At 32.8% G+C, this 72,089-nt stretch overlaps 5 protein-coding genes across 8 annotated transcripts; 1 reads left to right on the top strand and 4 right to left on the bottom strand.

The window, feature by feature from the left end:
* Positions 1-1,876: 1,876 nt before the first annotated feature.
* Positions 1,877-3,955, bottom strand: LOC143051666 (uncharacterized). The gene has a single exon (XM_076224568.1). It carries the CDS (start codon positions 3,905-3,907, stop codon positions 2,573-2,575), a length of 1,335 nt encoding a protein of 444 aa, XP_076080683.1. The 5' UTR covers positions 3,908-3,955; the 3' UTR covers positions 1,877-2,572.
* A 12,698-nt stretch (positions 3,956-16,653) lies between these two features.
* LOC143051662 (uncharacterized) lies at positions 16,654-25,331 on the bottom strand. Of its 2 annotated transcripts, none has more exons than XM_076224562.1 (2): positions 25,277-25,331; positions 16,654-18,980 (listed from the first exon to the last, which is right to left on the bottom strand). In XM_076224562.1, the coding sequence occupies exon 2, from the start codon at positions 18,977-18,979 to the stop codon at positions 16,847-16,849; it is 2,133 nt and encodes a 710-aa protein (XP_076080677.1). In that variant the 5' UTR covers position 18,980; positions 25,277-25,331; the 3' UTR covers positions 16,654-16,846. The 2 variants fall into 2 exon arrangements, with proteins under 2 accessions (XP_076080677.1, XP_076080676.1); XM_076224561.1 differs by lacking the exon at positions 25,277-25,331 and adding an exon at positions 21,255-21,318.
* Positions 25,118-40,547, top strand: LOC143051663 (uncharacterized). Of its 3 annotated transcripts, none has more exons than XM_076224563.1 (2): positions 25,118-25,203; positions 37,510-40,547. In XM_076224563.1, the coding sequence occupies exon 2, from the start codon at positions 37,565-37,567 to the stop codon at positions 39,629-39,631; it is 2,067 nt and encodes a 688-aa protein (XP_076080678.1). In that variant the 5' UTR covers positions 25,118-25,203; positions 37,510-37,564; the 3' UTR covers positions 39,632-40,547. The 3 variants fall into 3 exon arrangements, with proteins under 3 accessions (XP_076080678.1, XP_076080679.1, XP_076080680.1); XM_076224564.1 differs by having other exon boundaries at positions 25,123-25,199; XM_076224565.1 differs by having other exon boundaries at positions 25,125-25,150.
* A 5,380-nt stretch (positions 40,548-45,927) lies between these two features.
* On the bottom strand, positions 45,928-55,558 carry LOC143051660 (uncharacterized). Its single transcript, XM_076224558.1, has 2 exons — positions 55,501-55,558; positions 45,928-52,387 (listed from the first exon to the last, which is right to left on the bottom strand). Exon 2 carries the CDS (start codon positions 52,221-52,223, stop codon positions 50,946-50,948), a length of 1,278 nt encoding a protein of 425 aa, XP_076080673.1. The 5' UTR covers positions 52,224-52,387; positions 55,501-55,558; the 3' UTR covers positions 45,928-50,945.
* A 7,320-nt stretch (positions 55,559-62,878) lies between these two features.
* Positions 62,879-69,726, bottom strand: LOC143051659 (uncharacterized). The gene is made up of 5 exons (XM_076224557.1): positions 69,344-69,726; positions 68,812-68,982; positions 68,206-68,319; positions 65,898-67,418; positions 62,879-64,519 (listed from the first exon to the last, which is right to left on the bottom strand). The coding sequence occupies exons 1-4, from the start codon at positions 69,666-69,668 to the stop codon at positions 67,222-67,224; spliced, it is 807 nt and encodes a 268-aa protein (XP_076080672.1). The 5' UTR covers positions 69,669-69,726; the 3' UTR covers positions 62,879-64,519; positions 65,898-67,221.
* Positions 69,727-72,089: the final 2,363 nt, after the last annotated feature.

Raw genomic sequence — 72,089 nt, 5'->3', positions numbered from 1 at the left:
CTGAACGGTTGGGGCAAGTATGGACACAACATTCAAGCTGGATTCAGCTCTAAATTTGGATTATGATAGCATAGGTTTCTGACACAGAATGAATGTGGTCTAATGAACTTAATTTTTTTGTTTTGCCTTTGAGCAATTCACTATGCTGTTGAATATTAATCCTCTCAAAAAAATTGAAGAAATTTTCCTTTTATTTATGAAAAATGAAATGAGAAAAAATTTTTTCACATCCCCCTTTCCTTTATTCTAAAACTGATCTCAATTCTAATTTCTAATGGAGTTTGCAACAATAACTACTCATTTAAATACATCATAAAATATTAAAATGTAAAAAAAGTGCTTGTTATCACTGAATGGTAAAGATTGTTTTAATTTATCAGTTGGTAGTAAAAGTGAATATACATATTGTATATTGTATAAAACAATGATTTAAGTTGATTTAACTACTCTTCTGGACAAAGAAAGATAACTCTAATGGAAATTGCTTGCTATTGCGCAATATTGTGCATTTAGATATTTCTTGCTATTGCGCAATACTGTGCAATTGAAAATACTTGCCATTGCACAATACTTTGCAATTGAAGATTTCTTGCTACTGCTGAATACTGTGCAATTGAAAATTTCTTGCTGTTGCACGATACTTAATATAATAATTTTGGATCCTGATTTGGAACAACTTGAAAACTGGGCCAATAATCAAAAATCTAAGTACATGTTAAGATTCAGCATATCAAAGAACCCAAAGGATTTAATTTTAGTTAAAATCAAACTAAGTTTAATTTTGGACCCTTTGGACCTTAGTGTAGACCAATTTGAAAACAGGACCAAAAATTAAGAATCTACATGCACAGTTAGATTCGGCATATCAAAGAACCCCAATTATTCAATTTTTGATGAAATCAAACAAAGTTTAATTTTGGACCCTTTTGGCCCCTTATTCCTAAACTGTTGGGACCAAAACTCCCAAAAGTAATCCCAACCTTCCTTATATAGTCATAAACCTTGTGTTAAAATTTCATAGATTTCTATTTAAATATACTAAAGTTATGGTGCGAAAACCAAGAAAATGCTTATTTGGGCCCCTTTTTTTGCCCCTAATTCCTAAACTGTTCGGACATCAAATCTTAAAATCAATCCCAATCTTTCTTTTGTGGTTATAAACCTTGTGTTCAAATTTCATAGATTTCTATTCACTTTTACTAAAGTTAGAGTGCGAACTTCTTCATCATGATCATTGTACATACGCATGTGTGACTTTAAGTTGTGATACGACGAACAAATTTTTAATGTTTGCGGTCGTATAAAAATAAATGTACACATATAAGTAAATTTGAAGTTTACTTATACAAGTGAATTTTATTTACTTGTATATGTAAAAAAAAATTGGCTAAAGTTATGTCCCTTAGACATTCAGATTTTTTACTTGTATAAGTAAAAAAGTCATCCTTTCTTCTTTTCTTGAATTCTTAAGATTTCTTTGCACTGATAGAATTTTAAATTGTGTACCCTTTGCAGATGTCTTTACTAATCATTTAAGTACAATTTCATGGACAATGAAAATCCCATTTTTCTGTTATCTTCATAACAAAAGGAGCAATTTTTGAAGACCTTGCGCAAATATACAAGATCTTTGCTCAATTAGTTTCGTTACTGAATTAATGAGATGAAACATTGAACTTTAATATAAAAAAAAAAATGAGCAAACCTGGGAAAAATCATTAAAGGCATGATTTTACATCTCAAAACTTAATGATTTTTGTGGAATTGTAATGTGTACATTTTTTTTCACTTATTTAAGTAAATAAAATTAACTTGTATAAGTAGTACCCCTGACTGAACGTCACAATATAGTGGGATCATTCCTAAAACGTCACAATTAAAAGGTTTATCTTTATTGTGTACACGCATGTGTGAATTTTAGAGTTGTTTAATATTAAAACTTTTGCCACATACATCACAGTTAAAAGATTTATCAACAATATGGTTTCTTAATGACGTATATGGGTCTGTAAATTGCTTCTTCCAGTAAATCCTTTACCACATACATCACAGGCATAAGGTGTATCATCAGTCATACCAGTGTGAACTATCATGTGTGACTTTAATTCACTACGTCCTTTGAGATCTGTTCCACACACGTCACAGTTAAAAGGTTTATCATCATCATGATCATTGTACATACGCATGTGTGACTTTAAGTTGTGATTAACACTAAGCATTTACTACATACATCACACGTATTAGTTTAATCACCAGTATGCTGTATCATGTGTGACTATAATCAATAAGATCGATTAAACGCTTTCCCTGAAACATCACAATTCACAATTGTGTCATCATTTCCGGAAATATCAATCGTTACTTTATTTTTCTGAGTTTGGAACTTTTATTCATAGACGTTTTGTGTGGTCCGCTTTTCCACTATTGAGCCGCTCAGTGGCCCTAAACTATATTGTGGAATCATCCCTAAATCGTCACATTAAAAAAGTTTATCACCATTGTGTAGACACATGTGTGACTCTAAGAGCTGTTTAAGACTAAAACTTTTACCACATACATCACAGTTAAAAGATTAATCCCCATGATCACCAGTATGTATTCTTATATGTGTCTGTAATTTACCGGTTCGAGCAAATCCTTTACCACATACATCACATGTATAAGGTTTTTCTCCAGTGTGAATACTCATGTGTTCCTGTACGTGCTGCTTCCGACTAAAAGCTTTACCACATACATCACAGCTAAACGATTTATCACCAACATGTATTCTTATATGTCTCTGTAAGTTACTTCTTCCAGCAAATCCTTTACCACATACATCACATGTATAAGGTTTATCACCAGTGTGTATACGCATATGATTTTTTACGTGCGGCTTCTGTCTGAAAGTTTTACCACATACATCACAGCTAAAAGGTTTAACATCAGTGTGTATACGCATATGTTTATTTACGTGCAGCTTCTGTCTAAAAGCTTTACCACATACATCACAGCTAAAAGGTTTATCACCAATATGTATTTGTATATGTCTCTGTAAGTTACTTCTTCTAGCAAATCCTTTACCACATACATCACATGTATAAGGTTTATCACCAGTGTGTATAAGCATATGTTTCTTTACAAGTGGCTTCTGTCTAAAAGCTTGACCAAATACATCACAGCTAAAAGGTTTAACATCAGTGTGCATACGCATATGTTTCTCTGCGTGTGGCTTTTGTCTAAAAGCTTGACCACATACATCACAGCTAAAAGGTTTAACGTCAGTATGAGTTCTCATGTGCAACTGTAAGTCATTACTCTGTGCAAATCCTTTACTGCATACATCACAGGTATAAGGTTTATCATCAGTCATACCCGTGTGAAATATCATGTGTGACTTTAATTCACTAGGTCGTTTAAATTTTATTCTACAAACGTCACAGTTAAAAGGTTTATCATCATTGTGTATACGCATGTGTGACTTTAAGTCTGGTTTTAGACTAAGAGATTTACTAAATACATCAGATTTAAAAGGTTCATCACCTGTGTGTCTTCTCATATGCATCCGTAGATGATATCGTTGAATAAAGTCTTTACCACATATTTTACATTTATACGGTTTGTTGGCAGTTTGCTGAATTATAATTGTGTTAAGTTCACTAGGTTGGTATTTTGACTGTTCTTCTCTTTTCAATCCTTTAACACACACTTGACAAGTATTCTCGGACTTATCATGTCTTTTCCATTCGTTACTACACAATTGACACTCATTCTGTATCTTTTCTTCCCTTTCTAATCCTTTACCACACAGTTGACCAGTGCAATTCTTACACCCATTATTATATATTGTGTCTGCCTTTATAAAGTGATCTGGATTATGATCAAGGGAATCGTTCATAAAATCAACTGTATTTTTGTTGTCAGTCATTTTCTGTGTTTAGCCCCTTCTTGCTCTCTTTTGTGGTCTTGGCTTGCGCCTTTTACAAAAGAAAAATAACTTGAATCAGTCAATTTAAGGTTGAATATCATAATATCTAAACATCTAAATATATTTAGTAAACGTAAGTAAGTTGGGTTATTTTTAAGAAAAAAAATGGTTTCATACCGTCACCATTCGAGGATTATGTGGAGCAGGATCTGCTTACCCTTCCGGAGCACCTGAGATCACCCCTAGTTTTTGGTGGGGTTCGTGTTGTTTATTCTTTAGTTTTCTATGTTGTGTCGTGTGTACTATTGTTTTTCTGTTTGTCTTTTTTATTTTTAGCCATGGCGTTGTCAGTTTGTTTTAGATTTATGAGTTTGACTGTCCCTTTGGTATCTTTCGTCCCTCTTTTATCTGGTATATACAAATGTTGTCCTTATTTGGCGTGTATAATTGATCATTACATTTTATTTGTTTTCCTCTATCTTCATGATCTTTGCGTCTTAGATATTTGAATTTCTGTTTTTTTTTTTCTCTATCGTCGATGTGCCTAATGTCTTTTGATGATTTTTTAAAAAGATTTATTTCAAAAGACAGTAACATATCATCACAACTCGGACGCTTCTGTACTGTCATCTTTTAAAAGAGTAGCCGTAACAGGGTACTGCCCGATTTGGGCAAGTTAAATTAAATTCTGTATATCGGCAAGTTAACATATTATGTGTATTCCCTCTTTCTTTTTTTTTAATCATTACTTTTTAGGTTATAAAAAAATATTGCACAGTTTAGCTATCTTGAGATTTCTATTCAAAAAAAGATATTGTTATTATAATTATTATTATTATTATTATTATTATTATTATTATTATTATTATTAATATAATTATTATTATTATTATTCCTATTATCATTATCATTATATTTTTATTATAATTATTGTTATCATTATTTTCATTATAAATAAAGGCAACAGTAGTATACCGCTGTTCAAAACTCATAAATCCATGGACAAAAAACAAAATCGGGGTAACAAACTAAAACCGAGGAAAACGCATTAAATATAAGAGGAGAACAACGACATAACACTAAAATGTAACACACATAGACAAAATCCCACGAAAATAACAAATATGACATATATATATATAATATCAAAACCAAATGCATGAATTTGGGATAGACAAGTACCTTGACACGTCTTATCGCAATGTGAATTTACACTCAAAAATAAAAGAAAACAAACGACAATTGTTCTTTTTATTATCAGTATCATTATATTATTATTACTATTATTATTATTATTATTATTATTATTATTATTATTATTATTATTATTTTATTATATTATTATTAATAATATTATTATAATAATAATAGTAATAATAATAATAATAATAATAATAATAATAATAATAATAGTATTACTACTGTATTGTTATTATTATTGTTATATTTATTATTATTATTATTATTATTATTTTCATTATAATTGTTCTTTTTATTATCAGTATCATTATATTATTATTATTATTATTATTATTATTATTATTATTACCATCATTATTATATTATTAAAATTATTATTACTATTATCATTATCATTAATATATTTATTATATTTATTATTATTATTATTTTCATTATGTTTATTCTTTTATTATCAGTATCATTATATTATTATTATTGTTATTATTATTATTATTATTATTATTATTATTATTATTATTATTATTATTATTATTATTTTTTTTTTATTATTATTATTATTATTATCATTATTATTATTATTTTTTATTATTATAATTTTTATTATTAATAATAATACTATTATTAATAATAACACTATTATTATTATTATTATTATTATTATTATTATTATTATTATTATTATTATTATTATTATAGTTATTATTATTATTATTATTATTATTATTATATTATTATTATTATTATTATTAACTCTTTTACCATGTGTATAGTACATAGATTCAACGTTTACTGTCTTCACCTTATTATTGTTATTATTATTATTAGTATTATTATTATTATTATTATTATTATTATTATTATTATTATTATTATTATTATCATTATTATTATTGTTGTTAAATTTATTATTATTATTATTATTATTATTATTATTATTATTATTATTATTATTATTATTATTATTATTATTATCATTATTATTATTTTTATTATAAAATAACTCTTTTATCATGTTTATAGTACAACGATTCAGTTTTTATTATCTTTATTTATCATATTTCATCCTTTCATATACCTACATAACAATGTTTAATTTTATTAAGAACAAATCATATATGTTAACCTTACGTTCCATATACAGATTTTTTGAGCGAAATATCGATTAATTTACTATGATAAATACGTTGATATGCTTTATGCTGTATTTCAGAATGAACTGAATCATTATCAACTGAAACCATTAGACTTGGATACAGGCTTAGATGTTAACGATTGTAGCGTAACTACTGTTGGATTTCATTAAAGTTTACAAAACATCAATATGATCATATATGTTCATGTTTCGGAAGAATTGTTTGTAGTTTTGATTTAATATGTTAAAGCCTTGCCTTTAGTTCTATTATACAATACACATATACATATAGATCGTATACTCACTTATTCATATCCTCAGAGTTCAAATCACAAATTTTCAAGTAGAGTAATCTAAAAATAGCATTGAAAGAAAAGGTTTAAACACGAAGGGAGATAATTACAGTAAATTACTTATGGTGTGCCAGTTTAATATTATATGTCTTTAAATCAGTGACAAAAAGAAAAACAGCTGCCTGGGCATTCGTCGGTATCGGGTTGGATTCCAATAATAATTTTCTGGTTTCCCGTTCGTTTTCTAGCCAGCCGGGTGACCTATTCCTTTATTTAGTATTTATAATGTATTTTATGCAAATAGCAAAACTTTATTTTCTGTAAAACTTTTTGAGGAATGTTTATTTGGATATTTGGAGTATATTTACTTTAAAGAAATACCAGTTGAATAAAATATCATTATTCTTATATTATTAAATATCTACGGGATATTCTGGAACAATGTTTGAGAACATGAATAAAAAATATTAGCAAATAATATTGTGTTAATGTTGTTAAAACATTTGACTCAATTGTAAGAAATAAAACATTAAGAAAAATAATAAAATTAACATTTTTCTGATGTTTAATATTTTATTTAAATATTTTGTGAGCGACCTCCATATGACATTTGAAAATGTTTATAAAATGTTATGTGTTTGCTGGGATTGTCATGAAATAAACTTATAGAATTAATGTGTATGCAATATTGTAAAATTAAAAAAAAAAGATTTTTTTTAAAGTTTTATAGTAATACATATAAGAAACATATAAGAAATCCCAATGTACAGTACATTGCGTTAATGTTACAGTAATGCAATGTAAAAGCTAGTAAACATAAATATAATTTTTGCTTCATTCGCAATTAATCGGTTCGTTACCCAACCTGGCATTCAGGCTATTAGTCTCTAATGTGAACATATTTTTTGTTATTATTGGACTTCTGATCACCCCGCGTCTTTGTCGAGCCTTTGACTTTAGTTGAAAAAGCGAGACATAGCGATCCTACATTCCGTCGGCGTCCACAAAAATACAAGTTGTTGTTGTTTTTTTTTTATTCTAATAACGTTCTGAAACCATCCAGGGTTTCTACGAAACTTAAACGAAAGCTTGTTTATATACATAAAATAGTGTCCAATGGTACATTTTATATGCATAACATTCTATTTTGCCGTTTGTTACTTATAAATGGACTTAGTCTTTCTACCAAGAAATATTACATTCACTCTGTGGGTACAGTTTTTAAAATTTGAATACCTTTTTTAAACTATCCTGGATTTGTACCAAACTGGGACAGAAGCTTGATTATAATCATAAACTCATCATAGATATTAGGACTAAATTTTGTATATACGCCAGACGCGCGTTTCGTCTTCAAAAGACTCATCAGTGACGTTCGAATCAAAAAAAGTTAAAAAGGCCAAACAAAGTACGAAGTTGAAGAGCATTGAGAACCAAAATTCCTAAAAGTTCATAAGATAGAATCTAGAAGTAAATTTTGTAAAACAAGAATTCCATATTTTCCGTTTTTTATTTATAAATGGACTTATATAGTGTTTCTGCCAGGAAACATTACATTCACTCTGTGGGTAAAGTTTTTAAAATTTGAATATTTTTTTTAAACTATCCTCGATTTGTACCAAACTTTGACAAGCTTGTTTCTGATCATAAGATATTATCCAGAAAAAAATTGTATAAACAAAAGTCCATTTTCCCGCTTGTTACTTTTTAATGGACTTAGTTTTTCTTTCAGTTAACATTACAAACAGTCTGCAGTTAAAAAGTTTTAAAAACATTTATTAGATTCATAAACTATCCTGGATTTTTACCAAACTTTGACAGAAGCTTCTTACAATCAAAAGATATTATCGAGAGGAATATTTTTATTGATTTTTTCCTAATTTTGGTTGAATCTGCGATTCTCATCAAAAGTAGAAAGAGACACTGGGTTCCGCGGAACCCTAACAAAATTTGTTGTATGGGGTTAGTGTTGCTAAGTCTATTTTTTCTATGTTGTCTTATGTACTATTATTTGTCCATTTGTCTTTTTCTTTTTTAGCCATTGTGTTGTCAGTTTATTTTGGTTTCAAAAGTTTGAAGTCTTGTACATTTGAAGGTAATATTCTTTTTTTTTATCATGAAAGGAATTTGTATGTAAGACAACAATTTCATTTAATAAAAAAAGTTGTTTCATAACATTTAAGGAAAATGTATTAGACTAGATTTATTTCACTTGACTGGGCAGAGTTTAAAAAGTTCGCTCATTTAAGACCAGTCCATCTATAGACAGGAGTTTTGGGATAAGCTCATCAATGAAGTGTCGAGTTATTCGCCCAATATCATACATTCAGTTATTTTGTATATGCGTTTGGTGACACGGATAAGTGATTAGAAATCAATTAGTATTATAACGGCAATCATCCTTATTGCACACATCTTCAAATAGACTGTCCTTATGCAAATTAAAACATAAGCTCCGCCCGATCAGTGGAAATAATAGTGGTTATACCACTGAAAATATGAGAAAAAAATACATTGATCAACATTCGCGAAAAACGAACCTTGGAATAGATCGGAAATTCAAACCAGAGAAAAGTATTGAGGAGGGGATACATTTGCTGTAATTCGTAAAGCGAGTAAGAAATAAAGATAAAGTAATGTATGCTTTGACTGTGGTACTCCGAGTTGGATTTTCGCTTACAATAACAGTCGCTGAAAGGTATCTAGATATGTACTACAAATAACTCGAGGTATTATTGTTAACTGTTTGGCTTGTTATTTTTGGTATTGATTATTCAAATATAAAGCAACTTTTTTTCCATATCAGTCCAAAAAACAAAGTTAAATCACAAAATACTTAACTCCAAGGAAATTTCACAAAATAAAATCCCTAATCAAATGGCAAAATCAAAAGCTCAAACACATCAACCGAATGGATGACAAATGTCATATTGCAGACTTGGTACAGGCATTTTCTCATGTACTTTATTGTCAACTAATGGAAACTCAAAATATACTCTCACGACACTTACCAAAGAGGAAATCCTAGATAATCATAAGTCTGTTCTATGTTCCTTTAGAATTTCAACCACAGATACAAACTAGATCTACCATCACTATATTTAGAACTTAAACTACATTAGTGTCCTTACAAACAATGGTATATTGTTGGGTCTTCCAAATGCTCCACGAAACTTCAGACTAAATTATTAACATCTATTTTATCAGCAATTTAATCCAGGCTTCAAAGTTATTGTTAAACTGCCTTTTCTAGAGGTGGCGTGAATCAGATGTGGATACTAAAAGAATCCAAAGATCTTTTAGAGTACATTCGATCTAAGTCTCTGTCATCTTGCAATAGTACTAAAACATTTGATGTTCTACACTTTACACAAGTATTCCACATTCCAAACTAAAAGAACAATTGAACGAGTTGGTATTGCTTTGTTGCCTAAAAAAATGAATGGCCAACGCAGATACAAGTATCTTGTCTTAGGGAGGGATAAACTGACTTTATCAAGATGCTCGATTTCTTGATTATTGACAACATATTTGTTACGTTCGGAGGACGTGTTTTTCAACGGACTGTCGTCATTCTAATGAGAACCAATTGTGCCCCTATTTTTGCAGACTTGTTTCTTTATTATTATGAGGCTGACTTCATACAGGAACTTCTTAAAAAGAAAGATAAGAAGCTAGCAATATCCTTTAACTTTACTTTCCGCTATATAGATGATGTTCTTTCAACTAATAATTCAAAATTAGGTGACTATGTTGAACGCATCTATCCCATCGTACTAGAGATAAAGGATACAACAGAAACAGTTAAGTCGGCCTCATATCCTGACTAACAGCACCTGCATACGGGGTATATATCTCCCAATTGATACGGTATTCCCGTGCCTGTATTTCCTATCATGATTTTCTTGATAGAGGGTTGCTGCTCACAAGGAAGCTATTAAACCAATAGTTCCAAATGGTGAATTTGAAATCATCCCTTCGTACATTTTACAGACGCCATCACGAGTTGGTTGACCGTTATGGAATAACCGTTTCACAGATGATATCGGTTATGTTCCTTACGTCGAACTACAATCCCCTTCCCTCTTATGAATGTGACCTACCGAATTAGACTATTTACTGGATTTGTTATAACATGAGCAACACGACGGGTGCCACATGAGGAGCAGGATCTGCTTACCCTTCCGGGGCATCTGATATCACCCCTAGTTTTTGGAGGGGTTTGTTTTGCTTATTCTTTAGTTTTATATGTTGCGTCATGTGTACTATAGTTTGTCTGTTTGTCTTTTTCATTTTTAGCCATGTCGTTGTCAGTTTATTTTCGATTTATGAGTTTGACTGTCCCCTCTGGTATCTTTCGTCCCTCTTTTATTGACAGTCATCAAACATAAACATAATAATTAACATTTACACATAGAATGACATTTATCCAACCATATAAATCTGATTTATCTAAGTTATCAAGAGCAGATAAGTATGAAAATTCAATCATTTTGAGATTAAACATTTTCGCATTACTCATTAAACGATTTACATGTGTACACTAGTGTCAATTTCTGAATATAACAACATTTGATGACTATTATAAAAGTAGTAAAATTTGCAGTGTTAACACGGCCATATTCTTTTTCGTCTGAAGAGATCTACGGATATTTGTCTTAAGAAATGAAGATTGTTTTTTGTTTTTTTTTTTGAGAAATTATGGTACACACATGATATATGATTGTGTAAGTTGTAGAAGTTGTAGGGGCGCTCACAGCAAAACATAAAACAAAAGCTTTTCAAGACTTCGTAATTGTTAAGGGAAAGTTAAATAAACAGTAAATAAACGGGCCTTTTCGGATTTCTAGGCCTGAAAAGCTAAACAGTACATCTAAACACAGATGAAGTGATTGCAAGATGTTTCTGAAATGAAGGAAATATGATCTTTAACAGGCTTTGAGTTCAATAATGTACATGATGTAGTCAGGGGTATTTGGATCATTGTTTTGATATTCAAATTGATGTTTCATGAGCTGATCATGTTGACATTTTCCCTCGTCTCTACAGCCAAATGGGAAATGTTCCGGGCACAGAAAGTTTTACAATAATGTCATACATAACGAAACGACAACACAAAGGCCCGGTGTAAGCCTTTTTATCAAACGGAATCAACAGACTTTTTATCAGAAAATACAACAGAATAATGATGAGCAGTTATGCTACTGTGTTCGATATGCTTTAAGTTTGAAGTACATTTACAGAACAGTAAAAAAAAAGCAAATAGGTTCTACAATATTTAAACTGCGTAATAACTGTAGTATTGTACGTGTTGTGTTTGTTTGAATTTGAGGCAAAATAAAAACAAAACTCTAAAACTGTCAAAAAATAATAATCTGTATACAGTTTCATTTGTTTGGAATTGTTTATTTCCCCTTATTAACATTGTTTTCATTCACTTATAGAGTTTTCTTTGATAAGAACTTATTGGAATGAAGTATTCTAATGTCTTAAACTCTGCAATCAAATTTGACTTAGAGAGCTACCATTTGATTTTTATGGGGGGGGGGGGGGGGGGGGGGGGGGCTAGGATGAAAAATGTTGTCCTGCATTTTTTTTTAGTTGCAATCTCTGTCCTGACTTTTTTTACATAAATTGTCATCCTGCCTTTTTTTTTTTGCAAGTGTCTCATCCTGCCTTTTTGTTTTACTCAAAACTCCTGTCCTGCCTATTTTTTTCAAATTTCATCCTAGCCCCCCCCCCCATAAAAATCAAATGGTAGCTCCCTTATAGCTAAATATTTCTAAAATACAAACCTGATACATCACTGGGTCGATGCCACTTCTGGTGGACGTTTCGTCCCCGAGGGCATCACAAGCCTAGTAGTCAGCACTTCGGTGTTGACATGAATATCAATTATGTGATAGGTTTTTTTAATTTCCTGTTTACAAAATTTTTGCATTTTTCGAAAAACTAAGGATTTTCTTTCCCAGGAAAAGACTACCTTAGCCGTATTTGGCACAACTTTTTTGGAATTTTGGATCCTCAATGCTCTTCAACTTTGAACATGTATGACTTTATAAATATTTTGATATGAGCGTCACTGATGAGTCTTATGTAGACAAAACGCGCGTCTAGCGTACTTATTTATAATCCAGCTGGTGCTTTTGATAATTTTTTCTCACTATCCAGTATGTCGTTCATATAACAATCCATTTGCTACCCAGTTTTTGAAGGAATAAACTGTCTTTGCAATTTCTTATAAAATGTTTCTATTTACCCAGTTTTCTGATAATTGAAAAAAAAATTATCTTTAGATTTTATAAACCTCCATTTGTTTAAAATAATTACCAAAATAGAAATTACTTGCAAATAAAAAATATAGTCTTGTATTTTTTTCAAATCCTGTTAGTGATTTAACATCATCTAAATTTAGGTTAAACATGTTAAACATGTTAAAGGCAAAACAATTTTGCCTCGATTTTTTAAATATCTGGAGGGAATAATCTGCCAGTTCGGCAGAGAGATTGAAGTTAATTTGGAAACCTATCATACCTATGAAACTTGCAGTGTTGTAAAATAGCTATAAAAATCAACCTTTTGATATCTGCCGATAAGTGTATTTTCTTTTACCTTGAAGTTCGCATTCTACAAAAACAACGGCTTCCAGTCTATTTAATGACTTTGTATGGAACAATATATGATACTGGTGAATTAAGTACAAATAATGAATATTGTAAATGCTATAACATGTATAATGTCTAATAAAAAAACTTTGATGAATAATAAATGTCTAAAAAATTAAGTATTGAGAAAAAGAATGCATATTAAATGAAGGAAAAAATATCTACAAGTTACATCAGAAAAACAATTTGTCAATTTTTTTTAAGGTAATTCAAAGTAATTGAAAAGAAAAATGCTATGTAATTCATAACTTTAAATTACTTTTAATTGGAAATATGCTCAATTACACATTACATTTAATAACTTTCAAAAAATGTCATTAATTACAGCTAACTACAATTACATTTTTAATTTCCTCAGGTCTAACACAAACATGACAAAGAAGCCAAAATTATGTGTTGTCATGTGATTCTTTAGTGGGTCTCATTGGGGTCTAAGCGTGACACGGGATTGCCGATTTTTTGTAAGCGTGACACGTGAAAGTCAAATTATTGTGTCGTGAAAACGGAAATGAGGTCTAGCGGGACCCGGGAATTAACCAAACAAGAGTGCACACGCTGAAATGTCTCGCCTTCTACACTAATCATTGATATTATGTTGATAGTCCTAAGTATAAAGCTAAGCTTTATAACAACTGTACCATAAACTTAACATTAACCAAGATAAGACCAATGAACCTTGAAAATGAGGTCAAGGTCAGATGAACCATGCCAGGCAGACATGTACAGCTAACAATGCTTCTATACAACATATATAGTTGACCTATTACTTATTGTTTAAGAAAAATAGACCAAAACACAAAAACTTAACACTGTGCAATGAACCGTGAAAATGAGGTCACGGTCAAATAAAACCTGCGCGACTGACATAAAGATCATAAAATATTTCCATACACCAAATATAGTTGACCTATGGCATATAGTATTAGATAAAAAGACCAAAACTCAAAAACTTAACTTTGACCACTGAACCATGAAAATGAGGTCAAGGTCACATGACATCTGCCCGCTAGACATGTACACCTTACAATCATTCCATACAACAAATATAGTAGACCTATTGCATATAGTATGAGAATAACAGACCAAAACACAAAAATCTAACTATAACCACTGAACCATGAAAATGAGGTCAAGGTCAGATGACACCTGCCAGTTGGACATGTACACCTTACAGTCCTTCCATACACCGAATATATTAGCCCTATTGCTTATAGTATCTGAGATATGGACTTGACCACCAAAACTTAACCTTGTTCACTGATCCATGAAATGAGGTCGAGGTCAAGTGAAAACTGTCTGACAGACATGAGGACCTTGCAAGGTACGCACATATCAAATATAGTTATCCTATTACTAATAATAAGAGAGAATTCAACATTACAAAAAATTTGAACTTTTTTTTCAAGTGGTCACTGAACCATTAAAATGAGGTCAAGGACATTGGACATGTGACTGACGGAAACTTCGTAACATGAGGCATCTATATACAAAGTATGAAGCATCCAGTTCTTCCACCTTCTAAAATATAAAGCTTTTAAGAAGTTAGCTAACACCGCCGCCGTAGCCGCCGCCGTAGCCGCCGCCGCCGCCGGATCACTATCCCTATGTCGAGCTTTCTGCAACAAAAGTTGCAGTCTCGACAAAAATGAGAATTGCTTACGTAAATAGTGTAAGCGGGATACGGGAATCTGACAAAACAGTAAGCGGGATCCGGGATCGGAACCCCCCAATGAGACCCCCTCTTTACCTCACAAGTTTGACGAAATCTTCTACCGCATACACCACACTTAAAATTGTGCTTTTTACCAGTGTGTATTTTCATAGGCAAACATACATTTGTAGTTTTAATCGTTGGCTAAACCGTTTACTGCATAAATCACAGTTTATCACCAGTGTGTATACTCTTTGTGTTTCTTAACCTGCGGCTTCTGCCTAAAACTTTTACCAAATACATCACATGTATAAGGTTTATCGCCAGTGTAAAAACGCATGTGTGACTTAAAGTGTTGTTTAAGACTTCTGGGGCGTAGCTACATATACGCTGTCACGCCATGGCGTGCACATCGCGGGGTCTAAAAAAATTATTTACGCCGGAAAATAAAATACAAACGAGTTAAAAATATAAAATTTAACTTAACCAAGCAAATTGGAAAGCGATATATACAGTATAACTATTTTAATCCACATTTGCTCAGAAGCATAAGAAACTGTAGAAAATTATAAACATATAGGAATTGACAGAGACTCTTGAGAAGCAGTGGCAACAAGGACAAGTGTTGGAAATCGTCAAAAAATCCCAAGACAGACGTCTTACACACTTATGGGCTCAGGACTGCATGGTTTAAATGGACTTAACCAAGAGGTGTCATGTAATCTCTGGTCAACGTATGTGGTTCTACGTTTGAAATTTGGACTTCAAATAGTAAATCTTAGTGCCAAAGATATTTCCCGTTTAGATATCTTCTGTAATAACTTTCTGAAACAAATTCTTAATCTTCCCGCTAGAGCTACCAACACTGGATCTTATCTACTTTTAGGTCAATTACATCTATATAAAAAGATCCTGATAACGTTTCGTACCATAGCTAGAAGCGACTCTGTTGAAACTGGTCTTGCTTAACGTCAACTGTCTACAAAAGGAAAAAACTCAAAAAGCTGGTTTATTAGGGCTGGCAAGATTTTGAAACAATATGATTCACCGTGTGCCTCAGAGGTTTTACTTAAATCAAAGACGAAATACAAGTGGAAAATAAAAGTAAGGAAGTCTGTTGATGGCATTTGGTCCGAAAAACTGTTAACTGAAGGTCAAGCCAAATCAAAACTGTCTATTGATACATACTGTGTGTTCTCCTAACAATGCCCGTTGCTAGTGCTACAGCTGAAAGGTCGTTCAGCGTACTGAAAAGATTGAAAACGTACATCCGTTCCACACTGAGAAATGACAGATTGTCCGCTTTTGGGTTTAATGCTCATTCACAGTGATTTTGAGGTCAATTTAGCGCTATAAATTGAGGTTTAGCGCTATAAAACCAGGTTCAATCCACCATTTTCTACATTTGAAAATGTCTGTACCAATTCAGGAATATGACAGTTGTTGTCCATTCGTTTTTTATGTGTTTTGTCATTTGATTTTGCCATGTGATTAGGGACTTTCCGATTGAATTTTCCTCGGAGTTCAGTATTTTTGTGATTTTACTTTTTTAGACAAGGCCATGGACGTTTTTGTTGCAGCTAAAAAACGAAGGGCAGATTTTAAAATTTATTCACGGATGTTTCTCAATAAAAAATGATCAAATTCAGTCTTCATAATTTGCTATTCAAACCAATTTTAGGCCCTCAGAACGCACCATTTTGCGTCTTGCCAAAAAACAAATCTTGGGGGGGGGCAATCCCCCCCAAACCCCCCCTGGTTGGCGTGCACTTCAAAAGGACCCAGCTACGCCCCAGGACTTTAACCTTTACTACCTTCGCCATAGTTAAAAGGTTTATCCTGCAGTGTGTGTCCTCATGTCCATCCGTATGTTACAACTTTGAGCAAATCCTTAATCGCATACACCAGGTTTATCACCATTGTGATATATTATGTGTGACTTTAATTGATTAGATCGTTTAAACGCTTTAAACGCTTTCCCGCAAACGTCACAATTCAAAAGTTTGTCGGTATTACACGATAAAGTGGAATCATCCCTGAAACGACACAATTAAAAGGTGTATCATCATTGTGTATACATGGTATACACGTGTGTAACTTTAATTCACTACGTCGTTTAAAATCTTTACTACATACGTCACAGGTGAAAGGTTTCTCATCATTGTGTATACACATGTGTGACTTCAAATCACTAGGTCGTTTAAAATCTTTACTACAAACTGTACAGATGTAAGGTTTATCCTCATTGTGTATAAACATGTGTGACTTTAATTGTTGATTAAGACTAAAACTTTTACCACATTCATCACATGTATAAGGTTTATCACCCGTGTGAAAACGCATGTGTGACTTCAAATCACTAGGTCGTTTAAAATCTTTACTACAAACTTTACAGATGTAAGGTTTATCCTCATTGTGTATAAACATGTGTGACTTTAATTGTTGATTAAGACTAAACATTTTACCACATACATCGCATGTATAAGGTTTATCACCAGTGTGAATACGCATGTGTGACTTCAATTCACTAGGTCGTCTAAAATCTTTTCCACACACGTCACAGTTGAAAGGTTTATCACCAGTGTGCATACGCATGTGTGACTTTAATTGACTGAGTCGTCTATAATCTTTTTCACACACTTCACAGGTATAAGGTTTATCACCAGTGTGAACACGCATGTGTGAATTTAATTGATTAATTTGTCTAAAATCTTTTCCACACACGTCACAGTTAAAAGGTTTATTATCATTGTGTATACGCATGTGTGACTGCAAGTATGGTTTAAGACTAAAAGATTTACTACATAAATCACAGCTAAAAGGTTTATCACTAGTGTGTATTCTCATATGTTTCTTTACGTGCAGCTTTTGTCTAAAACTTTTACCACATACATCACAGCTAAAAGGTTTAACATCAGTATGAGTTCTCATGTGCAACTGTAAGTCATAACTCTGTGCAAATTCTTTACTGCATATATCACATGTATAAGGTTTATCATCAGTCATACCAGTGTGATTTATCATGTGTGACTTTAATTCACTAGGTCGTTTAAATTCTCTTCCGCAAACATCACAGTTAAAAGGTTTATCATCATTGTGTATACGCATGTGTGACTTCAAGTTATGTTTAAGACTAAAAGATTTACCACATACATCACAGCTAAAAGGTTTAACATCAGTGTGTATACGCATATGATTTTGTACGTGCGGCTTCTGTCTAAAAGTTTTACCACATACATCACAGCTAAAAGGTTTAACATCAGTATGTATACGCATATGATTTTTTACGTGCGGCTTCTGTCTAAAAGTTTTACCACATACATCACAGCTAAAAGGTTTATCACCAGTGTGTATACGCATATGTTTATTTACTTGCAGCTTCTGTCTAAAAGCTTTACCACATACATCACAGCTAAATAGTTTAACATCAGTATGAGTTCTCATGTGCAACTGTAAGTCATAGCTCTGTGTAAATTCTTTACTGCATATATCACATGTATAAGGTTTATCATCAGTCATACCAGTGTGATTTATCATGTGTGACTTTAATTCACTAGGTCGTTTAAATTCTCTTCCACAAACGTCACAGTTAGAAGGTTTATCATCATTGTGTATACGCATGTGCGACTTTAAGTTTGGTTTTAGACTAAAAGATTTACTACATACGTCACATTTAAAAGGTTCATCACCTGTGTGTATTCTCATATGCATCCGTAGGTGATATCCATGATCAAAATCTTTACCACATATTTCACATTTATAAGGTTGGTTAGCAGTTTGCAGAATTGTGTGTGTCTTTGATTCACTAGGTTCATCTTTTAACGTTTCTTCCCTTTCCAATCCTTTAACACACACTTTATTAGTTTTTTCGGACTTGTCATGTCTTTTCAATTCTTGTCCACACAATTGACACTCATTCTGTATCTTTTCTTCCCTTTCTAATCCTTTACCACACAGTTGACAAGTGCAATTCTTACCCCCATTATTACATGTCGTGTCTTCTTTTATAAAGTGGTCTGGTTTATGATCAGGGGACACGTTAATTAAACCCACTGTAATTTTGTTGTCAGTCATTTTCTGTGTTTTGCCCCTTTTTCTCCGTTTTTGCTTTTGTTGTCTGGCCTTCATTCTTAACAAAAAGAAAAGAAAAACATAAATCAGTGAATTTAATTTGAATATCTAACATTTTCTAAATATCTAAGGTTTTTTTTATACGTAAATACGTTTTAATAATAGCTATGGGTCATGCTATTCAAAAAGTATCACTCTGCTATACAGTTGTTGTTCCTTTTTTAGTCTAAAAATGAACTTTAAATTTTGATTTTTTTCTCTATCTTCGTGCCATTTGTTAATTGTAGAATTTTTAAAAGATGTACATCATTGAGGCAGTTACAAATCATCACAACTTGGCCGATTCCGTACCTTCGTCTAGATAGAAGAATATCGAATTCACCCGAGGATTGTCGATTGAAATCAGGGAATCTGATTGGACGAAACAAATGCATGTCGTCATTTGGGAAGTAACCGCCACAATATGCACTGCCCAATTGAGCAATTGAAATTAAAAGTTGTGTTTCGACAAATTCACATACTATTTGTATTTTTCTCTGTTATAAACATTATAAATAAACTGTTATCACAGAGATATGTCTCGCCCTTTTGAAATTTCGATAATGCAAAATGTTGAAATCAAAATAGCAACACTTTAACATGCAAGTCTTGCAAATATTCAAAGTCAATGAACCCTGACTGAAGGTACATGGCTTAACAATCCCAATGGAAATGAAATGTGCAAATGCTGATACAACTGCATCCAAATACTATTGACTTATCATAAGTAGTTCCCTTTAAACAAACCTAAGCACAAACTTATACTTGTAAACAGGAAATTTATAAAAATTACCATATATTTGATATTGATGTCAACACCGAAGTGCTGACTACTGGGCTGGTGATACCCTCGAGGACGAAACGTCCACCAGCAGTGGTATCGACCCAGTGGTGTAAATAGTTATCAAAGGTACCAGGAATATAATTTAGTACGCCAGACGCGCGTTTCGTCTACATAAGACTCAGCCGTGACGCTCATATCAAAATATTTATAAAGCCAAACAAGTACAAAATGGAAGAGCATTGAGGAACCAAAATTCCTAAAAAGTTGTCTCAAATACGGCTATAAGGTTATATACCTGGTGTAAGACAATCCTTAGTTTTTTTTTTTAATTTTTGTAAACCGGAAATATATAAAATTGACAAACCACATTACTGATATTCATGTCAACACCGAAATGTTGACTACTGGGCTGGTGATACCCTTGGGAACGAAATGACCACCAGCAGTGGCATCGACCCAGTGGTGTAAATAGTTATTAAAGGTACCATGATTATAATTTAGTACGCCAGACGTTAAAATTGTCATTTCTGGTATTATCTGAAAGTTCAAAAAATGTATGGTTCTGTATACTTGCACATAACTCAAGTACAGAAAATAGCTACTTCCCGTTTACACAACGATACTTCAGGTTTGATTTTCCAAGGTTATACGACTTGCAACCTAATTAACGCAACATGTTCCATGGCGTTATCAATTATCGACCCATTTCAATTTTACCCACTGTGTCCAAGTTATTTTGAACATTCCTCACCCTTTCAGATATTTTTTTACAACACAATGTTTAATTTAATTGAAAACAAATTATATAACTATAAGTAACTATAACTAACTAATTTTATTCAGTGTAAAATCCAGTACAAAGTCCTACAAAAGGATCATCGCTGAAACACATGAACACATATAAAAACATACAAAACAACAATAAAACATAACAGACAACAATCCCTCTCGTTTTGATAGAGGTTGCATTCACATATAAAATGAAACTCATATTCAAGTTTGTTATCAATACTATGTTTACATATTCTTGATCCAACTTGAAGCGTATTATTATATATCTGCCTTTTTCAATGTGTAAATTGTGGTTTGAAATTCTCAATTTACATAACTGTCAAATATATTGTTTTAAGATATTTAACTTTGTATAAGTCTGAGGTTTATATTCCTTTTTAAACTTGTAATATGTGGGTAGTTGTTTTGCTTTTAATATAAATATGTTATCCTTGCGTTCCATATATTTACTTTTTTCAAACAATCGAAACATCGTAAAATTAGATATGTTAACCTGTTTAGTGTATTTCAGATTGAACTAAATTTTTTTTCTCATCTGAAACCATCTGATTTATGGTCGGGTTTATCCGTGAAAAATTGTTGCACAATCATTATAAAAAGTTATGTATATATGTTTCGGAAGCATTGTTTGTAGTTTTGATTATGTAAGGTATGTATAACCCTATCATTAGTTGTGTAACACAATATTATACAGGAATATATAGATCGTGTACTCACTTATTCAAATATTCACGAATGAAACATGTATAAAATAGCACAAGAAAAATATATAAACCGTGACAAAGGGAGATAATTACAGTTATTTACTTATGGAGTGCCAGTTTAAAATTAACTGTGGTTTAACAATTTAGCCGAATGATTATGTTATCACATTTTGTCTCTCTTTCAAATAATGTTATCTTCTCAAAAGTTTGGCCAATTTTTCATTGCATTATCTATGTTTCATTTTAAAGTACATAAAAGGGGAGCTAGACTGGTAATTTGCTGATGTGAAAAATCACGAATGCAATACTATCAACAGTATACAAAAATAAAGTTCAAAAATAGTACTTCTAAAAAACGTTGACTTAAGCTATCAATAAACAGACCAAGCGGAATACAGCTGTAAAATTCCTGACCTGTGGCGTGCATTTTACAACACAACATAGAAAACTGAAGTCTATTAAAGCAATCAGATAGAAAACCCAAAATCGAACAAAATCTATAATATTAAAATAACGACAGGCGCACCACCAAGCGGTGTATTCAGGATTAATGTGCTATATACACGGGTCATAAACACAGGGTTGACACTACTAAATTGTCAAATTGTTACCTATTGTAGTATTTTAATCAGTAAGACTATCTAAGATAACAATACGAATACAAAAAATCTGGACTCAAAATAAGGCGTATAGGTATAGTTTTCAATTTGTTAGTGGGCATGACTAAAACAGCGAATCAAAGAATTCAACTTTATTTATAACTTATATAGGGCAATGCTGTTAATTAAAAAATACTCCATTCGAGGACCTTTTTTTCCAAATAATTAATATTACCAATAATTGATAAGTTCAAATTTCGACGGGTTCAAACAGAAAGATTTGAAACCAGAGAAAACTGTGTATCTTATAATCGGCATGACTTTATCAGATGACAATATTAATACTAAAATAAGGCTTGCGCATAGTTATATACTTTAATTCAGTCACGGACCCGCGATATCACGGGTTTGTTCTAGTATAACAAATACAAACGTGTACACAAACTCAAAAGCTAATCAAAAGGCGACGTCCATAAATGAAACTTCAGTTATCAATCAATAGATCATGTGGAAAACAACTGTCCTATACCTACCTGACTTGTTGTGTGCAATTTAAGGGACGTATCATTTTTTATCTGGGAGGGTGAGCTGGTCAAAATGTAGGGGGGTCATTTTTTTTCTGTGTGTGGAAAAGAGGGGTTCATTTTTTTTGTAAATTCAAAGAGGGGGAATCAATATTTTTTGCACATGGTAAAAACTAAGTATAGTTAAAATACCATGAATACATCATGAGACAAAATGTCTAGAATACTGTCACGTTTTTGTTGTTAATCAGCTTAATAGTTTGTGAGAAATTAAGTATAAAATAAAATGAAATCAACCGCAATTTGTGCAAAATTTTATCCAAAAATCCAAAACACGTTGCATCATGAGAGAATATAGTGTAGAGCAATAAATTCTCCAGTAAATGATTAAAATTCATCTACTCTACATACAAAATATGAATACTGACACAAAAGGTGATTCCGAGATGAAAAACGCCGCTAATGTACTTTTTTGTTTTCATTACAAGATCCAGCTGGATCCTTTATACCTCAAAGTTTGTACTTTTAAGGCAAATAAATCAAAATTTTGAGTTTACTATTACACATTTATCAACTAATTGTAACAATAAATGAGTAATTGAATTGTTCAAGCTGAAAGAATTGTAACAATAAATGAGTAATTGAATTGTTCAAGCTGAAAGTATGAACTACATCAAGTTTTTTTAATAGTCCAGTATACAGGAAATCAGAAAAAAGTCAGAAAAAGTCCAAAGCACTTGCTTGCTCTATACTTACTAATATTCATGGAAGAGCCCTAGCTATTTCAAGGCAAAACATGTTTTTGAACTCAATCCACTGATAATATTTCATGTTTGCAATGTTTTTGTGAAATAACATAATTATTAAGTCTTTTGCATGTTACAATTGTGGTATGTTTAATAGAGGGGGGATCAAATAACATAGTGTAACATTGTGGGGCGGGGGGGTCAAGAAAATTTTATGTGTTTGATTTCAAAATGACCAGCAAAATTTAACTTAATATAAAGCATTGTTAAAGAATTAAATGCTTCTTTTATAAATTCATTGGGGTGTTTTAAAGCGTTGACCAAAGTACATTTTGTATGAAGCGCGGAAATATGCGCACGGTCAACGCTTTTACAATCCTAGTATGAAATAACTAAAAGAAGCATGCAATACTTATAATTACATTTTTTTGCTATGCTCATGAAAAATTTATTTTTATCAATTATTTCTTTAAATAACCTGTGCACTTTTTTAGTGACGTGTCATCATAAACTTCATTGGGATATGAATGTGAGTTTTAGTATGATGCACACGCGTTAATGTTATCCAATTTTACTGAAACATGTACTGTATTAATTATAATAAGTTTCATAACATTAATTGGTTGAGGTAGAAAACGGAAACAATTAAACAAAAACAGCATTTTCACATATACAGAGTCGTAACTACATGTACTGGGAGGGGGAGTAGGAGGGGGGTGAACGGATCATATAAAAATTGCGGTTTTTATCCAACGCAATCATAGGTTTGAACGTAGTTTTCAATTTAGACTCGTTTATATTTTTTCGTTTGGGCTTGTATCATATTTTCCCTCCGGTTTATATGATCCGTTCATCCTATATTGACTCTTAAAATTTAAGTGTCTATCTAAAAATGAGGGTACTTTTTATATGGCCTTCCAAATACCGTTTCGATCCCTGACATCACTGAAGAGACATTTATTGTCGAAATCCGGATCTGGTGTACTAAAAAAATATTGACACCGTATGTTTGAGGCATAACATCGTGGCCATAAGTTAATTTTTTTTTTCTGTTTAGTATTTTTAAATTTATATTAAGATCCATTTTGTTACATCTTGTGATCAATTTTATTTGGCAATCGCCAATGGCAGTCAGCAGGGTTAAAGAACATCAGTTGTTCGACCGGTTAGTCAAATGCGTTTTGTTTAAATATACTTTTTCTCTTTTTTGGTCTTTTGGAAAGTTATACAAGTCTAAATTGAAAACTACGTTCAAATAGTAATCAAAAGTACCAGGATTATAATTTTATACGCCAGACGCGCGTTTCGTCTACATAAGACTCATCGGTGACGCTCAGATCAAAATAGTTAAAAAGCCAAACAAATACAAAGTTGAAGAGCATTGAAGACCCAAAATTCCAAAAAGTTGTGCCAAATACGGCTAAGGTAATCTACTCCTGGGGTAAGAAAATCCTTAGTTTTTCGAAAAATTCATATTTTTGTAAACAGAAAATTTATAAAAATGACCATTTAATTGATATTCATGTCAACACCGAAGTGCTGACTACTGGGCTGGTGATACCCTCGGGGACGAAACGTCCACCAGCAGTGGCATCGACCCAGTGGTGTAAATAGTTATCAAAAGTACCAGGATTATAATTTTATACGCCAGACGCGCGTCAAACCCATGATTATGTTGGATAAAAACCGCAATTTTTATACGTGTGCATGTAAAACAAATTTCGTTGTAGAAGGGTCTAAAGACAGCATAAACAACATTTCCCAAAAGACCAAAAAAGTGAAAAAGTATATTTAAACATATATATATATATATATTTTAATCAAACTTTTTTTAGAACATTAACTGACACTTTTATATCATTGATAAAAAACAATAAAAAGTTCTAAATTTTGATGTAACATTATAAATAAAACATAGTGATTGCGTTTTTTCTCTAAGGCTAAGCCAGGGCATTGGTCAACTCTTTTATGTGTAACCGGCGCTCCATATATTAATTTATATGTTCGTGGTTATCGGCCTTTGATTTGCTGAATGACAAGGTGTACAAATTAGAATTACAATATTTTTATGCTCATGTATAGTAACCGGGTAGGTAGGTATTTGTTTTGCATAAAGATTGTATTTTTTGTATGAAAAGAATTGCAAAATATCTGTTATCTACATACCAAACAAAGTACTGACTGTGTAACAATGGAAAAATTATTGGAAATCCAAATTATCTCCCCTGCAAACTACGAAAAGCGAAGCTCTTTATTTTTTTTACACGTTCTCATCAAATGCCAAATTATTTCTGGTTATAATTAAAATGAAAAGTTCTAGTTGATGACACAGTCTAGTTATAATGCATAAAAAATAATAACAGTGATCAGAATTACAGTGAAAAGTTATCATATTCTTATTATAATTTCTTGATAAATTATAATTAGAGGACAGGCTGGGACAGTCACTATTACTATATAGTGTTAGTATTATACTTCATGATTAAATTTCCCAATGGACAAGCTAGGCTTTACACTTTATAGTAGATAGGGAATCACTGTCCAGAGCACCCCTTCCCCCTTTTTATTTACATTTCTGGACACACCATTCATGAATCTTTGACTTTGTAATACATGTCCAGTAATCAGGTAAAAGTCGAAAAATAGCAGTAAGGTGTATAGGAGGGTAGTCCAAATAACTATGACATTTATAGGGAAGGTGTTGCATCAAAACATTAAAATTAGCCCTTCAAAATGTCATATGATTTGGACTGCCAAAGCAGTGGTGTAGCTGCGTCATTTTTACATGTACGCCCGAACCTTGGTGAGGGATATGAAGGGTGCCAACCGCTCAATGTTGAAGCACCTGCTGGTAGTGGGTTCGAAAGGGACGAAGCCCCCGAAAGCTATCGAGAATGAGATACCATAATGATTCCTGTCAGTAAACATGGTAAAAAATCATTGATAGCAACATACTTTTGAATCTAAATGGTTTATTTGTTTTGGTTAAATTTTGTAATATGTTAACTTATTCAGGTGTTAAACTGGAAGCTAGCCTATTAAATGGTTATTGGTTTTAGAGAAAACATTCAAACCAACATGACCAATATTACTTTTAAATAAGTTTAAAGGGTGTCGTGAGTGAGCATACAATCGACAAAAACACCTTTTAATGAACACGGAAAAAATATATTTCTATGAGGTGCAATATAAAATAATTCTGGAACACCTAGGGTTTCTTCCCACAAAAAGTGAATCAATCTATCATTCCTATTTGTAAAGGGATTTAAAAAAAGAAATCTAAAATTTTCTTTTGATATTTTTTTTCTTGATCTGGAATATTTCATGACCATGATGACAATCTATGAAGGTTTATAAATTGAGCATGTTAAACAATTAATTGTGTAAAGAAGAGCCCGGCTATCTGTCTATCAGAAAAGAACAGAAAAATGAACGAAAACAAATGCTTTCAAAATTTTAGCTTTAGACATAAGTCATAGAAAAAGCTTCTTCGGCATTTTCATAAAATTTGATGAAGGTTCGACAAGTAGTTATTTTTATTGAGAAATAACAAAACTTATTAATTGCAGGAAGAAATACATTTTGTCCTTAAAATGCGGGAAAATTAAACATGTTAAAGATATACTTGCATTATTATATTGCTCTGAATACTCTTTTGATCATAAACAGTTTCTGTCCAACTTTCGTAAAATTTCACAGAGAGTCATTCAAAAGACTTTATCCACATTCGGAACCTAAATATTGACGCCGCTTTGTCTCGCTTTTGGGACATAAATCACAGGCTCAACAAAAATACAAACAGCGTATAGAATCTGAGCAGATAGTGAATTGCTTTAAATATAAGAAAAGTACATGTATAGATTTCATAGTAGATTCAGACTTTTACAAAAGATTCAAACAAATATATTAAATGATCTGTTTGAGTAAATTTAGTCTCTTTTTATTCAAAATTACAATCCATTGCAGTCTTCACACCGAGTGGCAGCCCAGGCAGCCCAGGCTTAGTCAAGGGACTTACTCAAATAAGTGATTTTTAATTTTTAAATCACTTATTTAAGTAGCAAATTTGAGGTTTCGTCACAAATTGGGATTTTGTAGTTTTTTCAAAATTTTGAACACATATAGGTTTAAATAATATCTTTTAATTAGTAAAATTAAAAAAAATGAACTTTTTGCTTCTTTTAAGTAGCAAGGATTATGCCTTTCATGCTATCAATCATTTAGCTGAATATTCTATTTTAGTTGAAAAAATGCTATAATAATGGCTTAACATAATGAACTAATACTTTCTTAAAAGATTTTTCCCAGCAGTGGGAGTATTTTTCCTGTGAAGTTCAAGGTTTCATCTATCAAATTATGTAATAAAATTCTACTGTTCGCGATAAAAATTTCACTGTTCGGGGGTGTTGAAATTAGTGGGGGTTATAAAAAGAATTATACTTAAAGAAGTGATTTTTGGGAAGGAAATTGAGGTCTGATACTTAAACAAGTGATTTTTTTATGTCATTATCCTAGATTCAGTACAAGGTCATCACCTGAAATGACCTGGTCATCCTAGATAACACAGATGTTGGTTCTGATAAGTTTAGAAACATAAATTATTAATTAGTCCCTGGATCATTAGTATTCTATATATTTAAAGCTACAATAAAATTAAATCACTTCTTCTAGTGATTAATTTGTACTACTTAAATAGGTGATTATTAAAGAAAGACAACTCTAACTTCCAACCTTTATGGAAATAATGTTACTTGAATCAGTGATTTAAAAAATCACTTATTTAAGTAAGTCCCCTGACTAAATTGGTTTCAGCCTGTAAAAATCACATATACAGGCCAACAGAATGTAACTAAAAATTTTCAAAAATTGAGCTTAGGGCCTGTAGATTTAACAGTTCATCGTGAAGACTGCATTAAAAAAAAAGAAGCCCAAGGCTGATCTGTCTGAGCTTTTGACCAGTTTTTCTTATATCGATTATTTGTTTTATTTTCAAAATTCAAGTGTACGCCTGGGTGTTTTGATGTAAACGTAGCTACGCGCATGCAAAGGGTAGTAATGCCTTATACTGTCAGGCATAATGGTCATTTTCGTCTACCATTAACGTCAAATTGGTTTAATGTAACTGTAATGCATCCTTATTGTTTTTGGTCAAAGGTCTAACATGTCTGAATTGGCCATTTCAGAATCTAAAGCATCATGGGTAATTTCATTGTTCGTACCCCAAAGTGAAAATAACGTTACATCATTGGTTGAATTTCCATTGTTTATAACATTTTAAACCAATAAAACGCTTTGGTGTACGCTTTTGAAAATATTACCCAGGATGCATTAGATTCTGAAACGGCGAATTAATTATCATTACCATTATTTGGTGAAAAAAATAACATAATGTGATTGGTTAAAATCAGTTGATCTTTTTATTGTCTTAAAGAAAGTGTACATTTTATCGTGATGCATCTAAAATTACCATTATTAACGATTAATGTTATTTGTCAAGAATTTTGCTCGTTATTCATGTCATTGCATGTTATTAGTCATGAAGGTACCTACCCCCATTACAAGGAGGTCTCATTGCGGGGTACTGATCCTGGATCCTGCTTACCATGCTTACTGTTTTGTCGGATTCTAATGATGATGTATCCCGCTTACACTATGTACATACTAGTGTGCAATCCTCATTTTTTTTGTAATTCACCATGTCCCACAGTCCCACTAGACTTTATTTCGAGTTTTCACGGCACAATAATGTCTAAAAATTCGGCAATTCTGCAGCATCATGCTAAGACCCCAATGAGACTCACTTACTACCTTCCTGCATAGACTCGATGTAAAAGAAAACATAAAATAAACAAAAATACCTACATGTAAATACATGACATATCTACGTATGGTACCCTTACTTTTTTTATATGCCCATCTAAGACGGGACTCATTATCATGATTATGGTAAACCGTTGTCCGTCTGTCCATCCGTCGTCCATACTTCGGACAATTACTAAAAACCGCTTCCACCAACTATTATGAAACTTTTTTGAATTGTTTATATTGATTGACGTCAGTGATATTGTTTGCCTTAAATAAATGGAGAATAAAGGCTTTTTCCCCTGGAGAAGAATCCCAATTTTGAAAAAAATGGCTTAAAATTATTCCCAAAAAGACAACTTTTTTCCCAAACAGTGCAGCCTCAGTAGTAATTGTGCACGAATTCAAACTGAAAAACACTCATTTAAACAATTTTCTTGCCTAAAATGACTATATGTGCACATTTGAGGGTCTATTTATGTATCATCACGGGGTCTTATTTTAAAGCAGGGTTTGACTCTTGAAAATGGGTCTGTAAATTGAAGTTTCATGCAGTCATATTCATGGTTTATTTTAAATTTCTCAATTCGATGAAAATGACGCATATTTTCCCAATAAAAGAGTAGAGGTAGTTTTAAAAAAAGCCAACAATATCACTGGACGTAAACTCCCTTTCAATTTTTATAAATTTCAGATTTTTTGTTTCCATGGTTTCCATGTTATGAACATGATGAAGTTATATGGGTCATTTTCAAAAAATGTCGAATTTTGAAATTAAAAAATTCATTAAAAGTTACTTATTCAAACAACCCTCTACATAAGCAAATCAAAACAAACAGTACTTTAAGAACAACATATTAAAAGATGCAATCTTAATGACATATTAAAAGATGCAATCTTAATGATGTCATACAAGAATATCTTGAAACATTTTTTGATCGGTGGTACAATATTTTGTCTATCCTGTTACCATTTTCAAATGAAATTTTGGGGTATTAAGAAAAGGTTTAGATAAAATGTTAAGCTTGTTTTACGTAGCCAATTAGATTGTTTTCAAGAGAATAAACCTCTATATATCTTCATTCTGTAAAATAATAGATTGTTTTCCAATTTTTCAGGTTGTACTGAAAAATGCCTTTAAAAATTGGTTTTCAAAAGTTGTAAAAATTACCACCAGTAATGCAAGTCTATGCTAGCAATTTATATTGTTCGGTATATTTTCACCCTTTCAAATAAACCCAACATCAAGTAAATCCCTCATAAGTTAGTTTACTTTTCTCTTAATTTCATTGGTAACAGGAACGTACGTTTCTGATATATCACTATATAAAAGTCTATCCTGTTACCTTTTTGTCTATCCTGTTACCGATATCAGTATTGCACCTGCAAATGCTTAATTGGGAAGATTCAGACGTTATAACCTTAAGATGAGTTCAAACAATGAAACATTTCATTCGTTTTGCACCTATATGTTAAGATAAAAAAATTAACGACGTTTTTGTCTACAATTGTCTATCCTGTTACTGTAACCATAGCAACCATAGTAACAGGATAGACATAACAGGATAGACAAATTTCTTCGTTTTTGATTGCTGTTGTGAAATAACTACTCCCTTTGGTAAAATGATTATATGGTTTTCTATTGTGAATTTGGTATCCAACACGTTATTGTAGTTTTTACAAGCATACTGTTGGTGTAATTAATCAAAATTGTTGGTAACAGCATAGACATGAAAAAAAGTACGCTCTATTTTTTTTCACTAAATGTCTTGAAATATCTTTTCTCTACACTGACGTTCAAGAAACGAGGCGTTTTTAAAGGTAAAGATTACTTTGTACTTTTGAAATCAACACTGACTGATTCAATATTCAAAGGGAGACAAAAATAACGGCTGATTTAAGTAGAGGTAACAGGATGGACATGAACCTCCTGTACGCAGATTGAATTTAGTTTGTAGATAATATGTTGCATACAATGATAAAGAAGCTACAATTTTTCGTTAGAGTAATAATAAACGTTCTTAAAAAGTCCCTTTTGCAGATATCAAGGCGATCAGAAAATCGGAAAAAAATCATTTGAATTGTGTTTTTCTGACGCTGTACGCACACAAATACCCCCAAAATCGGCCTAAAATGCAGTTTAATCTTATCAAAATAGATGTTAGGTGTGTTTATTAGTAATGTCCTGAATCACAAATCCGACAAGCTTTCATTTAAACCATTGCAACTGAAATTTCCATTAGAAGTAAAATTTTTAGCATAGGTGTACTGAAAATTCGACATTTTTTGAAAATGACCTGTATCCTTAAAAAAGGGGATTTTCCAGTTTTCGGACAATAACTCTAACCGCTTCCACCAACTTTTATGAAACTTTTTTGAATTGTTTATATCTATTGATGTATGCTCCCTTTCAAGTTTTATAAATTTTAGATTTTACATTTTTATATTATGAAGTTTTATTCTTAAAAAAGGGGGATTTTCCAATTTTCGGACAAAAACTCAAATTGCTTCCATCAAATTTAATGAAAATTTGATGAATCGTTTATATCTATTGACATATGCTCCCTTTGGACTTTTATAAATTTCAGATTTATGTTTCTGTGTTATGAATTTTTATGCTTAAAAAAGGGGGGATTTTCCAATTTTCGGACAATCACTCATAAACACTTTCACAAAATTTTATGAAACTTTGGTAAATTGTTGATATCTGTTGACTTTAGGGCAAGGATCAGATAAAGTGTAACATTTGTGTGACATAATGTCCGTCACATTTAAGCCCATATATCAAGATTTTAAATATATCAGAGGAATCTTCAACTTTTCAGTGTTGACTTGTGTGATTATAGAGATAGTTCTTTGTTTCAATACTTGTCAACAGACATTCAAACAAAGGCACAACTTTTGTGATGGACATTACATTGATAAGTTTGACATGCTAATTTTAGATCAAAGAAAGTTTTGAATGTATTTCAAACTAATTAAGTTATATGGTTTTCATTCTTGTTCTGAACGCATCAAAATGCACATCTTGGAAGTTTAAAGTTAAAAAGAATAATGGGGTTAAAAAAAAGTAATGGACGTCACAAAAATATGATGCATATTTGTTTAGTTTCCATTCCAACTAATCACTACTGGACACCAGGAGAGTCAAAATGGTTAGGATTATATAACTGGTAGTAGTGAAAACCCACAGAGTCAATGGGAAATGGATATTAATAATGGTTAATTTGTTTAGTGTGATGGAAGTTATGTTTGACAGTTTGACATTTTATAAGTCACATGTCACATCCGTGTAACAGGCGTCACAAAAAAATGCTGTACATTTTTTTAATTTTTCAACCTAAGTTCTTACAACTGGACACCTGTAGAGTCAGAATTGGTAAAATACATCAAAATGGTTGTATGTAAAACATAAAAAATCAATAGAAAATAGATACATATAAGAATTCATTTGTATAGTGTGACAGACCTTTTGTTTGACAGTTTGACATTTTCCAAGTTAAATTTTACACTCATGCATGAGAATTTTAAAAGAAATGATGTACTGATAACTTTGGTACTTAATCAAAGACGTAGAATCAGCATTTCTTGCATACTACTAAATGACATTGTGTATATCAACACAGTTCGACAGGAATTATAAACTAATTATTTTAGGAAATATTGTCAAAAATAACGCCTGTTCTATATGATTGTGGAATTTGGAACTGAATGACTCAACTTCACCTTTGTATTGCACAATTTCAATGTTAGGGTAGAATAATAACAGTTCACTGGTATCATAATATTCTCTGTTTAAAACAATGAGATACATACTTGCAAATGTTTGCCCGTTACACAGGGAGGTCAAACAATAACAGTCGTTCGCAGGGGCGGATGCAGGAATTTTCGAAAGGGGGGTGCTAACCCAGGGCACCCAGGGCAAAGGGGGGGTGCAAAACATATGTCCCGATACAAATGCATTGATCGGCAAAAATAAAGGGGGGTGTGCGCACCCCCGGAACCCCCCCCTTGATCCGCCACTGCTTCGTTGATTAATTGTCAAATAGTAATTGGCAAAAATAGTTTCCTAGTTTTCATTAAAATATTTCATTTTAACAAACAATTATTATCAATAACTGTTACAATATCTATATTAAATATAACCATAACATGATACTTAGTGGTTGTATCTCATATGAGACACTTTGTACATTCATTAAATATTAGAACGCCTGTTATTCTTGAAAAAATATTTGACCGACACTAAACTTACCCTTCTGCAAGTTACACTATCTATTTTTGACACATAGATCAATGACATAGTAATCATGTGTACCCAAACCAATTACAAAGCACATGATGTGATGATGTATACCACTCTTTCATGTAAATATAGACAGTTTGATCGCCGTTACTTTTTGACAGACAAACCTTTTGAAAATTTGAAATGCTTGTCTTTTGAAATATCTATGTCTGAATGCAATATTTCTTAGCAAATTTTAAAGGATTATTATTTGAGGGTTTCTGAACATTTGTAGGGTTATATTAGACATTGTACTTTAACAGTAAACAAAGTTAAAAATTAGGTCATATTTTGACAGACAGCATAATGGGCAAACAGTGATTTTTGAAGAGTTTTTTCTCAATAAATCTGCACAAATTATTCCTATTCATAGGTTTGAATTGTGTTCATTGACATGTTATTTCTCAATATTAATAAAGCTGGAGAACATGCAATTTGACAAATGGATATTCTAATTCAATTTTCTCAAAGGCCTACTAAATGTCACAAAATGGCTGACAAAAAACATTGACATTTCAGGAAAAAATCCAATTAAAAATCAAACCACAAATAGTTAATAAATGATTTTATTTATTATATATATACACTTCAAACACCACTTTGTTTTGGTTTATGACTCTTATTTACACACATGAGTAAAGAAAATTTTCACAAGAAATGTTCGGGCGTTACTTTTACACTTTATCTGTTCTTTGCCCTTTAGCTACATTTGTACCTTTCAATTATTATAAATTTCACAGATTTTTCTTTTTTCAGTAATGAATTTTTATACTTGAAAAGGCTTAATTAAATTAAAATGTAAAAAAAACACATTTAAAGCATAAAGACAAGCTGAGAAATTGAAGTGTCATACATGTTTTGTTTTTTTTTATCTTTAAGCTTATTTGATTAAAAAAAAGACATTTCCACATCAGGGCAATAACAGATTTTGAGTAGGCAGCTATTTTTGGGGTAGTTAGGGTTAAGGCAAACAAACATATTCTTTTTATGGCCCAAAGAACAAATCAGGAGTCGGTTTCAAAAAAAAAAACTTACAACCAAGATTTATTGTAAGTATACTGAATTGTTCATGACTTAATATGATCAATCTTAATTATAATTGTAACTGTTTTTTTTTAAACCGACTCCAGACATTTTGGTCTGTCTGATGGAGAGACAATTCATGATTGCATCTGATAAACTAGAGGAACTGTACATTGTTAAAATTGACATGCATCAATTCTATTGTTGAAGATTGAATGACACTACCTTGATATTTATGCCCAATCTATGGGCATTATGTTTTCTGGTCTGTGCGTCGGTTAGTTCATCCGTTGGTTTGTCAGTTCCTTTGTTCGTCCGTCTGTCTGTCACGCTTCAGGTTAAATTTTTGGTTAAAGTTTTTGGTCGAGGTAGTTTTTGATGAAGTTGAAGTCCAATCAACTTAAACTTAGTACACATGTTCCCTACGATATGATCTTTCTAATTTTAATGAAAATGGTTATGTGGATGGGGCATCCGTGTACTATGGACACATTCTTGTTTTTTTTTTAATTTCTGTTGTATGAAAACAGTATGTATGACTTCAGAGTCTGAAATAACATTTGAGATGCTTCCGATAGAAATCGACTTTATGCAAGTGCATGAATACACCATTGTACATGCACACATATAACTCTTTGAATGGTTTTGGAACATTCAAATATGATATAAATGATGAATTTCGGTCTGTTTTGTAGGGTTCTTAAATAACAGCCGTGTGGATTTTTCTTTTCCCACCTGCCCACCGTGGGCAGCACACCCATGCCTACTCTTGCTATAATCTCTTTTTTTATAAAAAATATTGGTTACAAATGCTTGTCTGCTTTTTTCAAGTGATTGTACTTGCAAGTCTTTAGATTAAAGAAAAGAAATTGCATGCCCACTTCTATGGGTGGGCAGAGTGGACAAGGTAGAAATTTTGCCCGCCCGGTCCCACTCCCACGGTAGGCCGGTGGAAAAAAGCAAAATCCACCCGAGCTGTAGTGTATATCAAATCAATGTTACAGACTTTATGTAGAGATTTTTTCAAACCGAATAGGTTAACAGATGTATTAATATTTCATTAAATGCATAAGGTCGATTTCTATACGATGGAGCTCATGTTTAAAGTTTCTTAAATGCTTGCTATACATGATATATATAAATGTTTTATCCACATGTAGTTGTATATTTATTTTAAATTTCTGGGTTAATATTCAGTCAAAGGAACATTGTACTATAGTTAGGGATACTGCTTGTACAAGTAATTTTTATATATATATTATTAATATATTTTATATAATATACATGATATATACTCAATGTAAGTAAATTTATACAAGTTAATTTTATTTACTTGTATCATGTGAGAATTATATAGGTAAAAAAAAATATGGCTGTAATACATGTAGTTATATCCCTTAGACATTCAGAGTTTTTAATTTTTAACTTATACAAGTTAAAATGTTAACTTATACAAGTTAAAAAGTCATCCTATCGTCTTTTCTTGAATTCTTAGGATTTTTTTGCTCTAAATTCAAATATATTTTAAATTGTATGTCCTTTATATATGTCAATCTTTACTTATCATTTAAGTGTAATTTCATGGACAATGAAAATCCCATTTGTTTTTATGCCCCACCTACGATAGTAGAGGGGCATTATGTTTTCTGATCTGTGGCTCCGTTCGTTCGTCCATCCGTCCCTTTCGTTCGTTTGTCCGCAGGTTAAAGTTTTTGGTCAAGGTAGTTTTTGATGAAGCTGAAGTCCAATCAACTAGAAACTTAGTACACTTGTTGCTTATGATATGATATTTCTAATTTTAAAGCCAAATTAGACTTTTGACCCCAATTTCACGGTCAATTGAACATAGAAAATAAAAATGGGAGTTTCAGGTTAAAGTTTTTGGTCAAGGTAGTTTTTGATGAAGCTGAAGTCCAATCAACTTAAAACTTAGTACACTTGCTGCCTATGATATGATCTTTCTAATTTTAAAGGTAAATTAGACTTTTGACCCAATTTCACGGTCTATGGAACATGGAAAATGACAGTGCCAGTGGGGCATCCGTGTACTTTGGACACATTCTTGTTTATCTTCAGAACACTTCTCATTTACAAGCCCCACAAGGAGAAGTTTTGAAGGCCTTGTACAAATACTTAAGATCTTTGCCCAATTAGTTTCTTTGATGAATTAATGAGATGAAACATTGATCTCTAATAAAAAAAATATGAGCTACATGTAATCTGGGACAAATCATCTAAATCATTATCTTAAAACTTTAGAATTGTTGTGGGATTGTTAAAAAATTCACTTATACTGTTATAAATACAAGTGAATTTTTGAGAAAATTATTGGAATATTATTCAAACATTATAAATGTAAACTAGCTTACAAAAGTTCATTTTTTTTACTCTTTCAAGTATAAATAAAGTTTACTTGTACAAGGAGTTCCCCTGACTGAACTACTGTCAGACATATGAGATTTTCATTGTTCATGAATAATAAAGGCAACAGTAGTATACCACTGTTCGAAATTCATAAATCGATAGAGAAAAAACAAATCCGAGGTACAAACTAAAAAATGAATTTACACTTAAATGATCATAGTAGCAAAAATATGCACGCTAAAAACATCTGTAAAGGACAGACAATTAAAAATTCCATTAGTGCAAAGAAATCCTGTAAAATTCAAGAAAAGCATAAAGTATGAGTTGTTTAATTTAGGGAGCTACCATTTGATTTTTATGGGGGGCTAGGATGAAATTTGAAAAAAATAGGCAGGACAGGAGTTTTGTTAAAAAAAAAAGGCAGGATGTGACACTTGCAAAAAAAAAAAGTCAGGACGACAATTTAGGTAAAAAAAAGTCAGGATAAACTAAAAAAAAAAGGCAGGACCGATTAGAGTGAAAAATAAAAAGGCAGGACAGAGATTACAGCTAAAAAAAAATGCAGGACAAAATTTTTCATCCTAGCCCCCCCATAAAAATCAAATGGTAGCTCCCTTACTTGTATTTACTTTTTATGCCCCACCTAAAATTATTATAGTACGGGTCAATATATAATGTATGGACTGAGTGAAAGACCTTAGTTTTTATATTACATAATTTGTAAATAATGTGTAATAGATTCATAGCATCTATTTCCATGATACACACAAACATAGAAACACGGCTTCTGAAGTTCAGATGCCTAAAAAACAACCTTTGAAACACGTGAATGTCTTGTCCAATGAAAACAATAGAATGCTACACCGTACATGTCATATGTTATGTGTGCCAATAACTAATTTAACTATTATCTTCTCTTTCTCAGACTCAAGAACATTTAGAGAAAGCATCAGCAGACAAGAAAGGGGAGAGGAAATATTATGTCTAACAGCAAAGATGCTTCAAGTTCAAAAATTATCTCCCCTGACCAGACTTCAGGTCAGTTTATGCAAGAACAAATCAGTTTTCCGGATGGAGGAAGCAGTTATAAATGTGAAGTGTGTTGTAAAGAAATGATGAGTAAAGCAAAGTTGGAGGAACATATTAAGCAGCATTCTGCAATGTTAGACAAACATATGAGACCCCATGATGCAGTGCCAGAGGAACATGTAAAAACACATACTTCAGCACCTGAGGAACATGTATGTATGACAACATGTACTGCAGAATCAAAGGAACATTTGACAACACATACTTTAGAATCAGAGAAACATATGAGAACCCATGCTGTAGTGCCAAAGGAACATCTGACAACACATACTTCAGAATCAAAGGAACATTTGACAACACATACTTTAGAATCAGAGAAACAAATGAGAACCCATGCTGTAGTGCCAGAGGAACATCTGACAACACATACTTCAAAATCAGAGGAACATATGAGAACCCGTGCTGTAGTGCCAAAGGAACATATGACAACACATACTTCAGAATCAGAGGAACATATGACAACACATACTTCAGAATCAGAGAAACATATGAGAACCCGTGCTGTAGTGCCAGAGGAACATCTGACAACACATACTTCAGAATCAGAGGAACATATGACAACACATACTGCAGAATCAAAGGAACATATGACAACACATACTGCAGAATCAAAGGAACATATGACAACATGTACTGCAAGATTAGAGGAACACAAGAGAACGTATACAGAAGAATCAGAGGAACATATGGCAACATGTTCTTCAGAATCTGAGGAACTTGAGAGAACGCATATTGCAACATGTTTTTCAGAATCGGAGGAACATAAGACAATACATGATGCAGAATCAAAGGAACATATGGTGTCACATACTGCAGAATCAGAAGAACACATGTCAACACATACTGCAGAACCAGAGAAACATATGAAAACACATACGGCAGTGCCAGGGGAGAATATGACAACATGTTATACAAGATTAGAGGAACATAAGAGAACACAAAATGCAGAGGTTGAGGAATACATGTATATGACAACACATACTGCAGAATCAGAGGAACATATAAAAACATATTCTACAGAGTTAGAAGAACATATGACAACACATAACACAGATGTTGAGGAACACATGCGAACATATAATGCAGACTTAGAGGAACAGATCAGAGCATATGCTGTTGAGTTAACAGAAAATATGACAACAGATACTGAGAAATTAGACGAACAAATGAGAACACATAATGAAAGATTAGAAGAACTTATAAGAACACATGCTGGAAATAAGCATCATGAATTCGATATGACTGACAAAGAATTTAGTCAGAAAGGGCACTTACAGACACAAACAAACGAAGAAGAGGGTGAAAGACCGTTTAAATGTGATGTGTGTTCTAAAACGTTTCGTCAAAAAGTGAATTTACAGGCACATTCAAGTATTCATACAGGTGAAAAACCATATGAATGTAGTGTTTGCGGAAAAGATTTCAGTCGTATTTCGAACTTGCATAGACATACGAAAACACATTCTAGCGATAAACCTTTTAAATGTGAAATTTGCGGTAAAGGGTTTAGTACGAATCAGAACTTAAAGACACACATAAAAATACACACTGATGTTAAACCTTACACGTGTGATATATGTGGTGCAGGGTGTAATAGTGATCAGAGTTTACTCAAACACATGAAAACGCATACAAGTGATAAACACCATAAATGTGAGATATGTGGACAAGGGTTTGGGAACGGTTCACACTTAAAGAGACACATAAGAACACATTCTGGTTTTAAACCTTACGAATGTGGTATATGCCAAAAACGGTTCAATCAAATTCCGAACTTAAAGAGACATCTAAGAACACATACTGGTGATAAACCTTTTAATTGTGAGATCTGCGGGAACAGATTTGGTCACAAGAACAGCTTACAGATTCACATGAGAACACATAGTATGATACTGGTGTTTGATCAAAAAGATTCGACAGTTGAACATGTCGAAGCTTCAAACGAAGAGAATTCGTAGTTAGATATTTAGGGAGCTACCATTTGATTTTTGTGGGGGGCTAGGATGAAAAATTTTGTCCTGCATTTTTTTTTAGTTGTAATCTCTGTCCTGCCTTTTTATTTTTCACTCTATTCGGTCCTGCCTTTTTTTTTATTAGTTTGTCCTGACTTTTTTTCATAAATTGTCATCCTGCCTTTTTTTTTTTGCAAAGTGTCTCATCCTGCATTTTTTTTACTCAGAACTCCTGTCCTGCCTATTTTTTTCAAATTTCATCTTAGCCCCCCCCCCATTAAAATCAAATGGTAGCTCCCTTAGTAGTCAAAGACCTGAAGAACAACACGTAGATATGTGTACTTGTATTTTTTGTGAAGTAGTGTGTGTTTGAACATAAATATTCTGCAGTCCATACAGTCGAAGTTACAAATGCACAGATTGTGTAATCAGATATTTAGTAATAAAAAACCTAAACGAAAACATTTAGATATGTGAACTTGTATTATTGGCGAAGAAGTTAGTGTTTGAACATAAGCATTCAACAGTTGAAGCTACAAATGCACATAATGTGTAGTAAGATATTTATTAGTCAAAGACCTGAAGAAATCATATATGTGTACACCAACATGGTGTATCATGTGTATGTGTGGTGAATTATCAATTAAGAACACCAACCAGGAACATAGTGCATCTATATATGTGATTAATATCATTATAGTGAACAGTTTAGTAACACCTGTTTTTTTTTGTATACATAAATGACATATACCTGATATAAGTACACATACAAAACATAAAAATTAATATATATGTGTCATATGAATATGGTTAAGGGTTGTATGATAAAAGTGTTTGTCCTATACACATTAAAACACATACTAGAATTGAAGTTTATACATGTGATTAACATAATAAAGGGTTGAGTGACAACAGTCTAAAATGTATTTACACGTCTTTACACTAAATCCCTTGGATGTGTTCTGATAGATATTTTAGTCTCAGATTCACGATTTTTTCTTATAAAAAAGAAGGTGTAGTATGATTGCCAAATGGGACAATTCTCCAAAAATGACACAGAAAATATCAACTATAGGTCACTGTTCGACCTTCAACAATGAGCTAAGCCCATATCGCATAGTCAGCTATAAAAGGCCCCGAAATTACAATGTAATACAATTCAAACGAGAAAACTAACTGCCAATATTAGTTGTAATTGGCTTTGAACTAGCTGTCAGTGACTGTGAGTACTCTCAGATCTGTACTTAGTGTCTTTAAGGATGTACTTAGGTGAGGTTAGGCAAAAATTAATAAATTAAGAAGTTAAAATTGATACCATTATCTGGTAGAGCATCAATTAAGGATAAGAAAAAGCAAAAAATATTGATAGGTCATGGACCTCCTTTTCGAGATATTTGAGATTTAAAATATTGGCGGGAAAAGGCTGACTCGGACTTTTACCTTATATTTGCATTGGTATTATAAGGTCTCAAAACAAAAGAACGAAAATTAAGAATCTTCTAAAATTTTGGTAATTGACCTTTCATGAGCTATTAAGTCTTATATGAAAAAATAAATGGGTGTTATGGGGCAAAATGTTTTACACTGTATTGTATGGAAAAACACCAAGGAGTCCGAACATTTGACACAAATTCCAAAACCTCACCTAAGTACACCCTTAAGTTTTTGTACCGGGCCATGTCTACTCTGTTTTTGTTAGATTTATTTCTATCTATTTGCATCAACCTGATGAGTTTTCACCTGATTTTTGTCGAGCCTGCAATTTTTGTTGCAGAAAGCTCGACAAAGGGATAGTGATCCGGCGGCGTTAGCTAACTTCTTAAAAGCTTTATATTTTAGAAGGTGGAATACCTGGGTGCTTCATACTTTGTATATAGATGTAATGCCTCATGTTACGAAGTTTCCATCAGTCACATGTCCTATGTCCTTGACCTCATTTTCATGGTTATGTGACCACTTGAAAAAAAAAGCTCTGATTTTTTGTAATGTTGAATTCTCTCTTATTATAAGTAAAAGGATAACTATATTTGGTATGTACGTACCTTGCAAGGTCCTCATGTCCGTCAGACAGTTTTCACTTGACTTCAACCTCATTTCATAGATCAGTGAACAAGGTTAAGTTTTGGTGGCCAAGTCCATATCTCAGATACTATAAGCTATATGTCTAGAATATTCGGTGTATAAAAGGACTGTAAGGTGTACATGTCCAACTGTCAGGTGTCATCTGACCTTGACCTCATTTTCATGGTTCAGTGATAATAGTTTAGTTTTTGTGTTTTTTGTCTGTTTTTTCATACTTTAGGGAGCTACCATTTGATTTTTATGGGGGGGCTAGGATGAAAAATGTTGTCCTGCTTTTTTTTTTAGTTGTAATCCCTGTCCTGCCTTTTTATTTTTTACTCTATTCGGTCCTGCCTTTTTTTTTACTAGTTTATCCTGACTTTTTTTACACAAATTGTCATCCTGCCTTTTTTTTTTACCAATTTGCTCATCCTGCCTTTTTTTTTACTCAAAACTCCTGTCCTGCCTATTTTTTTCAAATTTCATCCTAGCCTCCAAATCGGGGTCCAAAATTAAACTTTGTTTTATTTCAACAAAAAATGTCTATATGGGGTTCTTTGATATATGCTGAATCTAACCATGTATTTAGATTTTTTATATTTGGGCCCGGTTATCAAATTGCTCCACATTGAGGTCTAAGGGGTTTAAAATTGAACTTTTTATTTGTTTTCATCAAAAATTGAATTCTTGGGGTTCTTTGATATGCTGAATCTAACCATGTATTAAGATTTTGGATATTGGACCATAATAGGTAAATGTCCACTTTAAATTTTTTAAGTTTTTGAGTTTAAGCTCTTAGACCACATTCATTCTGTGTCAGAAACCTATTTAACCACAATCCAAATTCAGAGCTGTATCAAGCTTAAGTGTTGTGTCCATACTTGCCCCAACTGTTCAGGGTTCGAACTCTGCGGTCGTATAAAGCTGCGCCCTGTGGAGCATTTGGTTTGTACATAAATAAGGCCGTTATTTTTTTTGTTTAATGTATTTTACATTGTCATTTCAGGTACTTTTATAAATTATGAAGGCCGTAGGGTGACCTATAGTTGTTTTTTCTATGTCATTTTAGTCGAGCCTGCAACTTTAGTTGCAGAAAGCGCGACATAGGGATAGTGATCCGGCGGCGGCGGCGGCGTTAGCTAACTTCTTAAAAGCTTTATATTTTAGAAAGTGGAAGACATGGATGCTTCATACTTTGTATATAAATGTAGATGCCTCATGTTACGAAGTTTCTGTCAGTCACATGTCCGATGTCCTTGACCACATTTTTATGGTTCAGTGACTACTTAAAAGTTAAGATTTTTTGTAATGTTCAATTCTCTACCATTATAAGTTATAGGATAACTATATTTGGTATGTGCGTATCTTGCAAGGTCCTCGTGTCCGTCAGTCAGTTTTTACTTGACCTTGACCTCATTTCATGGATCTGTAAACAAGGTTAAGTTTTGGTGGTCAAGTCCATTTCTCAGATACTATAAGCAATATGTCTTGTATATTCAGTGTATGAAAGGACTGTAAGATGTACATGTCCAACTGGCAGGTGTCATCTGACCTTATAGTTAAGTTTTTGTGTGTTGGTCTTTTTTTCTAATACTGTATGCAATAGGTCTACTATATATGGTGTATGGAATGATTGTAAGGTATACATGTCTAGCTGGCAGTGTCATCTGACCTTGACCTCATTTTCATGGTTCAGTGATCAAAGTTAACTTTTTGAGTTTTGGTCTTTTTTTCTAATACTATATGCAATAGGTCAACTATATATGGTGTATGGAAGTGTTTTATGATCTTTATGTCAGTCACGTAGGTTTTATTGGACTTTGACCTCATTTTCACGGTTCATTGCTCCATGTTAAGTTTTTGTATTTTGGTCTGTTTTTCTTAAACGATAAGCAATAGGTAAACTACATTTGTTGTGTGGAAGAATTCGTAACTGTACATATGCCAGCCTGGCATGGTTCATCTGACATTGACCTCATTTTCATGTTTCATTGGTCAATGTTTAGTTTTCTTGGTTTATGTTAAGTTTATATGACAGTTGTAAGTAATAAAACTTCATATTTAGGACTATCAATACAATATCAATGATAAGTAAAGAATGCGAGACAAGTCATGTCAGCGTGTGCACTCTTATTAACTCTTGTGGAGAGTTGTCTCATTGCCAATCATACCACATCTTCTTTTTTTATATTAAACAATAGTACATAAAACGCAGGTGCTGCAAAGAAAACTGGAAACACAAATTACCAAAGAAAAAAGCTGGGGTGATCTCAGGTGATACACAAGTTTTATCAGATCCTGCCGCAAATGTGGTACCCGTCGTGTTACTAATGTTAATAAACACCCGTTAATAAGTTTCAATCGGTAATTCACATTCAGGGGAAAGGGGATGGGATTGTAGTTACTACAAATGTTAGTACACACCCGTTAATAAGCCTTAATTGAATTGGTAGGTCACATTCGGGGTAAAGCCTAAGGGAATGGGATTGTATTTACAACATTTGGAACATATCCGTTATCATCTGTGAAATGGATATTTCATAACGGTCAACCAACTCGATCGTGAAGGCATTCGTAAACTTTACCAAGGGATGATTTCAACTTCAACACTCGGAACTCCTAGTTTAAAAGTTTCTTTGAAGGCAATATTACAATGTGAGTGCTCAGAAAAAATAAATGTGTCCCCAGTTCAGATGCCCCACTCGCACTATCATTTTCTATGTTCAGTGGACCGTGAAATTGGTGCCCAAAACATTTATTTGGCATTAAAATTAGAAAGATCATATCATAAGGAACATGTGAACTAAGTTTCAAGTTGATTGGACTTCAACTTCATCAAAAACTACCTTGACCAAAAACTTTAACCTGAAGCGGGACAAACGGACGCACAGACGAACGAACAGACAGACAGACGGACGAACGGACGTACAGACCAGAAAACGTAATGCCCCTCTACTATCGTAGGTAGGGCATAACAACTTATAGTTCTTATATTCCTTTTCTTTTCAGTGCATATCGAAGGTAAATAGTTATCTTGTTACAGCAATACTCCATTAATATTAGGCGAAATGTTCAACAAACTTTAACATACTTCACTCAAATAATGAGTGTACATTTTACAACAAGGGCCTCAGTGGCCGAAGAAGTTACTACTGTAATCTCTAGCCAATCAACACTGAGGTTGTGATGTTCGGACACTCGACTCCAATCTTAATTGACTAGGGTTGTCAGTTTTACTAGTCGTTGGTTTTCTCCGGGAACTCCGGCTTCCTCCACCAATAAAAACTGGCCGCCACGAAATAGTTTACATGGTCTTAATGCGGTGCTTAAAAGTGGCGTTAAAACACCATAAACAAACCAATCATTTTACAAGACTACAGAGTAAAATAAAAAGAAGAGCAAAACGAACCAGGGCGGAATGGTATAACGACAAACAGTCCTTTAGCCAAACAGATATTAGGGCGAACGGACTTGTTTGTCAAACGAAAGACTCAAAAATAACCCATCTAAGCAAACACTGGTCAATTCGCCTTTTCAGAATATAGAGGACTATAGGTAATCTCATTGTTCGCACATTGTAAAATGAAATTAACATTACGTCATTGGTTGAAATTCTATTGTTAATCACGTTTAAACCAATCACAACGTTTTGGTGTACGCTTTTGGAATTATTACCCAAAATGCATTAGATTCGGCAAATTCGGAGTCAGAACTCAAGTCTGGTAAAGGTCACATGATATCTTGCGAACTAGTATCTCTTGGATAAGTCAATAATTTATGTCCAAAATTTAAAATTAAAAAAAAATGAACTCCGAGTAAAATTTAAAACGGAAAATCCCTAATCAAATAGCAAAACCAAAGGATTAAACACATCAAACGAATGGACAACAACTGTCATATTCCTGACTTGGTACAGTCATTTCCAAAGTTAGCTTTAGCACGCATTCGTCACAACTCGGCTGATTCCGTATCTTAAGGATAGTAGCGGATTCACCCGAGGATTGTCGATTGTTTAAGCACGTTCAAAATCTGAATTTAATCATGCCGGTCTATGTCATCAGAGACATATAATACACAATCCGTGAAAAGGAGAAACCATAGATTTACCGACAATCATAAAAACAACTCAATGGCAATGCAAGCTCATATTATAAATTTCGAAAAACACACTTAGAAAACAATTTACCGACAATCATAAAAAAAAACAACTCAATACAAGCCAAATTAATAATGAACCCAGAAAGTAATCAATTTTTAATCATAAACTAATGATCTATACAAATATGAATAAAAGACAAAGTCGATAATGATGAACGATAAATTTATCAAACAAATTAAGTTTTTTTTTTCTACACGTAAATAGTATTTTCGGAAAGAGTGTGGACACCTGTGGTGTAACAACTTCTTGTGTACCGGGTGTCAAATAAAACTCTTTAACAGCGGGTTGTGATTTACCTGACCATCGGATAATTCCAGCCGAATATACATGTCACACTGTGAAATAATGTCTCCGAGACAGGTGTATATTTAATAGAAACCCATTATGAAACTGTCAAATAAAATTAACTCCGATATAATTTATTAAGAGTTAATTATTTAATATCGGGTTTTTTTAATACAATATCAAATAATGTCTCTTTTTCAATAATAGAAACTAGAGGCTCGCTCACCTTGGTCTATGTGAATATTAAACAATGGACACAGATGGATTCATGACAAAATTGTGTTTTGGTGATGGTGATGTGTTTGTAGATCTTACTTTACTAAACATTCTTGCTGCTTACAATTATCTCTATCTATAACAGTACTTTCTGTGGAAAATGTTATATTGAAAATCTTCAAATTTTAAGAAAATTGTTAAAAATTGACTATGAAGGGCAATAACTCCTTAGGGGGTCAATTGACTATTTTGATCATAGTGACTTATTTTTAGTTCTTACTTTGCTGTACATTATTGCTGTTTACAGTTTATCTCTATCTATAATAATATTCAAGATAACAAAAAAACAGCAAAATTTCCTCAAAATTACCAATTCAGGGGCAGCAACCTAACAACCGATTATTCGATTCATCTGAAAATTCCAGGGCAAATAGATCGTGACCTGATCAACAATTTTACTTCCTGTCAGATTTGCTCTTAATGCTTTGGTTTTTGAGTTATAAGCCAAAAACTGCATTTTACCCCCATGTTCTATTTTTAGCCATGGTGGCCATCTTGGTTCGTTGGCCGAGTTACCGGACACATTTTTTTAACTAGATACCCCAATGATGATTATGGCTAAGTTTGGTTAAATTTGGCACAGTAGTTTCAGAGGAGAAGATTTTTCTAAAAGATTACTAAGATTTACGAAAAATGGTTAAAAATTGACTATAAAGGGCAATAACTCCTAAAGTGGTCAACTGACCATTTTGGTCATGATGACTTATTTGTAGATCTTACTTTGCTGAACATTATTGCTGTTTACAGTTTATCTCTATCTATAATAATATTCAAGATAATAACCAAAAACAGCAAAATTTCCTTAAAATTATCATTTCAGGGGCAGCAATCCAACAACGGAATGTCCGATTCATCTGAAAATTTCAGGGCAGCTAGATCTTAACCTGATGAACAATTTTACCCACGTCAGATTTGCTCTAAATGCTTTGGTTTTTGAGTTATAAGCCAAAAACTGCATTTTACCCCTATGTTCTATTTTTAGCCATGGCGGTCATCTTGGTTTGCTGGCGGGGTCACCGGACACATTTTTTTAACTAGATACCCCAATGATGATTATAGCTAAGTTTGGTTAAATTTGGCCCAGTAGTTTCAGAGGAGAAGATTTTTCTAAAAGATTACTAAGATTTACGAAAAATGGTTAAAAATTGACTATAAAGGGCAATAACTTCTAAAGTGGTCAACTGACCATTTTGGTCATGTTAAATTATTTGTAGATCTTACTTTGCTGAACATTATTGCTGTTTACAGTTTATCTCTATCTATAATAATATTCAAGATAATAACCAAAAACAGCAAAATTTCCTTAAAATTACCATTTCAGGGGCAGCAACCCAACAACGGAATGTCCGATTCATCTGAAAATTTCAGGGCAGCTAGATCTTAACCTGATGAACAATTTTATCCATGTCAGATTTGCTCTAAATGCTTTGGTTTTTGAGTTATAAGCCAAAAACTGCATTTTACCGCTATGTTCTATTTTTAGCCATGGCGGTCATCTTGGTTTGTTGGCGGGGTCACCGGACACATTTTTTAAAAATAGATACCCCAATGATGATTATGGCTAAGTTTGGTTAAATTTGGCCCAGTAGTTTCAGAGGAGAAGATTTTTCTAAAAGATTACTAAGATTTACGAAAAATGGTTAAAAATTGACTATAAAGGGCAATAACTTCTAAAATGATCAACTGACCATTTTGGTCATGTTAAATTATTTGTAGATCTTATTTTGCTGAACATTATTGCTGTTTACAGTTTATCTCTATCTATAATAATATTCAAGATAATAACCAAAAAACAGCAAAATTTCCTTAAAATTACCATTTCAGGGGCAGCAACCCAACAACGGAATGTCTGATTCATCTGAAAATTTCAGGGCAGCGAGATCTTAACCTGATGAACAATTTTACCCATGTCAGATTTGCTCTAAATGCTTTGGTTTTTGAGTTATAAGCCAAAAACTGCATTTTACCCCTATGTTCTATTTTTAGCCATGGCGGCCATCTTGGTTGGTTGGGCGGGACACCAGACACATTTTTTAAACTAGATACCCCAATGATGATTATGGCTAAGTTTGGTTAAATTTGGCCCAGTAGTTTCAGAGGAGAAGATTTTTCTAAAAGATTACTAAGATTTACGAAAAATGGTTAAAAATTGACTATAAAGGGCAATAACTCCTAAAGTGGTCAACTGACCATTTTGGTCATGTTAACTTATTTGTAGATCTTACTTTGCTGTACATTATTGCTGTTTACAGTTTATCTCTATCTATAATAATATTCAAGATAATAACCAAAAACAGCAAAATTTCCTTAAAATTACCATTTCAGGGGCAGCAACCCAACAACGGAATGTCCGATTCATCTGAAAATTTCAGGGCAGCTAGATCTTAACCTGATGAACAATTTTACCCATGTCAGATTTGCTCTAAATGCTTTGGTTTTTGAGTTATAAGCCAAAAACTGCATTTTACCCCTATGTTCTATTTTTAGCCATGGCGGCCATCTTGGTTGGGCGGGCGGGACACCAGACACATTTTTTAAACTAGATACCCCAATGATGATTACGGCTAAGTTTGGTTAAATTTGGCCCAGTAGTTTCAGAGACGAAGATTTTTCTACAAGATTACTAAGATTTACGAAAAATGGTTAAAAATTGACTATAAAGGGCAATAACTCCTAAAGTGGTCAACTGACCATTTTGGTCATGTTAACTTATTTGTAGATCTTACTTTGCTGTACATTATTGCTGTTTACAGTTTATCTCTATCTATAATAATATTCAAGATAATAACCAAAAACAGCAAAATTTCCTTAAAATTACCATTTCAGGGGCAGCAACCCAACAACGGAATGTCCGATTCATCTGAAAATTTCAGGGCAGCTAGATCTTGATCTGATGCACAATATTACACAATATCAGATTTGCTCTAAATGCTTTGGTTTTTGAGTTATAAGCCAAAAACTGCATTTTACCCCTATGTTCTATTTTTAGCCATGGCGGCCATCTTGGTTTGTTGGCCGGGTCACCGGACACATTTTTTAAACTAGATACCCCAATGATGATTGTGGCCAAGTTTGGTTAAATTTGGCCCAGTAGTTTCAGAGGAGAAGAATTTTGTAAAAGTTAACGCAGGACGACGACGACGACGGACGACGGACGACGACGGACGCCGGACGCCAAGTGATGAGAAAAGCTCACTTGGCCTTTCGGCCAGGTGAGCTAATAATACAAATCAAAATTAAAATGACATTGAAATAAAAATTACGTATGAACTCAAATTATTCAATTAATTATGTGAAATTTAACACTGAAACAGTTAATTTATGCTTCAACATTCACCCTTTCTTCGAGTACTTTTAATACTTTGATAAAGACTCTATTACCCAAAGAGATCTCGCGAGGTTTAAATCTGGCCGTGTGATATTACGGGATATCGCCGAGTTGCCAATCTCTTGTTTTATATGTCTCTGATGTCATGTATGTATAGATACGATTAGATACTTTATTTTCCCATTGTCAAATTAGGCCCCCAGCGGGCAGAATCATATATACATGATACAACAATTTAATCTTAACAACATACAGTATTTAAAACGACATCATTTTAATATACAGTGAAACCTGTTTAAACCGAACCTCTACTGAACTAAAGGTTTTAAATTAGTTCGATTTTGGCCGATGTTCTGTTTTATCAGGTTCACAGAGCATACAATTTGACATGACGGTGCTTAAGAACTTGTTTGATTTATAAAGAATTTCGGTTTATGCAGGATTCGGTTTAGTCAGGTTTCACTGTATTGTTGAATTAAAAAAGAACGACCATGTATTTCGCTTCCAAAAAAAGGGGGTAATGGTTTTTGGTCGAGTCTGCGACTTGTGTGGCAGACATCTCGACATAGGGATAGTGACCCATAAAAAAGACTGGATGCTTCATACTTTGTATCTATACTTAGACGGTGTATCACCAGAGTGCACCTTTGGATGACTTTGTAAGTTATTGTTCTGAGTAAACTCTTGTCCATATACGTCACAACTTAGACGGTGTATCACCAGAGTGCACCTTGAGATGACTCTGTAAGTTATTGTTCTGAGTTTAATAACTCTTGTCCACATACATCACAACTTAGACGGTGTATCACCAGAGTGCACCTTGAGATGACTCTGTAAGTTACTTTTCTGAGAAAACTGTTGTCCATATACGTCACAACTTAGACGGTGTATCACCAGAGTGCACCTTGAGATGACTCTGTAAGTTATTGTTCTGAGTTAACTCTTGTCCATATACGTCACAACTTAGACGGTGTATCACCAGAGTGCACCTTGAGATGACTCTGTAAGTTATTGTTCTGAGTTAACTCTTGTCCATATACGTCACAACTTAGACGGTGTATCACCAGAGTGCACCTTGAGATGACTCTGTAAGTTATTGTTCTGAGTTAACTCTTGTCCATATACGTCACAACTTAGACGGTGTATCACCAGAGTGCACCTTGAGATGACTCTGTAAGTTATTGTTCTGAGTAAACTCTTGTCCATATACGTCACAACTTAGACGGTGTATCACCAGAGTGCACCTTGAGATGACTCTGTAAGTTACTTTTCTGAGAAAACTGTTGTCCACATACATCACATTTATAGGGTTTATCGCCAGTATGTGCTTTTGCGTGCCTCGATAACGAACCATACCGACTAAATCTTTTACCACACACATCACATACATGGGGTTTTTCTCCAGTATGTACGGTCATGTGGTTTTGCAAGCTATTAATCTGCGTAAACGTTTTACTACATATTTTACATGTGTGGGGTTTATAACCGGTATGTGTGTTCATGTGTCTCTTTAAGCGATACGTTCTACCAAACGTCTTTCCACATAAATCACACAAATGACATTCATGACGTTTATTACCTGTATGTATTCTCATGTGTTTCTCAAAGTTCCGGATCTCATTAAACCCTTTACCACACACATCACACGTGTGTAGTTCACCTCCAGTGTGTACTGTCATGTGTATTTGTAAATTTTGAATTTCACTGAAACCTTCACCACACATACCACACTTATAAGGCATGTCTCCAGGATGTATTCCCAGTTGTGTTATTAAGTCATCGCGCTGACTAAAGCATTCACTAGTGTGTGTGCCCATGTGTACTTGTAACTTTTCCTGTTTACTAAAACCCGCGCAACGTACATCACATTTACCAGTGTGTGTGCTCATGTGAACTTGTAACTTTTTCTGCTTCCTAAAACCCGCGCCACATACATCACATTTAAATTGTGTGACCACATTGTGAGTTTTATTGTGTCTTTTTAACCTGTAATGATCGCCAAAACTTTTACCACACAAACCACAATGATAGAATTTGTCGCTAGAATGTGATCCCAGGTGTTCCTTTAAATAAGAATGTTCGCCAAATCCTTTACCACATATACCACATTTGTAAGGTTTATCGCCAGTATGAATACGCCGCATATGTCTCTGTAAATCATAAACTCTGCCGAACCCTTTACCACATTCATTACATTTGTAAGGTTTATCTTCAGTGTGATTTCTCATGTGTACCTGTAGGTTATTAGGGCTCCAAAACCCTTTGCCGCATTCATCACATTGAATTGGCTTCGCAATACTATTTGTACAATCATGACTATTCTGTGCCTGTAAGATTCCAGTTTGATCCAATCCATTACTACATACAACATTTTTACCAGAGTTGTCTCCCGTATCCATGGTATCTGCATCCTGATGAATTATGTCTCTGAAAAAAACACTTTTAACAGAGTTGTCTCCCGTATCCATGGTATCTGAATTCTGATGCATGATGTCTCTGAAAAAAAACACCTTTACTAGAGTTGTCTCCCGTATCCATGGTATCTGTATTCTGATGCATGATTTCTCTGAAAAGAACACTTTTACCAGGTTTGTCTCCCGTATTAATGATTGTATTTGAAGTCTGATCCATAATGACCCGGTCTGCTCTTTCCCTATTATGAAAAAAAAGAATAGTGATCATTGCGTCTGTATGCTCAGCTAGCTACTTTTTGAAAATAAATTAACATATACTAGGATTTGATTGGAAAATTAAAATTGAGATGAAACGAAGTTAATGTTTATTGACCAATCATATTCCAGTATATACTAACAGTCTGAAACATACTATCTACATGTTGTTTACAAACAACCAAACAAATAGCAAGCAAGTTGATAAAAGTTTTGCTCTGCATGCTTTTATAGAAGAGCTGTAACATGTTTGCTATTCATAATATGATTTGATATTGTACTTTTTTGTCATTGACCTTTCTCGTCTCAGGATAGGACATCAAATACCGTAAAGTTAACTATATGTGTTCCAGTTCCGATCATTTCGACCATCAATCATGTTAATTCATGTACCGTTTTAATATGCATATATATATATATATATATCTATACTATTAAACGAGAAGACCTCATTTTTGGTGTCGCTTCTCTTCTTTCCACAATAAATTAATCAACACGCCTCTGTGTCCTATAGGTACAGTGCATAGTCGCATTAGTCATCCATTCATATGATTATTCAGATTGAGTTATTTTAGGAGAAAAACGAGAAAAAAGGCATCCGGGTATTGTCCCGTCATTGTACGAAATTTTAAGTCAGATTAGACTTCCGGTTTGCGTTTTTCTGTATACTTTAAACATACATACTACGAAGAAAGTGTATTTTCAGAATTTTATCTGCTATCATTTTCAAGTTTACTATCCACGGCAGTCACAGAGTTTATTAAATAGAGAGGGTCTGTATACTATATCAATGATCACCATGGATCGATTAGTAAACTTAGAATTGAAAGTAAATACACTTTATTAATTATTTCAGTATATCTATAATACTAAAATTACGAGGTCCAATTTGTCAGCCGTCATCACGTAAAAACGACGAATCACAGAATTCAACTTTATATATAACTAATATAGTACAAAGGTGTAGATTAAAAATTACACCACTCCAGGCCCTTTTGTGTTCCACGTAATTAATATTGCCAATAATTAAGAAGTTCCGGGTCGAGTCCGCTACCGATACCAATACCAATAGTATATTCACCTGTTAACTATTACCTTATCTGTACGTTCCGCATCTGACAGGCGCACCACCAAACGTTGTATTCAGGATTAATATGCTATATACACGGGTCATGACCACAGGGTTGACACTACTAAATTGTCAAATTGTTACCTATTGTAGTATTTTAATCAGTAAGACTTTCTAAGATAACAATACGAATACTAAAAATCTGGACTAAAAATAAGGCGTATAGGTACAGTTTTCAATTTGTTAGCGGGCATGACGTAAAACAGCGAATCAAAGAATTCAACTTTATTTATAACTAATATAGGACAATGCTGTTGATTAAAAAATACTCCATTCCAGGACCTTTTGTTTTCCAAATAATTAATATTATTATTTCAGTTCGACGGGTTCAAACAGAAAGACTTGAAAGCAGAGAAAAAACTGTGTATCTTATAATCGGCATGACTTTTTCAGATGACAATACTAATACTAAAATAAGGCTTGCGCATAGTTATATACTTTAATTCAGTCACAGACCCGTGATATCACGGGTGTGTTCTAGTATATATATATATATATATTGCACCCTAAATTCAATATTGAAATATTAATTATTAATACAAGTTTATTTGCTTTAACAATCTGCAATGTACACGAATTGTATTGCTTAATAATATTCGTAATATTATGTGCAATGTTCACAAAAAACTGCATGTAATAATCCTCTATGAGGGGGAGGACAGGGGTAAGGGAGACAGGGAGAAAGGGGGTAGGAGAAAGGAGAAAGGGGGTGGAGAAAGGAGAAAGGGGGTAGGAGAAAGGAGAGGAAGGCTGGGAGAAAGGAGAAAAAGTTGGAGAAAGGAGAAAAAATAAAATATCTCTCCTTTTAAAAAAATTTCTAATTTTCAAAAAAAAATATCTCAAAAGGAGATGTTTTATTCTAATGGGAGAAAGGAGAACGGGGTAGAAGAAAGGAGAAGAGGGGTGGGAGAAGGGAGAAGGATACCCCCTGTCCTCCCCCTCCTCTATTTACTAAGCATTAAATTATCAAATATGAGAGTTTAATTAGAAAGGCTGTGGATTTTCTATAAAATAATTTATAACCATATGTTTAGCATTGAATCAACATAAGGGTACATAATGGATTCGTTAAATTAGGATAAACGTCTTTCACTATTACTTTCGTCACTTCAATGGCTAAATTCTATTTGTTGCTAATGTATGTATGTACTTCGAGAGTGAAGACGCATCCCTTGATTCTGGTAGGGTACAGCGGATCCTTGTACACTCCCTAAGGATTAATGGAGGTGTGTCCTTTACAATATTAACCCACCATCAGAAGAGTCCCCACCTCAACACCGCCCAAGGGAGCGTGTAGGACATCGGGAAGTCTGATATTATGGTGGATGAAGCCGAACTACTCGGAGAGAATCACCGGGCATCTCGGCGGGAACATATGACCCGAAGAGATTTCAGAAGATTGATCTCCAGATCAAGCTGGGAACAATTTTGACCTACCGAGGCCGCCGAAGTATCGAAACTAGTTTAAACACCGGTCTGAATGTACCAGAGATGTGTGTGGGATGGTGAAAATCACCCTACTGATGTACTGAAAATTCAACGTCTGGAGTGAGAATCGAGCTCGGGACCTTCAGCACTGTAGCCATCGGTCTTAACCAGTAGACCATGAACCCAGGCTAATATGAATTAAAATTGTCATTCTGGCGTTCCATATATATATTTCTTAAGAAGATAATCTAAAAATAGTTATTAGTATCAAACAGTTCCTTTTCAGAATAGATTTGATTTCTTTATCTCTAACTTATTACAATATAAGTACTTATGATTGTGTAAAAACTCAACCACATCTCTCAATAATCCTAACGTAAGTATATTGGGGTATTTTTTTTCAAATTGAATAAAATAATAATAATTGTACATTTTCAAACTTTTTATATTTTCTCTTACATTATTTGACCAGTATTATATATTGAGGAAAACTGACAATAATATTTTTTTTTTTTTTATAATATAACCGAGTATACTCACGTTTTCTTGTTGATAATTTCACAGGGAAACTTGCCCGAGAACTCAAAAGTAAACACAAACAACGGGCGACAACCACTAACACAAATATTACATAGATGGAACGCCAGATTAACACTTCTTATAAAAAAGATTGCCAATGATACAACTCTCCAAAAGAGACAAAAATGACACAGAAGCAATTATAGGTCACATTTAAAGTCAGTGTATGTGCGTATCATATTAAATATTGATCAGTAACCAAAAATAATAAACAAAATAATATACAATTACTGTCTTTTGATGAGGTAAATATGTAGTTTTATTGACTTTTGAAAAACTGATATTCACTGAGGCCAACGGCCGAAGTGAATATCAGTTTTTCAAAAGTCAATTAAATCACATATTTACTGAAACAAAAGACAGTAATTGTTTTATTCCATATTCCGAGAGAAATTATTTACCACAAACAATTGTACATCAAACGTACGTTTTTTACCAAAATTATGCACGTAAAAGCACGCGACGTTTTGCGCGGTGAATATCCTTTTTCCGCAGTGAATATGCTTATTTATTCAAAATCCCCTTCATATAGAAAAACCTACTAATATTTTATCAATATGGAATAATATACAATTACTGTCTTTTGATGAGGTAAATATGCGGTTTTATTGACTTTTGAAAAACTGATATTCACTGAGGCCGACGGCCGAAGTGAATATCAGTTTTTCAAAAGTCAATTAAGCCCCATATTTACCGAAACAAAAGACTGTAATTGTTTTATTCCATATTCCGAGAGAAGAAAATGTATTTAATCACAAACATATACCAAAACAAATTTTACATGAAACATTTTACCATAACTTTGCATGTAAAAGCGCGTGACGTTAAGCGCGGTGAATAACACTTTCCCAGGTGAATATGCTTTTTTATTCAAAATCCAATTCGTATAGAGAAACCTACTGAAATAATACCAATATGGAATAAAAAAAATATTAAAAAAAAATAAATAAATAAAATATATGGAAAATAACTGCTAAAAGTAAAATTAAAATATATCCTTTAATTGCATGTTAAAAGTATTAAAAACCGTAAACTTCCCATGTAAAAGTCAAATAAAACATGTAAACCTCCTCTGTAAAAACACATAAAGACTTACAAAAAATGTAAATATAGTGTATATAATGTTGTTGTGTTACGATTGTTAATAATTTATTCTTCATGTATATATTATTTTTATTTTTTTTGGTGGTGGAGCTGTTCGACATACGGAAGTATGGTTACCCTATAAAGGGTGTAAAGATCCAGAGAAGAAGAAGAAGCATGTGGGGATGCGTAACCAAAATGGCTTCGTAGGCTACGAATATTATATTTATTCCTGCGGAAATTGTAATAGATCCCAGAATATTTCTTCCTTTTTGGAACTTAATTAATTTATGAAGCAACTTCTAATCCAAGCTTAAACGTACCCGAATCTGGTTTCAAAATTAAATGTCATCGGATCGGGAATATTAATATGTGAAATAAATCTGGAAATTTTCGCAATTATTAGCGAAAAAATATCAAATGTTACTCACAGAGATTTTATCATTTGCATTGTCAAAATCTCGACTTTTTTTTTTTTTAGTTCAATGCCAATTTTATTTTTATTATATCCCTAATAGATTTCGTAGAAACAACCCCTGTTAACTTTGAAAATTTTTCTTTAAAATATTAATTATAATTATTGACATAATGGAATAAACGATATTTCTCTTGATAATTATCACTAAAAAAGGCATTTCAAACAAGTCAAAAAAGAATACAAAACAGTTTAGGTTTTGAAAAAAGATTATCATGAATATATGATTATCATATCAAAATGCATCTAGTTTTAGAAATTTCTAACTTTAAATTGATTGTATACACTCAAACTTTATTTTAAGTCGGAATATAGATATTTTATTTTTTGTTTCTGTCAAATTCGATTTTTTAGAAAATAATTTTCACCCTAGAGTTTTTTTTAACATACATTACATTTATTCAAGTGTAGGATAATTTCATTCTTTTAATGTGCATTTATGTTTAATATCTATTTTTTATTCTAACTAATCCATTAAATACAAATTATTATAAATTTATCATTATCGAATTTAAAGAAATTTAAATCCCTGCATCCCGTAATTCAAAAGAAGAATTCCTGGATCGCGAAAGGAGCAACCCTAAAATCCTGAGCTAAAAAATACCAGACCGCGAAGTCCCCCAAAAAAGGTCTTTTGAATTACTTAATTCACAAAATCAGCAAATAACCGATAATGTTCGTGTATCTTTCACGTTTCATTCATTGAGTATGATTTAATTTTGGATGTAACACATCTACCGATTGGCTGACGTCGTTTTGTTTATCAGTTTAAAGACATAAATTTGTCATGCGACCGTGACATCATCAAAGTTTTTTTCATGATATATTCCGGTTTAAAATGGAAATAAGAATTAAATTATAAGGAATGACAGTAATATTTTTTCTGTCTATTCGAAATAAAGGACCGTTCAATATTTACCAGATGGATGGGCCGGTGCATTCTAAATATTGTTTCAGTAAAAAAGGTAATGCCCATCCTTTTAAATTCTGAAAAAAAGTCCTTGCCCATCTAAAAAAATCTATAAAAAAGTCCTTGCCCCTTTAAAACTATAAGACTAATCAAAAATGATTAAGGTTCTTTTTCTATTTTAAAGTTTTTAAATTTGTATGTCTTGAAATCAAAGAATAAATAGACTGTGGTGTTAATACAATATAATGTATATATTTATGTGTGTATCAGGACCAAACATTTCATTGTTTTTTAAAGATTTGATTTTATATGTAGGGCCTCAAATACAATATTGATTTAAAATAAAGGAAATAATTTTAATTAAGGAACAATAACTCTTGGACTAGTAAACATATTATCATATGCTGAATTACTAATAATTGTCCTAATAACAGAGCATGTTTATAGTTCAAATATCAATGTCCCTTTATCTATTCTACTTTTCAAAAAAGAAATTATGGTCTTTTCAAGCAAATATTGGTAGACATGTTTTTGACTTTGATGCAGCCTTTTTTGCCTATTAATTAATTCACTAGATTTTACAGCTAAACACCAAACTATCAAACAACCTGGCATTCTGTAAGATCAATATATAAATGAGATAGCTGTACAGTTATATAAAAATCTAATTTGATTAGAAAAAGTTATTAAAAATTTTAAAGGTGACCATATGAATTTTTCTTAAACCTTTTTATTAAATCTATAAGAATGACAGCAACACACCAAACTACCAAACAACTTGGCATTCTATAAGATCAATATATAAATGAAATATCTGTAAAGTTTTATGAAAATCCATGTTGATTTGAAAAAGTTATAATTTTTTTTAAAGATGACTATCTGGATTTAGCCTAAACTGAAAATTTGAGCTTTTTTTAACCTTTTTATTAAATCTATAAGAATGACAGCAACACAATAAAATACCAATCAACCTGGCATTCAGTAAGATCAATATCTATAATACTAAAATTACGAGGTCCAATTTGTCAGCCGTCATCACGTAAAAACGATGAATCAAATAATTCAACTTTATATATAACTAATATAGTACAATGGTGTTGATTAAAAATTACACCACTCTAGGCCCATTTGTTTTCCACGTAATTAATATTGCCAATAATTAAGAAGTTCCGGATCGAGTCCGACACTGATACCAATAGTATATTCACCTGTTACCTATTACCTTATCTGTACGTTCCGCATCTGACAGGCGCACCTCCAAACAGTGTATTTAGAATTTTGCTGTATACTAGCTGTTGAGTAAAAATTCTCCATTCCAGGCCTTTTTGTTTTCCAAATTATTAATATTACCAATAATTGATAGGTTCCAGGTCGACGGGTTCAAACAGAAAGATTTTATAAGCAGAGAAAACTGTGCACCTTATACATGTTATAATCGGCATGACTTTATCAGATGACAATACCAATACTAAAATAAGGCATACGCAAAGTTATATATCAGTCACGAACCCGCGATATCACGGGTGTGTTCTAGTATAAATGAAATATCTGTAGAGTTTTATGCAAATCCATGTTTATTTAAAAAAGTTATAAAAAAAATTAAAGATGACTATCTAGTTTCAGCCTAAAATTAAAATTTTAGTTTTTTTTACATATTTATAAAATCCATAAAAATGACAGCAATACACCAGAGTACCAAACAAACTTGCTTTCTGTAAGATCAACACATAATTGAGATAGCTGTAGAGTTTTATTAAAATCCAAGTTGATTTGAAAAAGTTATGAAAAAAATTAAAGGTGACTATCTGAATTTAGCCTAAAATGAAAATATGAGTGGTTTTTTTTCTTACCTATCAATTAAATCCATTAATTTAACAGCAATACACCAAACAATTAAGCAACTTGGTATTTTAAAAGGTCAAAATATTTTAAAAGATAGTCCAAACAGATAATTCTAGCTTATTTATTCCTTAACTAAATCCTTAGAATTGACAGAAATGAACCAACCTAGTTTGTTGAGACATGTTTTGAGTGCCAGCAAAATAAATTTCCTACAAAATAAAATTGATAGCAATATTTTACCTATAAAAATGTTCTGGCCAATCCACTAAACATTTAAAAAAAAGTTCTTGCCCATCCAAATATTTCCACAAAAAAGTGCTTGCCCCGACCCATTTTGCACCAGCCCATCCATCTGATAAATAATGAAAGTTATATATATTCGCGACGATTTATATTCCCGTTATTTTTCTACTCGCGAAAATAAGTTAACAGTATGTATTTTCCTACTCCCCTTATGATTGTCAGAAAATTCAATATTCCTTTCATTATAGCTGACTATATGGTATGGGCTTTGCTCATTGTTTAAGGCCGTACGGTGACCTATAGTTATTATTTCGGTGTCATTTTGTTTTTTTGTGAAGAGTTTTTGTCTCATTGGCAATCATAACCCATCTTCTTTCTTTATATTATGTGGACAATCTTATCCAGTTTGACATATCTCAGTCTCTATAATGTTTACAAGTTCAACTCGTTCACCCAAAAAAATTTACAAAATACAGTGAAACCTGACTAAACCGAATCCTGCATAAACCGAAAACTTGCATAAAATAAACATGTTTTTAAGCACCGTCATATCAAATTGTATGCGTTGTGAACCTGATAAAACCGAACATCGGCAAAAACGGAACAAAACCTTAAGTCCCGTAGAGGTTCGGTTTAAACTGGTTTCACTGTACTAGTATATTGCTTCATGTGTAAGGTGTCCCTATCACGTGATGTTGTCATTCAGGTGGCATTTTTGAGGCCCCTCATGGAGGGGGGGGGTCCTAGTAATCACATAATCACCATTTTTTTGCCAATATAATCACATAATCATTAAATATTTGCCTTGGTAATCAAAAATTGATTATCTTTAGTAATCAAATAATCATAAACTAAAATCTTTGTAATCATTAAATAACAGTTTAAATGTTAAATATTTAATAACAAAAAAGCTTCAACAGTTGTAAATAAAATCTGGGTCTGCTCTGAAATGTCTATCTCTTTTACTCTTTCTTTGGTTTTCTTTGGGAAGCTCTTCCTCTTCCTCATCCATCTCCTCTGGTGAAATAGTAGCACCCGCATCTTTTGCTGGAAGAATAGATGTATACAATTCTACTGAGAGAATAATAGTATCATCTTCCACCTCAACATCCTCAAGCTCTATTGTTCCTAATATGACACTACTTTTGACCTTAGTGTTCATTCCACTAACAAACTGAAGAGGAAGAAGATTGGCCTGATGGTACATTATACATTTTACCTCTTCTTGCAGTTCAACCAAGTGTTCTAACAATTTGGCAACAACCAATTTCTGATTCAATTTCAGATATATTAATGTTTTATTACTAAGTATTATTTTCTGGCTTGATTCATTAGATTTTCTGGTGTCTTTTTGAAGACAGTTGTCAAGATTACCAACATCTATCTCTTTAACTGCTGTATCACCTTTTTCATAACATGTTAATGGTAATGTTCCGGGCTTATCTTTAGTTGTTAAACCCCTGACTGTGTTTTGTCTGACACTCTGACCAAACTCTGAACGCCAACATCTTAATTTTGACATTTGATCTGCACTCAATTTCTTTTTCACAGGCAAGTCCATTCTTGGTATTTCTTGAAATGAGACATATGAGTTGTCTGTTCGATGATAATATGAGTTTTCACCAGTGAAATAAACAAAACTGGATTTAGTTACTCTTTTCAGAAGTTCTCGTGTGCAAGAGTGAAATCTTTGACTAAACTGAAGAACAAGAGGCATGTCATTTCCTTGCCTCATTTTTGCAAAGAGATTTTCAACAACTAATGTTAGACAAGACTTGATATTCAATCTCTCCTCAAATGTTGGTTTGACTTTCCTTACAAGATCAAGTACTTGTTGTAAGCTGTCTATCATCATCTTCAGGTCTGAAACTGACTGAGCAGAACATGCACCCTCTGGACCCTGTAAAGTTTTGTTAATTCCTGTAAACTCTCTAATACGTTCATTGCATTGAATGAGAAACTCATATACTTTCTGTAAAACAGCAATCCTGTCTTCAAAACTATCTTCATTACTAACATTTGGCAAAGTGACACCAATTGCTTTGTGGAACATGTTAAGGAACTCAAGAAATTTGACAAGAGGGGAAGAACTAATGACCATTCTCACAGATCCTGCAGCAATGTCTGTCACGAAGATTGTACCCTGTTCTGTGCACAATCCTGCTGGTTGTTGAAACTCAGCTTCTACACCATCTCTGTGCCCCGTTTTTCCCACTCCTGCATAATCAGTTAAGGTATTACTCCTATGCATACCAGATAAAAGTTTTATTTTCTTATCCTGTATGTCAGTCAAAACAAGACCATCATGATAAACTGCAATTCCAAAAGCTTGTTTTAAATCTGATCCATTTGAGACTAATTTCGTTACATTTTCAGCTAATTTTTCCCCGTTTCTTTCGATACTGAAAATACCTCCTTTTGCCAAATCAGATGATGCAAAATATACATAATTGTCTTTCAAAACCATGTTGTAAATGAGTGGTATGCAAGTGTAAACTATCTGTATAGTACTTGCTGTTACAGTAAGTCCATTGCTTGTCAAAGTGAGCATACTTATATTTCCTGATTTTAAGTCTGAAACAATCAATTTATCTGCTCCTATAGTACAAAGTCCTGCAGGGGCATCTATTTCATGATCCATGATTTCAAGTTTTTTGGCTTTTTGTCCTGATCCAATTACATTTCCTGAACTTTCTGTGCTGACTTGATTATCTTTAATCCATTTTTGTAACTTTTGTTGCAAGTCTGCTTTCTTCAGGGTTCTATCTTTATTTTCCTATAACCCCTGGTCTTTGAGAGCTTTTTGCAGTTGCTTTATGGTCATTCTGTCGGGATCGTAAACAGAATTTCCTTTCAAATCTAAAAAGAATATGGCTTTCTCTGTTAAATCAGACACATAAATAACCTCCTTAGTATAGGCAACCCCAATAGGATGGTTTAACTTTCCTGTAATTTCTACAACATCAACGGGATAATGCAATCGTGCAGAAAACAGTTTGCCTTTGGCTGCATCAGCTATCAGTAGCATCCCATTTTCAGTAATACAGACTGCAATGGGTGAAGACAGTGTCCCCTTTTTGTTGTCTTCATATAAACGGTATTTTTCTGGTATTATTGTATGAGTTATTGTCTTAATACCTGAAACAATGTTTCTCACTGGTTTACTTGATATCTCCAAAGATGCATCAACATCCATTCTATCTCTATTTCTGCATGCTGCAACTGTCAGGTGTGGTCTTAGTTTATCTTTTAAACTTGGGTCTCCACGTAATGTTCGAAGAAGTACCCGATTGATGCGGCATCCATCAACGAGAAGAAACCAATTACTGAAGTGTCTGGCTAAACGCTTTCCTACATGGACACCATCTGGTACACAACATGCAAGTGAGACATTCGGATCAATGCTTCCATTTTTTTTTCTTTCTTCAAACATTTCTTCTGCACCTTTATTTTTTGATTCGGAGTCCATAGTAATCGCAAGAACCATTAGCTTTACACATTTTTCTTTTTGTCTTAAACAGTTGCCACAACATCGAAGGGAAGGGTCTATGTGACATTGTCCATTTCGTTTACAGTCTTGGCAAACGGATCTTTGTTCTAAACAAGTTTCACATTTTGATGAGCAGTTACCACTTACAATCACTCCATTTTCAGTGTTAATGTGACCAGATTTTATGCACTGCAAACATATTTGCAATTGATTACAATGGAGATTGAATTTTTCAAAAGTCTCAGCAGAAGAAATTCCTTTACAATTATAATCAACACCTACAGGAAGAGTCAGTTTATTATCCAGGGAAGTGAGACATGTAACTTCAGCTTCTTGCACAAACAAACTTTTTAGCATTTCCGGAGAGGGATTAGGGTGCCTTTCAATGAATTCATTATCTATTTTCAATGTTCCGCCTATCAATACACCTTGCCTAATGTCGACCATTAGCCCAGGTTTTAACGCCATTCCATCTTTCTGCATTGCAACCGGTATAACTTTTGTGTAACCATTGTTAAGTAAAGAAGTTACGACAGAATCCTCTTGAGCACAAATTTCCAAAAAGCTTCTTAAAAGGTTACAATGGATACCATTTTCTGTTGTATATCCACTTACATTTTTGTGTCTTGCAAAATGGCTAGGAAGTGGAAGATTCCATGACTTCCAATCCAAGTGTTTAATACCACCCTTTCCTGTTCCTAAAAACCCTGGACCTCTGAGGATATTCAAGACCTTCTTATGTCCATGATATTCAATTGTTTCTACAAACTCAAGAATTCTTTCATCCCAATGAAATTGTTTTTTAGGATCTTCTACTTGTTTCACAAAATTCAAAACATTATCAATGTACACATAAAATATGTGATTTTTCTGCAAAAGCCCTGAATTGAGCACGTCCTGAAGTTTCTCACATATACTATCCCAATAGGTAAATCTCCTGAAATAAAAACAAAACACAATTATTATGGTGTGGGATGTGGTAACAATAAATAATATTGCCTAGGCACAATTTGAATTATGATTTGCAAAAATTCATCTTCGTGTAAATATTTGTGATTGGACAATATTAAACCATGGAAGTAGGCATAGTTTTGACTAGTGATCACTAGATTGAACTAGACAATGAACTATATTGGTATGTTTTCATGTGTGTGTGAACCTGACTGATCCTGTATACATAACCAGGGACGTATATATATGTCCTTGACATAACACACTTTTATGTCATAGGTTTAAATGAGTATCAAAATTCGTTAGATTATTGACATAACTGGTAAATACATTTCATTTCTGATCATTTCTTTCTGATAAATCTAATGATGGCTAATGCAATCTGTTGTCATGTGTTTTCAAGTACTGAATGCGAGATGTTTTTTCAAGTATTTAATGTTAGAGAACCACTCGTGCAAAGATCTATCTTGGATCACATAGCAATTGTTATAAAGTATGAAATTCATGATGGTTGTTGAAGGCCATATGGTGGCTCTAAAGGTCAGATTCTAAACATCAACAAAAACAGTGTACATTAAATATTAAAACAAGAAGCTCCCAGGAGCCTGTAGCGCTCACCTGGTCTTTCAGTTGGCATGTCAGAGGGAATAACTCCAAACGAGTCATAAGATTTTTCTGAAATGTTGGTACATAGAATCTGGGTGTCCATGGGGTCCAAAGTTTAACAAAGGCTTTTTTGAGAAAAGGCTTTAAAAATCTTCTACTGGAGAACCAGCAGTAGCAAGGCATCATAATTTGTCTGAAACCAGTAGGACATGATGTTTCAAGTTTATACAAATGAAGGTCCCAGAGTCCATGTGGTCCGAGCACTTGGGGTTCAAAGTTAGGCTTTAATGGGAAAAAGCTTTAAAAATCTTCTTCTTAAAAACCAGCAGTAGCAAGACAGTTGTGATTTGTCTGAAACATCAGTAGGACATGATGTTTCAAGTTTGTACAAATGAAGGTCTAGACCTTCATTTGTACAAACTCTACTGCTGCTTCAGACAAAGTATGACTCCCTTGCTACTGCTGGTTCTTCTTCAGGAGATTTAAAGCTTTTCCCATTTGAAACCCATTTTAAAACTTTCTTTGGACCCCATGGACCACCATATGAACAAACTAGAATCCCCAACTACCAAGGATCATCCCTACCAAGTTTGGTTAAATTTGGCCCAGTGGTTTCAGAGGAGAAGATTAAAATGTGATAATTTTATGACAGACGCTCAGTGGTGACCAGTGGTAGCAAAAGCTCACATGACCCTGTGGGTCAGGTGAGCTAATAAGACATTTAGCATTGAAAGTTTATCCCTGAGTCAAGAATTTACCTAATATTGTCAGAAATTTGGTCTGCGTAAACTGCTGTTGACAAACCATCTGAATCATATTCACTCTCAGATGATAAGCTTGAAACACTTTCAAAACTGGATGTAAAGTCATGTAGCTCATTCTCTAATATGCAACTTGATTCTCTAAATGATGCAGGAGAACATGGGGGACTTTCATCAAGCCATGTATTGTCTTGTACATCTTGCAACATTAGACTATAAAAAACAAGAAATATTTCATGACACCTTTTATTATACATCTAATACAATAAAATAAAATGAACTAGAACGACTAGCAAGCAATGACTAGATTTTCATCTTAAATTCTAATAAAACAATAAATGAATAAAAATACAACAAAACCTTCATTTGCCACAACATGGACAATAACAAAATCAAACAACTTAATAACAAACTCTTAGAACGAGGTAAACATTTGGTTGGTTTTTGTAATCAGTTACAAAATTAAAGGTTGAATAATTAAAATAATTGGCTTTTCTGGGCACAGCATGATAGCACGGACTGCAACATGTCACTGAAGTAAAGTTGAGAGTTGAAGCAAGTGAGAACATAGAACTTTGTTGATCACAAAATGATATTAAAATTCTACAAAACTCATTTCATGCATATGAAGTCTAACAACTATTGACAGCAAACAATCATGGACCAATCAGTTTGTAGATCTGGTCTAACTGTTAGTTTTGTAGTTAAGGTATATAAACCCCTATGTTTTATTTTAAGCGATGGGGGCCATGTTTTTTTTTCAAGACTGATATAATGGATAAAATTGAAAAAAAAGACACATACATGACATAAAGATAAATTGCATTTTTTTTGCAGTTGTATAAAAACAATATGTAAATAAAAATGTGTAAATAAAAAATCACATCACAAAAAGAGATAAAAAAAAGTACAGTGAAACCTGTCTAAACCGAATCCCTTTGGGACAAAAATTTGTATTCAGTTTAGACAGGTATTCGGATTACACAGGTTTTATTTGTATAGACATGATAGATACTTAAAACGGGACTATATATGGAGTTTGGTTTACACAGATTTTCGGTTTACTCAGGGTTCGGTTTAGACAGGTTTCACTGTATAACAATATTCTTGAATACAAATTTATACATTGAAACTGTAATGTATGGTGTTTGTCACATATCATTAAAAACCCACAGACAACCCTATATATTGAAGTCACAACTTGTTTCATTTACAAAACTATTGTCATATGAAATTCAAATGGACAGATATAACTGGTAAATGCTTATAGCACGTGAATATTCATTTGATGTCAACAAATGAAGATAAAGTACTTTCTTGCTTACATATCAGAAGGATCCTCATCACTGGGAAGTCCCCCACTGTGAAGTGAATCATCACTTTGAACCTCATCCAATTTAGAAGAAGTGGACTTTTTTTCTTCTGATGTAGAATGTTTCAACAAAAACTCTTTTAATTTCACAGCTGATCCAGAAGTTGCTGCCTTTTGGACCCTCTTTGCATTACAACTTTTCATATCTAAAAGTAAAAAAAATTGTATACAGGTCATATTGGTCTACAGATACTACAACTAAAGTTATTGACATAATCATTAAAACAAAATATCCAAATTACTGCAATCAGAATGACCAATTCTGGTGTTTATATTTCAATGTGGGGGAATAGAATAAAGAATGGTAACAGAAATGTGTCAAAGCGACATTAACCCAACTAAAATGTACAAAACAACCCAAGGCCACCAATGGACCTACGTATATAACACAGCGATTAATCCTGTACCCAGAGGCGGGCTTTATGTTTATAAGGGGTATTGAGTAAAACAGAGAAATAGATCTTTAGTGATCTTTAGTAAGTAAGGTTGTTTTAAAAGAAAGTTGATTGCTGTCGGAAGTATTGTTACCTTTGATAATGCAGTATGGTTAAACATAAGGTAATATTTATATTTTATTTTTAATTCACATGCTCTAAAACTTAGTTGGTTAACTTTAAAAGGCTGTTTGTTCCTTAAGGGGGGAGGGGAGGGGGGGTAGTGTGTCCATCTGTAACAATCTTGTAGACACTATAACAGCCAGTCCTTAATTTTATATAGCATACATATATCCCAGTGCTTTTAAGAATTGGGGAAAATATGGTGCTTCATGCCATTCAAAAGACTGAATTGTCATAAAGGGTGTAATTATTACTCAATCAAAATAGCTTTAACATTTGATTGCATATCATATAATAGTAAGATTAAGGTATTAGTTATACATGTATAACAAATCTTGCTAACAATAAAGTGTGCTTGTTTCATATATATACTTACGCTTATTTAGATTAGTCGTACCAAAAGATCTATGCAAATGTATGTCTACACTGCATGCACATGACACTAAGGTGGGTGATTTGATGACGACATCAGGAAACTTGTCTTTTACTTCTAAAATAATACACAGTAATCAGTATTAAAGGTTGAGATACATCAAAGCATTTTAAAGATATAACACTGTTAAAGATAAAGCTACTTGCATAGTATCCATAAAGTGTAATAATGGTTTTATCTTCATCATTTAGTCATTGTTAAGCTAAGCTGCTCTTAATATTTATCTGTGAGTGATTGATTGATGGTTTAATGCCACGGCTGCATCGATAGCTTATTAATATAAGGTGTATGTGTATATGAAATGAATATATATGAAGCCTGTTTTGTATCATTTATATATACTGAACTGAATCTTTACCTTGCTAGCAAACAAGGTAACAATACTCTTCTCAGACACATTATTGATTCCTGAGCCAACCAGTCATTACTCCAAATTCTGAATGTTGTGCTTTTTTTTTATTTACAGTACATATATTTCAAGAAATCGTCAATTGATTATAATATTGTTATAAGTTTTTAAATAAGAAAAATACCTACAATCTCACTTACTTTTTTTAAATATCAACATTCTATTTTCTGCATTTTTAGGAGGCCTTCCGACATTTGCCTTCTTTGCTGGTTTGACATCATCCGATTCAGCTGGTAATTTTCTTTTTGCCATTGATTTTTTGTCCATCAATATCTGGTTTACTGATCTCACTTCCGTCTCTACTGCTTTAACTGAAAATTAATGAATTGGGTCATTAATAACAATATTTACAGTGACACTAAGTACATGTAATGACAGTTGAAACAACTGTATACATGTTTATTGATACAATTTGATATGCAAACATAATGGATATAAATAGACAGTGGCAAATCCAGATTTTTTTAAAAGGAGAGGGGGGGGGGCTAATTTTTTTTTCAAAATAAAAGGGGACTGGATAAGAATTTGGGGATACAGGATATTGCAGTTTAAATGTTTTGTGTTTTTAAACTTTTTTTTCTTCTTTGTCTGCATCCACGCCTATCTTCGGGAGTGCGCTAGGTTGCACCTGCCTCATATTAAAAATTATCCAAAATGTTTGAATTTGTATACCTATAATCTCATAATTTTGTTGAATAAGTGGCATCATTAATGTGAACTGGCTTTCTGTGTCAATAGCAAACACTCTGCCTTTTGGGAACTCTGGCTCTGGCTCCATTCTCCTAACGCTGAGCTTGATTTTATAGTTCATCACAAATATTTCATTTGCTCTTTCTTTAATGCCACATGTTGCGTTCATCCGTTCTAAAACTTCTGACAGACTTTCCACACTGTCCTCGTCATATTTGAAGAAAAATGACCAACGTACAGCCGGTTTATCCTGGCCTGCTTTGTAGATAGCGCACGTCACTTCGTGCAATACCTTTTTTGATGTCATATTCGTGTTCTTACCAAACTTTCTACATGATAACTGGTTCCTTACTGTTATTTCATACAGAACGCTAAGGAACGCAAGTCAAAAACGGGAACCGGAATAAATTAAAATGTAAAATTAAACCGATATCGGGTTTCTAATTTCCGTAAATTGAGATTGCTGTGCGTTTACACGCTAGGTGATCGTAGGTATAGTTGATCAAAGTTATCAGTTATATTTTAGATAATTTAAAAAACCTTTTAGATCATTTTATTTTTTTTAAACTTGGTAATCATCTAATCAAAAATACAGTCCTAGGTAATCAAATAATCATGAAATATTTGGCTTAATAATCAAATAATCATTAAAAAAACGGCCAAGTAATCACATAATCAAAAACCCCATGAGGGCCCTCATTTTTAACGTTTGCATATAATCGTGAGGTTTGGCCTGCCATTAAACTAGGTTCCATAAAAACATCTTAAAATGTCTTGCACCAAGTCATAAATAGGGCAGTTTCTATCAAATATTCCTTTTTTTTTTTTTTTTTTTTTAATTTTTTTTTTTTTCATGAATTTACGAGTATCAACATATATTTATCTTGTGGCACAATAAGCAAGCAAATGAAATAAATAAGCATAATAAGCATTCTATGAACTAACACTTAGAAATCTATGGATTAAGTATAGTAATAACATTTTCATTCATATAGTAATAGTAGTGCGAGAAATATATGAGCATGCATACATATGGTATAACAGTGTACAAATAATTTCAAATGCTCATATACATACATGTATCAATTTAATCAATAATCTTAGCCCAGGGGTTCCAGTAGAAGTTGTGTTCTTCCACACTTAAGTATTTTGAAGAAACATGTTTCTCTAAAATCAAGTTTTCTTTTATGTAATTTTGAAGACCTTTTATATTAGGTTTTATATCTTGCATTTTACATCTGTAAATAAAGAAATTCGTCAGTAATGTAACTTTATTCTTAATAAAATTCAGTTTATAATTTTCATAGAGGTCAAAAAGGACAAGAACCTTATCGAAAATCCATGAATTTAGATTGTGCCAAATGTCGGCTACAATATGACAACCCCAAAGTAAATGTGTTCTATAGTTTCAGGCTCTTCCTTGCAAAATGTACACAAATTACAATTAACAAGCTTCTTTTTAAATAGTAAAGCATTTGTCCCTAAAATATAATGAATAATTCTATATTGAAACCAACATAACCTAGTGTTTTTTGAAACCTTGGTAACACACAAGTGTATTTTTTCCAATTTTCTACAACTTTGTTAAGAATACCTTCCCATTTCTGCTACAAAATTTGTAGGTAAAATTCCTTGATTTAAAATAGTATACATGTTCTTTGAGCCTTTTTCGGACTTGAAGAACATATTTATGTTAAAAGGTATAATAGCCTGATGTATTTTTTCTCTTTCAGTGTTGATTCCAATGTCTTGTAGCCACTTTTTTTAGTGCTAATGTAAGTCCATTAAACTGAAGAAACATGGGTTTGAAATTAAACATAACTTCAAAATTATCATACGTTAATATATCTCCATGTTCATCTAACAGGTCATTTACAGTCCATACCCCATGATGTGCCCAATTTTTATAGTAAACGCTGACATTATCAATTTTAATATGTTCGTTATGCCATATAGATGTAGAAATGACTTCCTCAAAATAAAATGGATGTCTGAGATTTGACATAGTTTTCCAGGCATGAAAAACTTCTTCCCAAAATTTGTTTTTTGATTTTTTAATAATTCCAAAATTAGCCAACTCTGTAAATTTCATATTTTGGGTGGAGGTAAATAAGTGAATCCATTTCGATTTTTACTTAAATAATCTTCTAACCCAAGTAAGTTTTAACCCTTGTATAAAATTTCTCAAATTAATCATTTTTAGGCCCCCTCGGAAGTATTCCTGACATAGAAGATCCCGCTTTATTTTGTCAGGCTTATCATCTCAAATGAATGATAAAATTGAGAATGGAAATGGGGAATGTGTCAAAGAGACAACAACCCGACCAAATAAAAAAACAACAGCAGAAGGTCACCAACAGGTCTTCAATGTAGCGAGAAATTCCCGCACCCGGACGTGTCCTTCAGCTGGCCCCTAAACAAATATATACTAGTTCAGTGATAATGAACGCCATACTAATTTCCAATTGTACACAAGAAACTAGAATTAAAATAATACAAGACTAACAAAGGCCAGAGGCTCCTGACTTGGGACAGGCGCAAAAATGCGGCGGGGTTAAACATGCTTGTGAGATCTCAACCCTCCCCAATACCTCTAACCAATGTAGAAAAGTAAACGCATAACAATACGCACATTAAAATTTAGTTCAAGAGAAGTCCGAGTCTGATGTCAGAAGATGTAACCAAAGAAAATAAACAAAATGACAATAATACATAAATAACAACAGAC

The sequence above is a fragment of the Mytilus galloprovincialis genome, chromosome 11 (genome assembly GCF_965363235.1).
Source record: "Mytilus galloprovincialis chromosome 11, xbMytGall1.hap1.1, whole genome shotgun sequence".
NCBI classification, from domain to species: domain Eukaryota; kingdom Metazoa; phylum Mollusca; class Bivalvia; order Mytilida; family Mytilidae; genus Mytilus; species Mytilus galloprovincialis.
Note: the sequence above shows the minus strand (reverse complement) of the source record. Positions and strands in the feature narration are given on the sequence as shown.

What these genes read in the sequence shown, in the direction of transcription:
- LOC143051666 (XM_076224568.1), bottom strand. Translation starts at nt 3,907, where the DNA reads ATGACTGACAACAAAAATACAGTTGATTTTATGAACGATTCCCTTGAT.
- LOC143051662 (XM_076224562.1), bottom strand. Translation starts at nt 18,979, where the DNA reads ATGAAGGCCAGACAACAAAAGCAAAAACGGAGAAAAAGGGGCAAAACA.
- LOC143051663 (XM_076224563.1), top strand. Translation starts at nt 37,565, where the DNA reads ATGTCTAACAGCAAAGATGCTTCAAGTTCAAAAATTATCTCCCCTGAC.
- LOC143051660 (XM_076224558.1), bottom strand. Translation starts at nt 52,223, where the DNA reads ATGCATCAGAATTCAGATACCATGGATACGGGAGACAACTCTGTTAAA.
- LOC143051659 (XM_076224557.1), bottom strand. Translation starts at nt 69,668, where the DNA reads ATGACATCAAAAAAGGTATTGCACGAAGTGACGTGCGCTATCTACAAA. An exon ending in AATGTTGATATTTAAAAAAA is followed by an intron (nt 68,320 to 68,811) that starts GTAAGTGAGATT and finishes GTATTATTTTAG; the next exon opens with AAGTAAAAGACAAGTTTCCT. An exon ending in TACGACTAATCTAAATAAGC is followed by an intron (nt 67,419 to 68,205) that starts GTAAGTATATAT and finishes TTTTACTTTTAG; the next exon opens with ATATGAAAAGTTGTAATGCA.